Source organism: Dermochelys coriacea, chromosome 1 (assembly GCF_009764565.3).
Source record: "Dermochelys coriacea isolate rDerCor1 chromosome 1, rDerCor1.pri.v4, whole genome shotgun sequence".
Lineage (NCBI taxonomy): Eukaryota > Metazoa > Chordata > Testudines > Dermochelyidae > Dermochelys > Dermochelys coriacea.
In genome coordinates this window covers 211,177,692-211,249,780 of record NC_050068.2, presented here as the reverse complement: position 1 = coordinate 211,249,780, position 72,089 = coordinate 211,177,692, and the positions used below count along the sequence as shown (strand labels likewise).

At 45.7% G+C, this 72,089-nt stretch overlaps 1 protein-coding gene across 1 annotated transcript; it reads right to left on the bottom strand.

Moving 5' to 3' along the window:
* Positions 1-21,642: 21,642 nt before the first annotated feature.
* CD4 (CD4 molecule) lies at positions 21,643-58,452 on the bottom strand. Its single transcript, XM_038379036.2, has 10 exons — positions 58,176-58,452; positions 36,782-36,906; positions 31,077-31,232; positions 30,813-30,971; positions 30,314-30,568; positions 29,365-29,721; positions 28,956-29,192; positions 28,733-28,851; positions 27,579-27,646; positions 21,643-22,018 (listed from the first exon to the last, which is right to left on the bottom strand). The coding sequence occupies exons 1-10, from the start codon at positions 58,376-58,378 to the stop codon at positions 21,988-21,990; spliced, it is 1,710 nt and encodes a 569-aa protein (XP_038234964.2). The 5' UTR covers positions 58,379-58,452; the 3' UTR covers positions 21,643-21,987.
* Between the last annotated feature and the right edge of the window lie 13,637 nt (positions 58,453-72,089).

Below are 72,089 nucleotides of genomic sequence, written 5' to 3'. Positions count from 1 at the left end.
CCTTATCCTTTACTCCAAAGAGTCTGTCCTGGCTCCTGGCTTGATACCAGGTTTTCTCAGTTGGCATTGGCAAAAGGGATGTGCTGGGGCATTCCCAAAATGTGAGAGTGGCCACAAAGCCACTGTGTTCTGGTCATTTCTAGGAACATAGGAGTTGCCAGACCAGATTAGCCCAGACTGGTCCATCTAGTCCAATATCCTGTCTCTGACAATGTTCTGTAGCAGATGCTTCAGAGGAAGGGTCAAGAAACGCCCCGGGGACAATTTATGGAATAACCTGCCCCTGGGAGTAATTTTTTCGCAGTTGCTGTCACTTAGTGGTTGGTTTATGCTTTGAATTAGGAGGATTTGTATCCATAGCTGCCAACTGGTGTGCAGATCTGTTTGTGACATTTTATTAAAATTCTTTAATGATACAATTTGCATAACTTCAAATAATTTGCATATACCCATATACTTCATCTTAAAAATATGTGAAAAGAAAAGGAGTACTTGTGGCACCTTAGAGACTAACAAATTTATTAGAGCATAAGCTTTCGTGAGCTACAGCTCACTTCATCGGATGCATTTCCTTTTCTTTTTGCGAATACAGACTAACACGGCTGCTACTCTGAAACCTGTGATTAAAAATATGTGGGTGCTTAGTGCTGGTGAAAGGTGTTGGCTTGTCTGTTCTGCGGAACAAAAGCCTGTTTATCTACAGGATATCAGTAGGGGAAGCTTCCCACCCATACTGCCTTGCCAGCCTACCTCAACTTTCATCTGGGGTAACTTCCTCTAGGGGTAACGAGTATTTCATGGTCCAGCTTTTGGCAGCTTTTGGCCTTGCTGCTGTGCCTGCTAATCAATGCAAAGTGTAGTGGTGAAGAGAGCTGGGCAAGGAAAGGTCACGCTGTTTCATGGAGCATTCTGATATTTCCAAGTATGATTTTGTTCCCATTTAGAATGGAACCGCACAATTTCAAAATTCTCTGTGAAAGGGAAGGGAGTTCCAACTTCAAAGCAATGTGCCTGGCAGGTTTCCCTGGAACCCTGAGCTCTGTAGCTGCCTGCTGGCTGAGCTGGCAAGGAGCTGGGCAGGTAAGCTGGCAGGAAATAGGCAGGTTTCTAATGGGACCTGGCTGGCAGGCTGGAACCCTGCCTGGATTCCAGAGGAACATGACCGAAATTGAATCATCTCCACAAAATGTTTTGTTTTCAATGAATTGGCAAATTCTGACAAAAAATATTGCATCAGCTTTTTTCCGACCAGCTCCAGTTGAGTTTGTAACAGGAGAGCTGGAAGTCAGCTCCCACAAACTCATCTTCTAGAGGGGCCACCAAACATCTGTTAGTTAGGAACAACTTAATCTCTGCTGGGCTGGGCTGGGTTCAAGTTGATGATTTAGATGCAAAAGGCTCTGTAGCTCATTAGCAATGCCTGAAGACATCCAGTCCCCAGTAAGTGTTCGTGTTACACTTTCAGGGATAAAGCTTGCTTTCTGGAAAAAGAAGCATCTTAGTTCTGACTTTTCAGGAACTGACACACCCAGGTTCTTCCATTCTCTGGACGCGCAGGGTATGTGTGCACTTTGAGGGTCTCAGTGCCCAGGTCAGCTGATTCAGGCTTACAGGGCTGGTGCTTGGGGCTAAAATTTGCAATGTTGATTGCAGGCTGGAGCCCAAGGTCTGAAACCCTTCCCCTTGCAGGAACTCAGACCCTGGGCTGCAGACAGAGCCTGAACATCTAAACTGAAGTTTTATAGCCCCTTAAGCCATGTGCGCCTGAGTCAGCTGGCTTGGTTAGTCGTGGCTGTGCCACAGGTCTTGTATTGCAGTGTAGATGTACCCACAGGCAAAATCTTCCACACACTGCTCTCACTCTCCTTCAAACACTTGCTACTATGAAATGCCCTACCTTGTTCTTAAAGGGACAACTCCTATTAACAATTATACAAACATTAAAAATACAACAAATATTGATGCAACGTCCAAATTCACCTCTAAATATAATCTTTTGCTAAATAAAATAGTTTTAATAATTATCCAGGGCTCCCACACTAGCTGAAAAAGGGTCATAGGTATAGCTATTTTTCAGGACACCACAAGTCATCAGTAGGCCTTGAAGCAATGACCATTCACTCCACAGCACAGCTATCAGCTACTTGAACAACTGCTAATGGAAGCAGGCTATTAACTTCTTTGTGGAGCAGGTCACAAAGGTTCCCTACAACACACACTCTTCCAATGGATTACACAACTATTGTGAGTCAGCACTGGAATGCTGAATATCAGGGTTCCTGGGTTCTCTTTCTGCCTCTGTGAGCAGAGTGTGGTGTAATGGTTAGAGACAACACAGAGAAACACACAATTTGGCATGTTACTTCTAAAAGGCTGTATAGCTGTAATGTGGGCCTTTCATATTAAAGATTGAGAGTCTATTCCCTGCTTTGTCTGAAGTAATTGAGTGAAGCCACTCATTTCTCTTATCTGAAAAAATGGATGAATGATAGTTGCATAAAGTAAGAGGACACAAGGCCTTGATTAATATGGGTTATTATGATCCGCACAGAAATACTAACAGCAGGTAGTGGAAGAGTTAGGATTAAAACTTGCATATGCTTGGTTATAGCCTAACACATTTTCTTAGGCAACTGGGTATCTTATGAAAGAAAGATTTTCTCTCTCTCTCTCTTTCTCATATTATGTGTGTGATATTTTCCTTGAGATAGGGGAATGTATGACAGTCTTGCCAAATGCATGAGTGTACATGACATGTGCAAGATCTGTACTTCCCTCCTGCTTTTCTCCTGGTCTAATGTAATGATGGGGATGTTCTCATACTTTTCTGAATCCTAGTAGCTCTTGGCCCAATGATATCCTGGAGCAGTGAGTTCCACAAGTCGTGTAATGATTAAAGAATATTTCCTTTTAGCAATTTTCAATGCGTTCTGCCTTTCAGTTTCATTGAACAGCCTCTTGTTCTTGTATTAGGAAAAAGTAAATAGGAGCCCTTGATTTATCTTCTCTTGCTATCCATTATTTAGCATTCCTGTCCTCTCTGTACTGAATAAGTCTTTTCTCTGATTGGTTATAGTTAATGTAGCACCCAGTAAGGTGTGGGGGAGTTCAGATTATTCCTTGCAATATGCATCACTTTGTATTTGTCAGTCCAGAAGTCTACCTGCCATTATGTTGTCCTAGAAGTGACGTGCAGTGTGGGGTGGGGGAGATGGAGGTTTCAGGTGACTCAGCTTTTGGGAACACTGCTTGTGACATTCTAGCACATGCAAAGTTGGTGGTGTGAGCATGTGGAGTGTTCTGATGGGGTAGTGTTTTATCTCCACTTTGCACAGGTGTAAACGACCAGGCAAGATCCAAGGGTGAGATTGCTCAGTAATTCATGAAGCTCTTTTGTGTTTTCCTAGCAGAGCAGGAGCTGCAGGTGTCAGGGAACAACATCCTCACTCCCTTCTCCTTCCCTCTCCTTTGCTAGGACAACAGCTGAGCCCCTTGTCCAGCTAGAGTACCTTGCCGGAGGGGTGGATGCTCCATCAACTCCTCACTGTTCTCTAAACCCATCCCAGCCAGGGCTGGACTCTGGCCCTGGCCTTCCCCCATCACAATTCTACTTAGTGCAGATACCCCCTCAGTGGTGTAGCCTCACCATGCAAGCACCACTCTTATTCACTTCTGAGGCTGCAAAGAGTTCCCACCCTGAGTTGCTTTGTTGGATGGAATCCCAGGCGTGGCCAGAGGATGGTTCAGTTCCTTGCCGCCTTTCAAGGGTCACTGTGGACTGTGAAACTAGGGCACAGGAACAAAATGGATCCTCCCAATCTGAAAAAGGCCTCTGGCAAGTGGGGGTCAGAGAAGGGACCTCATAAGTCCAGCGCAAAGAAAACTGGAAACAAGTCGGTCAATGGGTGATGAATAAGGGAGCTGATATTCCTCCTCTTTCCCCTCTTGGTTTACTGCTGAGGCAAGCTCTACCTATGCCACCAGACCTTGCCCTCCCAGTTCTCTTGTCCTCTGTATCTTGAGGACCTCTGGAACCTGTAGGCTCAGCTAAACAAAGTTAACAGCCATGACTGAGAAATTTGTTCCAATCCAAGGCCCAGCCCTTGCCCTGGGATTTAAAGCAGAGCTCCTCCTCATGGTGAACAAGAGGAACATCAAGAAAAGAGTGAGCAGAGAACTCTAGAGAGAGGCCTCTCTAGGGCATACTTACAGGAGAGTTGGCAATCCTATAGAGAAGGGCTGAGAGATCTGGAGCAGAGATTTCTTGAAAAATATATGCAAAGAGGATTTAGAGGTACTCAGAATGGCAGGCTCCTACACCCCTATAGAGAGGGGCTTAGAGTTCCAGAGAAGAGACATCACGAATGATAATTGCAAAGTTTTGGGGAACTCTGTTCCCCTCCCTCTGTTTGGGGAATGCCAACAAACCAAGGGAGCAGAGGTGCTGGAGCAGACAATGGAAACCTGTGTGGAGGAGCCCAGCTGTTCCAGATTCCCATAATCATGGGGAGAGGGTTGGATGCAAGCACACACACAACCTGGGGTTATTCCTAGCAAATCCCCATTTGCAGATATTCCCCATGATAGGTGTAAACCATGAGAAAATAGCCAGTGCAGAGCTCCCTGCCTCATGCACTATCATGGTGCCCACTACAGTCCACTGTGGAGGCCAGAGCTGGGCAATGGCAGGCTGCTCCTCTGTCTTGGCTGATGAGCCAGTAAAGTGGAAAGCAACAGCTGGAAACATTAAATTTTCTCTGTGAGATAAAGAGAAATGAAAAGAGGTGTTGGGTGCCTTCCCTCAGACCTCAGGAATATAGGAAGAAATGTACAGGACCAGAGACACTGCTGAGGAACAAGAGTGCTGCCCTGCTCAGCCCTTAGGGAGGATGAGTCATGCTGGGCAACTGAGCAGATTGGGTCTGACAGACTCCACCAGAATCACAGCCTCATGCTGTTGAGTCGAGGGACAGAAATAGACTAGGGAGAGAAGGGACCTGGAGAGATGTGACCATGAGCTGGGGTTATCTTGGCACACATATTTCTAGCTCAGCAGGGCTGGGCAGTGCAGTCTAGTCACAGAACGCACAGCACTGCCAGTGCCCCTAAAGCCCCTCCATGGTATTCCAGCTCTCTCCATGTTTCCTTCTGGAGCTGAGGTAGGGCACAGTCTCTGGGGCCTCCCAGGGGATGTGTGATGGGTCCTGGGGCTTGACCCAGCCACTAGAGGAAGGGATATGAGTGTGTTTATGGAAATGCTGGTTCCTTACTATAGCCCAGGAGCGGCATCGATAATAGTAATTCAAACAATTATGGAAAGCCTACAACACGTCCAGCTTTTTTTCAAAACCATTGCCATTTCTGGTCATGTGCCACTGGACAGCGTTCTAGCTGTTGTAATTGTTTTTTCATTGCAGATACTGTTGTGCATTGTTTATTTGGGTCCTTTTGTGCAATTTCATATCAATGTGGTTTCATTTGCTGTTATTCCTATTTTTTAGTGGTGTGTTATCAGTATGGTTCCGTCATTCTGTGTATGGTTCATAAATTGCAGTGGTTTGTCATTGTGTGTTGCAGTTTTTCAGAGTTGGGTATCATGGTTATTATCACTGTGTTTGTGGTTGTGTACTATTGTGGTGGTCTATCAACTATTATACACAACTATTCTGCCATTGTATGTCAATTTGTTTGAGTTTTATTGTGGATTATTATGGTTGTTTTAAACATTGTATATTGTGTTTTTAATTCACTGTGGTTGTGTCATGTATTTTGGTGTAGTAATATGTGTATTTATGCTTGTGTTTAGTATTGTGGTTGTTTAACATCACTATTATGATTGTTAAGGTTGTAGCCAGATTTTCATTTTAATGGAGTTGAAAACATTCTATAAAATCTGTTTTTGGAGTTAGAGGAGCAATTTCAAATGCAACGTTGTAGTTTGAGAACTGCTGAATTTTCTAAGGAATCTTGAAAGGGGGAAAAAACCCAACATGAGATCAGTATGAGGTCAGTTTTAACCATTTCAAAAAGCACTATGTGATCAAAAATGTCCGGTGTCTACCTTTTTTTTAAACATCTTTTTACAACATACCAGAGCAGTCTGAGATATGAAGTTAAATACATTTGAGTCGTCTCTGAGTAGTTGGGAAGAATGGGTTAAAAGTCGCAACATATTTTGTGTGTTTATCGAGGAAGAATTGGGGAGGTAGCTGGAAGGTTAGTTGATATGGGTTTGATTCCCTGATCTGCCACATATTTCCTGTATGACCTTGGATGAATCACTGAGAGAAAAATTTCCAGAATGTACAGGTACATTGAGGAAAAAAAAAAAAAGACTAGTGTGAACTAATAAGGATGAATTATGTTCCAAATAATAGAATTTTATTCAGTAACAAGATCAGTGAAAAGAAAAATCTGTATAATTTTAAAGCAAATACATTAAAAACTTAATACAGTAAAAGCTTTGTTATCTGGCGTATTGGGGGAATGGGGGGTGCCGGTTAGTCAAAAGTTCTGGTTAACTAAGACGGGGTGAGGGCTTCATCTGGGGGTGTGGGCTCTGGGGTGCAGCCCGGGATGAGGGGTTTGGAGTGCAGGAGGGGGCTCCAGACTGGGGCCAAGGGGTTCAGAATGTGGAAGGTGGTGCGGGGTTTGGGCTCTCAGAGGGAGTTTGGGTGCGGGAGGGGGCTCAGGGCTGGGGGTAAGGGCACGGGATGGGGGGTGAGGCGTGGGCTCTGGGAGGGAGTTTGGGTGCGAGAGAGGGCTTGGAGCAGGGGGTTGGAGTGCGGGAGGGATTTTGGGGTACTGAATCCAGGCGGCACTCACCTTGGGTGGCTTCTCGCAAGCAGCAACATGTCCCTCAGCTCCTAGGCGGAAGCGCATCCTGGTGGCTCTGTGAGCTGCCTCCGCCCGCAGGCGCTGCCCCCACAGCTCCCATTAGCCACGGCTCCCAGCCAATGGGAGCTGTGGAGCCAGCACTCGGGGCGGGGTGGGGGGGCAGTGCATGGAGCCCCCATGGCCATTCCTCTACCTAGGAGCAGCAGGGACATGTCACAACGTCTGGGGAGCCACGTGGCGCCAGTGACAGAGCCTGCCGGCCCCGCGCCAACTGGACTTTTAATGGCCCGGTCAGCGGTGTTGACTGGAACCACCAGGGTCCCCTTTCAACCAAGTGTTCTGGTCAAAAACCAGACACCTGGCAACCCTATTGAAGATTTGTATTGGAGATATCAGAAATGCCTGTTTCTAGAGCTTTCTGGTGCCTAAAGTGCCGGATAACACAGCTTTTACTGTAAAAGACTCGAACATAATTATCAAGGGGAAAGAACATTCATGTCCAATTTAGCTACACACACCTAACTGTGGCTCTCAAAGGTCAGCATATGTGAAGCTGTGGTTGTCCTTAATGTCCCCCAGGGTGGAGTGTTTGGGGTAAGGCTGGCCCCTGATGCCATATGGTATATTGCTGGGGGTGTAGGGAGGTGCTGCAGTGGAGTTCTCCATGGACTGCAAAGGCAGGAGAACTCGGGATTGTTGAACTTGTAGGTCCACAAAGAGTCCCAGCACCTGTGTTTGCTGCCAGAGATGCCCCATTGCGTCCTGGTGCATCTCCCTCTCCTTTCCCTGATGGGACTCCTGGGCCTTTCTCTTGTCTGCTCTTTCCTTCTCTAGACTGTCTGCAGTGTTCACCCTCTAGGACCTGTGCTCATGGTCCGATGCAGCACTGCATCCCAGGTCCTCTTTTTTCTCTTCCTTGTCTGGCTCACGCATTCCACAGGTGTGGAGAGGGAAACCCTCATGGCTGCAACAGCAGATGTAACACACAGAGGTGTCATTGTCAGTACAGTCACAACAGAAAGCAAAACTTAAGATTCAGAACTCCCTTCTGCTGCTCTCCTAAAGTGTTAAACAAGACATGCCTATTGACACTTCTGCTTTGGAGTGATTGTGCCTGGCACCACTCACAGCTCCACCTCCACCTGCCCCTGGAGGAGGGAGGGCAGGGCCTGAAGTGCCTGCGCACTCAGGTCCACGTTTTCCACCTCCAGGCCCTGCAGAGGCTCCTTATGGTGCAGGTAGTCCGGCATGGAGCATACTGGTGCACACCTTCCTGTGCTGCTTCCAAGGGCTCCGATACAACCGGCAGCTCCTTTATCTGCATCCGAGAGGTCTTCTGCGAGACCTCTCCAGGTTGCCAGTCTTCTACCAGACTTTCTCCGGACCTAGAAACTGGTTTCAGTGACCAGCTCCGTGGCAGCCACTGAGGGGGAGGATCTCCTTGCAGAGCCCCTGCTATGCAACCCCCAGCTCTGTGTGCAGGTGGCGGAGTCCCCCTCGGTGTGACAGAGGTTGGTCCTGGCAGAAGTCACCAGACTCGGAGACCTCCTGGACTACGACTGGGGAGAGTGGCTGGATCCCCTGATGCTTGCTCAGCACATTGGGCTCTCCAGCCCTCGTACTTCCTGGTGAGTACTTCAGGAGGTGAGGGCTGCTTTGCCACGCACTGCTCAGGCCTACCTCGACTGGGTCCTACAGGAGGGCGACACCTGCCCACCCTACACCCCAGGCCCTCTGGATCTTCTCGTGGGGCCCCTGCCCCATGGACCCACCCGGCCATCCCACCCCTTCACCGTGAGCTGGCTGCACAATTTGCAGCCAGCTCATTTTTGGACCGCGCCAAGGAAACATCTGTACACGCTCATGCTCCACACCCTTCAAGTCCTCACTCTCGTGTCCCACCCTGATATGAACTGGAGGGAGGGATAGCTCAGTGGTTTGAGCATTGGCCTGCTAAACCCAGGGTTGTGAGTTCAATCCTTGAGGGGGCCATTTAGGGATCTGGGGCAAAAATTGGGGATTGGTCCCCCTTTGAGCAGGAGGTTGGACTAGATGATCTCCTGAGGTCCTTTCCAACCTTGATATTCTATGATTCTATGACCTTCTACCACCTCTGGAGGGTGAGGAACCCCAGTGGGTGAGCCTATACTCCACCCTTGTTCCAAGGGATGTCAGTTCATGGAGCCATGAGCACGGCCATGTTCTTGGCACAGTTCGCCCCTGTCTTGGACACCTGCCCCTTTTGCGGCATGAGGGAGACACTGGCCACATGTATCTGGAGTGCACCAGGTTGCAGCCCCTGTTCTGGCTCCTCTTAGACATCCTATTGTGTTTTTGGCTGCACTTTTCCCCTCACCTCCTTATCTACGCTCTCCCTATCTGTGGCCCCACAAACTTGCGGGACCTCCTTGTCAACCTCCTCCTAGCGCTGGCCAAAATGGCCAATTACAAGACCAGGGAGAGGAGGTTGGCTGATGGGGTTTCCTGTGACTGCGGGGCCTATTTCCGATCCTCCGTCCGCTCATGCATGCGGGCAGAGCTCCTCTGGGCAGCATCCGCTGTCTCCCTTGACACCTTCGAGGAGCAGTAGACACTGTCTGGGGTTCTCTGCTCGGTGTCCCCATCAGGTTCCTTTCATTTAGTCTGTGACCTCACTCCTGTCCCTGTTATATCTTTAGTTGTCCCGCATAATTAATTGAGATCCCAGACCTTGTGGATCCTCCCCTTAAGCTGGATCCGAACAGGACCACTCACAGCTCCAGCCATGGTGAGTGTAGGCCACCAGGGGTGAGGGAAATGGAGAGAATTGCTTGATTGCATGACACTATGAAGATAAAAAGAAAAGGAGTACTTGTGGCACCTTAGAGACTAATAAATTTATTAGAGCATAAGCTTTCGTGAGTGTAGCTCACGAAAGCTTATGCTCTAATAAATTTGTTAGTCTCTAAGGTGCCACAAGTCCTCCTTTTCTTTTTGCGAATACAGACTAACACGGCTGCTACTCTGAAACTATGAAGATAGGGCGCTGGCACTGTCATTTTCCACAGGCAGTGGTGATTTGTTAGCTCACTGCTGAGGGTAACAAAGGCACAGAGAGTGCAGCTGCTGCTAGTGTCCCAAAGCTGCCTGGGCCTGTATGTTGCTGGCCTGTGTACTGCAATGGTGCTTGCTGAAGTTATCGCTGGGTGGTGTGGGAAAGTGTCCTACCGCATAGGAAGAAATAAGGCTGCCATCCCTAAAAATCTTTGGGAGAAGATTGCAGAGTACCTCAGTGAAAGTTTCATCCAGATCTCTCAGAAGGATTCAAGAGACATCCCAGTGTACATAAACTGCCTCACATGATCCCCTTGCAGTACCAGATTTACCAGTTTGCCCCCGGCCCTTGCCTTGCTCCAGTCAGCGGGAACTAATCCTCTCCCCATGCCCCACTGTGCTCATCTTGCCCCTAGCCCCTGCCTTGCTCCAGCTGGGGACCAGTCCTTGCTCCTCACCATGCCCTGCTGTCAGGGTGGATAAAAATCAGTCTTTTTAAAAAAAATTTAAAAATGGATTTTTTAAATTTAAATTGAATTTTGAGGGAAAAAACCTATCTAAAGATAGTTTTAATTAAGATACATTATATCTCATCATGGAATAGGGATTATAAATTCTAATTCTATAGTATGAGACAATATATTAATGTAATCTTTAAGAAAAGTTTTGTAAATGAGTTCTAATAGTTCATGGATTAGGGACCCAATCTTATAGGGTTCCACAGGCTTCTGTATAGATTATTTAGGTTAATCTTTCTATCTAACCAATGGGACTCAGTGCTCAGTCTAGAAGATACCGTCAGAGATGCTTAGTTTTGCAATTCTCAGACTGGATTTGTGTCTCCAGAGGTAACATGCTTGTTAACAGCAAACATGTATTTAAATAAATAATTAATATGTAGAGGTGAGAAATAACAGACCTCAACTATATTGTCCCTCTGCAAATTTGTGTACACAAAGTCAATCCCTTACCTCTCTTTAAAAGTGAAAAGTTTCAAAAAATTCAATGAATAGAAGATTGTTGGGGGCGGAATAGATCTGGACAAGGAGATGAAGTGTGGAGATAAATGTGAGAAGCAAGGGACATATGCTTTTTTGTTAAAATATTATGTTTGCTGTTGAAGAAAAAAATCCAGAATACTTAACGTTGTTGTTTTAGTTAAATCAAACAATTTAAATGTCTGTCTGGTGATGTTCTCCTCCTAATACAGCTTGGCAAGAAAATCCTCCAAATATTAATGATTAACCTGTGAATTGGAGATAGTTCACCTCCCAATGACTTCATAAATATCTGCTTCAATTACCTTTGGTAAATGAAATAACCAAACACTCATTTATTTTCTGATATAGCTGTAAAACTCATCTGAAAAGTTTTCAAAATAAATCACTGTTTAAAAATGTACAGTTACAGCCCAGTGGTGAGGGCTCTCATCTGAGAGGGAGAGGAGATGTGTTTCAAGTCCCCGCTCCACATCAGGGTGAGTAGGCTGGGGAATCCTGCTAGGGCTTAGAGGGCTCAGTTAGGTGCTGAGCCGCTCAGTAGTGTCAGGACTAAGATGACTGTGCATGTCTGCTGGCAGAAATGTAGGCACCTAGGGGACTTTGGCAGTGGAAACGTAAGCATCTAGGGAGTGTAGGGGGGTTACACAGCAACAAAGTGGTGGTTTGAGGAGCTAACTTTAGGACTTGGGCACAAAGGGTGGCAGCTAATTCCTCCTTGTGACTCTCAGGCACTTTTGAAAATTTTGTCCTAAGTCTCTGTCTCAATTCCCCCATGTGTAAAATGGTGCTAATAGCAGTGCCCTACCTCACAGGGGTGTTGTGAAGACAAATGCATTGTGAGGGGCTCAGATGCTATCGCAATGGGGGTCAGATAAGTGCCGTAGAACCCCCCATCCACATGCCCTCCCTGCTAATCAACTCTCCTCCAGATGCTGATGCCCGTCCTTTTTGCCCCAACACCCCCTCCTCCAGCAGATGGCAGAGCTTTGCTCATATGGTGTGCTGGCAATCCAGGGAAAGGATGCCTGCAGTAAGGTATTGTGTTTGTGTGTGTGGCTAAGGCCTCTCACAAGAATAAATGTTATACTGCATCCACACAAAGAGCTGTGGAGGCTGAAAGAAAATTGGATTACTTTGGGCCTTTGTCACACATTCTGAGGGCTGGTATCACACACTGGCTGGTCAGAAGGTGGAAGAGTATGTGTCACTCGGACCCAGGAGGGGCAGCCCTGCTGCTGGAGTGCAGGCGCACACCCTGCTGCTGCTGCTGCAGCCACCAATGGGTTTATCTAGTTTCCAGAAGTGAGGTTGAGGCTGGCAGGTGTTTCAGGAAGTAAGGGTGACATAAAAAGAAAAGGAGTACTTGTGGCACCTTAGAGACTAACAAATTTATTACAGCATAAGCTTTCGTGAGCTACAGCTCACTTCATCAGATGCATTTGGTGGAAAAAACAGAGGAGAGATTTATATACACACACACAGAGAACATGAAACAATGGGTTTATCATACACACTGTAAGGAGAGTGATCACTAAGATAAGCCATCACCAGCAGCAGGGGGGGAAGGAGGAAAACCTTTCATGGTGACAAGCAAGGTAGGCTAATTCCAGCAGTTAACAAGAATATCAGAGGAACAGTGGGGAGTGGGGCGGGAGGGAGAAATACCATGGGGAAATAGTTTTACTTTGTGTAATGACTCATCCATTCCCAGTCTCTATTCAAGCCTAAGTTAATTGTATCCAGTTTGCAAATTAATTCCAATTCAGCAGTCTCTCCTTGGAGTCTGTTTTTGAAGCTTTTTTGTTGAAGTATAGCCACTCTGAGGTCTGTGATCAAGTGACCAGAGAGATTGAAGTGTTCTCCAACTGGTTTTTGAATGTTATAATTCTTGACGTCTGATTTGTGTCCATTCATTCTTTTACGTAGAGACTGTCCAGTTTGGCCAATGTACATGGCAGAGGGGCATTGCTGGCACATGATTGACAGAGCCAGAAGAGTACCCAGAAGTCACCTACTACAGGACAGGCCCAACAAAGAAAACAACAGAACGCCACTAGCCATCACCTTCAGCCCCCAACTAAAACCTCTCCAACGCATCATCAAGGATCTACAACCTATCCTGAAGGACGACCCATCACTCTCACAGATCTTGGGAGACAGACCAGTCCTTGCTTACAGACAGCCCCCCAATCTGAAGCAAATACTCACCAGCAACCACACACCACACAACAGAACCACTAACTCAGGAACCTATCCTTGCAACAAAGCCCGTTGCCAACTCTGTCCACATATCTATTCAGGGGATACCATCATAGGGCCTAATCACATCAGCCACACTATCAGAGGCTCGTTCACCTGCGCATCTACCAATGTGATATATGCCATCATGTGCCAGCAATGCTCCTCTGCCATGTACATTGGCCAAACTGGACAGTCTCTACGTAAAAGAATGAATGGACACAAATCAGACGTCAAGAATTATAACATTCAAAAACCAATTGGAGAACACTTCAATCTCTCTGGTCACTCGATCACAGACCTAAGAGTGGCTATACTTCAACAAAAAAGCTTCAAAAGCAGACTCCAAGGAGAGACTGCTGAATTGGAATTAATTTGCAAACTGGATACAATTAACTTAGGCTTGAATAGAGACTGGGAATGGATGAGTCATTACACAAAGTAAAACTATTTCCCCATGGTATTTCTCCCTCCCGCCCCACTCCCCACTGTTCCTCTGATATTCTTGTTAACTGCTGGAATTAGCCTACCTTGCTTGTCACCATGAAAGGTTTTCCTCCTTTCCCCCCCTGCTGCTGGTGATGGCTTATCTTAAGTGATCACTCTCCTTACAGTGTGTATGATAAACCCATTGTTTCATGTTCTCTGTGTGTGTGTATATAAATCTCTCCTCTGTTTTTTCCACCAAATGCATCCGATGAAGTGAGCTGTAGCTCACGAAAGCTTATGCTGTAATAAATTTGTTAGTCTCTATGGTGCCACAAGTACTCCTTTTCTTTTTGCAAATACAGACTAACACGGCTGCTACTCTGAAGGGTGACATAGACACCTTCCTGGAGGTTCTTTCCAGATCATAGATTATGGTCATTGCAAAATACAGCAGGCTTCCTTGGCATGATTACGGCCATGAATTTAACTGCTTTACAAACATTTCTTGTATACCCTGATTTACAGAATCAGCTATATACTGCAAAACAGGAAGGGCGCAGAGTCATGGTTACCGTGCATCATAATGCCAATGAAATTAAATGGGTATTTGTAAGACTTGGCCAAGACCTGTCACACCACTGGTGGCAAGTGTTATTGGGATGGACCCCCACTGGCACAGGCATCATGAATTTTGCCCTGCACCCCATCATAGTAACCTTGGGGTGCCAAAAAGTAGTGGTTTTTGTTATCAGCCTAATGACATGCTGGATATGGTGCAAACTCCGGCAATTGCAAGTCCCCTGACAGATGAGTCAGTGGTTACTGCCACCAGCACTCGTACCCCCAGGAGAGGAACATATTGAACTTGTCACCCCTCCCTTAAATGGGAAAGGAGGCTAAAACGGTCGCTTGTCAAATTGCTATGATGGTGTGCTGAGTATGGGATGCTAACAAGAAGATAATTTGCTTGGTCTCGGCTGAGAGCCTTGAACTTTCATTGGATGGCAACTCAGATGCATCCAGAAAAGGTGTGACAGTGATCATGGAAAGGACCCCTTGTGTGAAAGGTGACCTTTAAGGAGGGGAATTGTACGGGGAGATTTTGGCAAACCAGTAAAGTGCCTGAAATCACAATGGCTTATTGCTAAAAGCAGCCAAGTCAGCAGGGTGTAAATTGGCCATGTCACAGCCTCAGCTTTACCAAGGCAGGAGGGCAGGGGGTTTTGGGTGCCACAGAAAGGGTAGCTTGACCCCGCATTCTTCCTGATATGAATTGTGTTGAAGTTGTTGATATATGCATTTTAGAAGAGCAGGATGTTCCCCAGGAGTGTTTATTGGGACCTCAAGGCTGCAAACTCTGGTAAAACCCACACCTGGTTAATCAATAATCAGAAGAAAGCCTCTTGCTTGATCATTGGAACTGCTTGCTTAACAAGTTTTCTTTAAGGGACATGTCATTTTTATTACTAATGTATCAATAAAGGGGAAAAGTTTGAGGTAGGGGGGACTCTTCAGGACTGGACTCTCCCTCTGGATGCATCTTGTTTTCCCCATGGGCAAAAGGGCTACCGCTGTGCCAGTCGAGAGCCACACTCAGCTTCAGTAATTATCGCAGGTTGGGGGTGTTTTACTAACCTATTGGAGACGTGTGTAAGTGCTTGAGACTAAGTAAAGTTTAGCTTTAAGTGAAAGCACTCTTGTGTTGTCCTATTCGTGCCAGCTATCTATCGGTCAGACGGCCATGTCTCCCCTGATTTATTTCCTGACACCAACTTGCATAGAGTAAAAGTTACCAAGAGCTATGGGTTGAAAGACATTCAAAATCACATCCCCTGATTGCTATAATATGACAGAAACATTTATAACATAACTTAATTTGTTTGCCAATACCTTTATGTTAGTAGCGTTCAGTACTCCCACTTCTAATCCAGTTCCATCCAAAGCAGTTCAATACATTTATTGGGAGCCTTTTCTTTAGGCTACCCATCCCTCCTGGCTGCCAGGCAAATCCAATAACCTTCAGTAGTTCACACTGAGATAGTATTAGGGAAGGTGTTGCAATGGCTTTTCTTTCCTTACATCCAATGTCATTCAACACCCAGGGGCATTCAGTTGGGCTTGCATGCTGGAAGTTGACTAAGAAGTACAAATTGGCAAGTCTTATTCTTTTAGTAACCAATGTTTTTACGTACCCTTTTTTCCCTTGGTAATTTCACTTTGTGCTTTAAAGACTTTTTATGTCCATCCTTTTATTCCTACCAACCTTGTGTCTCATTCATGTTTTGCCTTTAAATGTGCCTTTACCACCTAAGGATGTTTCCCTGTTAACAGACTGGCATTTCTTGATCTCCACCCTTCTGCAACATTGATTTCTGTAAATACAGTTAAAATGCTTGTTAATCCTTTTCTGCCTAATGCGGTATTTCCTTTTTTTTGTAACACAATACACAACAATGCTAGCAACAAGACAACCACTACAAAACAAAACATAAAACATAAAACACAATCTTTGTCATGACAGTAGATCCATGGTATTCTGGGTTGCTCTTCAACTGGTACCAGCTTTTTCTGATTTTCTGAAAGACAAAAAACATGTTTCTACCCCTTTTGGGGTGGCAGATTATTGCTTAAAATATCCCTTCCTTTTACAAATATACTTGCTGAGTGCAAGCAAAACAGAGGAATTACCCCCATACCTTCCTGTGTTTTTCTCCTATAGACAGGCCAGGTTTCAATGGCTCCTACCTTTTAAGGGTTTAGGGGAAATTATCCCACTGTTCAGTTATTAAATTCATGAGGTGGTGTACCTCAGTTTTCCTTCTTATACAGCAGACCAAGTTTGTAATGTTTTTCTGCTGTGCTAAGCTTTAAGTTTATTCATAGGTAATAGCCGAGAAGCATCGTTACCATATGACCTTAAAGGTTTTTCCAAAAATCATACTCACTATACATTGTTACAGGGGTACTTATTGACATTACATTTATCCCAGTGTTTAATATTAACAACAACTCTATTAAAAACTTCAGATTTCAGCACTGCATACACACACAAAAAGAATATTTTTTCCTACTTACGGTTAACCTGTCCCTCTCCTATTTTTAGGTTTGACTTCTTTTCCACCTTCCTCTGGAGAGTCATAATTTGAGCCTTTTGGTTTCAGGTAGTTTGCATTTACACAGATGCTTTCTGGCTTGCTTTTGGATCCAAAGCCATGAGCAACTTAGAGACCCTCTCTTAAAAAGGGACACAATCAACTTCCACCTGAGTTTTCGTTTCTTTTCACTTCCTGCTTCCAAAACACACAGAGATCTGAAAAAGAAAACACAACCTACTGTGGCTCCCTTTAGAGCCCTAATAGGATTTTAATTAAGTAGCATGCTTTGTTTCCATTCATTTTACCTCTTCTACAATATTCACTGCACATGTCCTGGGAAACATGCACCTTCCTTTCATAGTTTAACTTCTATAGCATTAGATTAGCCATATCAATTTTTACATAAGGTGTAATCGTTTCTTTTGTGCTCACAGAATTTTCATGTACCTTTATCAGAGTGACAGTCTGATTACTCAGAGCCACCTTAAGACTCAGTGTTTCTAATGTTGCTTCTTTTTTTTGTGCACCTTACTCCTGCTGTTGCTCCAGAGGGGCACTGGCTTTTTAAATTTCTTATTCTTTTACTACAGTTCTTATCTGCTATTTTGTTACCAAAAAAAAAGGATCCAGAATTTCTTCCCATTCTCCTGGGTTTGACTGTCCTGCTGCAGCCACGACTTTGGTGTTTAAAAAGATATTGAGCTTTATGAAGCATTTGGGTACCTTAAGGGTTAAATGCTAAATACCACAGTCAAACAACACTAGTTACCTGTGTCTGGCAAAAAGTGTCTGTCAGTTTTGCAACTTTGAATGAAATAATCAAATGCATTCTTAGTGGTATTATTTAAAAACTAAACCAAAAACCAATTTATCTTAAACCTACAAAACAGAGTTTTACAAGCCAGGAGCGCCGGCCTAGGTCCCAAACACTCCACACATTTACACAATATGTTTATATATACACACACACAGATACATATATTCTCTTTTGCTTAAGATCCCTTACATGGCTTTAATTTTTACACAGCTAAACATAGATTACGTTGGTATACATTTGGGGTCAATTAAGTTTCAATAGAAATCCTTATGTTCTTTTAGCGAATTTGACTAAATTGTTCAGTCAAATGATTCAAAGCAGATTGTCTTTTTGCCTGGCTTATTTACAAACATCCCTTTGAAAAAGGGCCCATTTTTCCTTCAGAATGGCTGCAAAGAAACCAAGAATTCTTTTTCTATAACATTTTTCTGTTAATGTTTGTACATGGTTCAACTGCTTAATTCCCTCCAGCCTCTGCAGAGTTAACTTCTCACTCTCTTTCCTTAAATCACTTGCTTATCTCCCAAAATGACACCTTCATCAGCTCAGATTTTACCAGTACAAGTATTGTCCCGGGGATCTGAATTCCCCATGCCGGTACTTACTCCTGCCAGTATGCCCCTCAGGGCTCCCAACCCAGTATGCCCCTCAGGGCTCCCAACCTGTTTTTCAATCTCTTTATCTGTTGCCTGCCTGCTTGTCTGGGCCTGATCCTGCTTTCCTTGCTGAACCACCCCTTCCCATAGGCACAGGCTTTCTCCCACTAACCATTTAGCAAGGTGGGTGGGCTCCTCAACTAGCCCCCACCCCTCCTCATCCCTTTTCTTTGTTATCTTTCTCTCTTGTTGCTTTGGGGTGGTCATTCTGCCAGATAGGTAGTGACCCTTTCTGACAGAAGGCACAGGTACTTCGCTATTATTTACTGTCTCTCAGTTCAGTCCAAAAAACCTTAGGCTGCCCACATTCTCTCCACCAGATTCGTTACCCACACAAAATTCTCTATCACTCTCACATTCAAGGGCATCCACCTTTTCCCCAGTTCCTAGAGCTCCAGGCAAAAAGCACCTAACTTTACCCTGCCGTGGGCTCTACTCCTCCATGGATTCCGGGCAAACACCCATTCCTTGTGGACTCAGAGCAAACTCCCTTTCCCATTGGACTCAGGGCTTAATCTTTTTCAGATTTACAGGGTCTTTTACCAGTCAAAGAGCCTTACACAGTAATATCCTACATAACCTCTATTTCTTAGCAATCACCAAAAACAGACTGCACACACATGCAGTGCTCACCACTCCCAATAAGACAGAAGGACTTTTCCTGATGGCTAGTCAGAATCAGGCCCATCTGGGGGACACCAGTTTCTGCATGATTTCATTGGCAGAGTGTTAAGGTCTGGCAGCTCTGATCTTTGGGGCTGTGTCCTGGAGTTGGTTCCCTGTCTCTGGACATAATTTCTCCACTCGAGCAGGCAATCAGCCTGAGTTCTGAGTCCCAGTAACAGAATGTATCCGTAAATTAACTTGCGAACTGCAACACGGGAATTTGTGGAGAGCAACCCCATCCCACCATCTTTTACCTCCTATTGCAATGCACAAACTACAAACTGTTTGTACCATCCGTCTCCTTCCTTTCTACCAATCCTCGTTGAGGCCTCCAAATTCTGTTACCTGGGGTTCTTTCAACCCAAAGCTGTCGGTAACTTTTACTCTATGCAAGGTGGTGTCAGGAAATAAATCAGGGGTGACACGGCCATCTGACCGATAGATGGCTGGCACAAATAGGACAACACAAGAGTGCTTTCACTTAAAGCTAAACTTTACTTAGTCTCAAGCACTTACACACGTCTGCAATTGGTTAGTAAAACACCCCAACCCTCGATAATTACTGAAGCTGAGTGTGGCTCTCGAGTGGCACAGCGGTAGCCTATTTGCCCGTGGGGAACACAAGATGCATCCAGAGGAAGAGTCCAGTCCTGAAGAGTCCCCCCACCTCAAACTTTTCCCCCTTATTGATACATTAATAATAGAATGACATGTCCCTTGAAGAAAACTTGTTAAGCAAGCAGTTCCAATGGTCAAGCAAGAGGCTTTCTTCTGATTATTGATTAACCAGGTGTGGGTTTTACCAGAGTTTGCAGCCTTGAGGTCCCAATAGACACTCCTGGGGAACATCCTGCTCTTCTAAAATGCATGTGTAAGCAGAGTCAGGATGAGCTCTACCCTGACATCTGGTAGCGAGTCATGGTGGGTTGTGGAAAAGAACTTCAGGGGCTGATCTCATTTGCATAGGCACACCCACCCTGCCTAGATGGTTACTTTGGCTGCTGTAGGAGCCCCAGTTTCTCTGTTATTGGGGCAGGAATAAACTGTTATTATCCTGATCATGTGAATCAAGGACAGTGGAACTGTACTTGGCCTTTTGTTATGATGGAGGGACTCACCATCAACTAAGCAGCACTTGCTAGGCAAGGGTCACAGGTTCCAAAGACCAGTGAATGGAGAGAAAAAAGAAAAGAAGTACTTGTGGCACCTTAGAGACTAACAAATTTATTAGAGCCACAAGTACTTCTTTTCTTTTTGTGAATACAGACTAACACAGCTGCTACTCTGAAACCTGTGAATGGAGAGAGGGAGGTACTTTTTATTTCTTTGCTGGGGCATATCAGAGCTAATTTTGATTCATTAGGCATCTAGTTACAGACTGTTGAGCTGATTTTACTTTGGGCTAATGGTGTACCAGCACTGAGGTTCTCCTACTACAAGCTGAAATCACTGAGTGTTGTGTTAAGTAGCGGGCAAGCCTGAAAATATATTGCAGAGCAGTTTGTGGGATAGCTGGCAGAGCAGAGCCCCATGGAGTGGTGGGGCAATCAGCTTTGGACCATGTAAGGTGCTCCTTAACCCCCTCCATCTCCACCTGGGTTGGGAGGTAAAACTCTGCAGATAAACTTTCAAACTCTGGGGCTGCCCTCATCAGGGACAGAGACTTTTGGGACTTTGGGTGACTTTTGGGTTGCTGGACTCAAGAACCAAAGGGAAAGGACATACCCCAATTTGCTTGGGGTGGGTTTTTTGCTCATGGGTTGTGTTATGAATCCTGTTGGTGGTGTTTCCCCAGCATTAATGCCACATTGTTTCTCTCTCTTATTAAAAGGCTTTTTACTACACTCAGACTCTGTGCTTGCGAGAGAAGTACTGCCTCTTGGAGGCGCCCAGTGGGGGTGGTATATATTTGTCCCAGGTCACTGGGTGGGGCCCTGAGCCAGTTTTGCATTGTATTATTGGAATGGAACCCCTAGATACTGAATCCGGCCCTTGTTGCTGCCAACTCTGACGGGCAGAAGGGTTACACATGTAACAGTTTTCAGAGTAGCAGCTGTGTTAGTCTGTATTCGCAAAAAGAAAGAGTACTTGTGGCACCTTAGAGACTAACAAATTTATTTGAGCATAAGCTTTCGTGAACTACAGCTCACTTCATCGGATGTATCCGATGCTCACTTCATCGGATGTATCCGATGAAGTGAGCTGTAGTTCACGAAAGCTTATGATGAAGTGAGCTGTAGCTCACGAAAGCTTATGCTCAAATAAATTTGTTAGTTTCTAAGGTGCCACAAGTACTCCTTTTCTTTTTACATGTATCAGTAACTTCAACACAATTCTTATCAGGAAGAATGTGGGATTAAGCTGCCCATAACCCCCTGCCCTCCTGCCTTGGTAAAGCTGAGGCTGTGATATGGCCAATTTAGAACCTGCTGACTTGGCTGCTTTTAGCAATAAGCCATTGTGATTTCAGGCACTTTACTGGTTTGCCAAAATCTCCCCATACCCAGGGAGCTACTCAACCCGGTAACCAACCTTCTGTAAAAACAAGTAAATTAACAAACCAAATCTATGTTTAGTGACAGTAAGGCTACCTCAGGACCCCCCCAAATCCTTGGAAGCATGGAAATACCAATTTAAGGGAAAGTCTCCAGCATTTCTTGTCACTATCTGGAGGGCTGGATTGGGGAAGGTGGTGGTGGTGGGGAAGGAAGGGGAACACAGGATGCAGGAATCAGGGAGGGCTTCTGGCAGCAGGGGAGGTGGGTTGTGAGGAGAGGGCAGGCTGGGAGTATTTGGGGAGGCCAGTAGCAGGGGTTGTATTAGGGGGAGATGATTGGTGCATCAGGCAAATAAAGTCAGATTTTGCAATGAAAACTCTAAAGTGATTTATTGCATTTGGAGCAGACGCAGGAAACATCTGAGATAAAATCCAGGAGGTCAAATCAAGCATATACGCAAAATACATCCGTGTATACTTTACATTCAGTACTTTCCCTGATGGAGCTGGGGCTGAGCCATTACCCTGGGGTGGGTGCTTGTCCTGCTCATTTTATCCCATCCACACCCTGATAAGATCCCTTCCTGGCAATGGGCTGGGAGAAAGATGAAAGAACAAAGCATTGCACTGGAGGAAGGAAAGGTGGGTTGGATCCAAGCAAGCAAAGTGGGCTGCAAGATGGCTTATCACTGGCAGAGACTTCATTCACCCTTCTGTCTCAAGCATCAGAATAGTCATTCTTCAGCTGACTGCAAGAGAAAGAAATTAAACAGCATGAGCTCTGGTATTGTAGAGGTGAAATACCACCTACTCTATGCAGTGACCCCACTGAGTCTGCCAGTCTCCTGATCTCTTGCCAGACTGGAAGGCATAGAACACAGAAGGACTTTACGTAGCTGGGGGGAAGTGCAATATTTATACAAAGTTGATTAGGCATTTGTGAGACTTAATGCACTTTATTTCCAATGTGGCTGCACTGAGCTCTTTAGGGGAGTTAAAGAGTGACTGTAGTGCTTCATGTTTTGCACAGCTTGTTCTGTTTTCAGATGTAGATGTATTGTTTTGTCTATTTCTAATAAGGGCTATTTTTGAATCATAACTAACTGTGATTGGGGTCTATGTGATCGGGGACTCTTAATTGAGAAGAATAGACAGGCCTGTAACTAGAGCTGATCCAGAGAATAGAAGGGTGTGCTGTCTTCCGGGTGCTAAGATACGGGATGTAGACCTGAGGTTGAAAAGGATCCTAAAGGGAGCGGGAAAGAATCCCCTAATTATCCTTCATGTGGGAACAAATGATACGGCTAGATTCTCGCTGGAAAGTATTAAGGGAGACTATGCTAGGCTGGGGAAGACGCTTAAGGAAATTGAGGCTCAGGTGATCTTTAGCGGGATCCTTCCTGTTCCTAGAGAAGGGCAACAAAGGTGTGACAAGATTATGACTGTCAACAGATGGCTTAGGCAGTGGTGCTATAAGGAGGGCTTTGGGATGTATGGCCACTGGGAGGCATTCACAGACAGAGGACAGTTCTCTCGGGATGGACTTCATCTGAGTAGGGAAGGAAATAGACTTCTAGGATCGAGGCTGGCACAACTGATAAAGAGAGCTTTAAACTAGGAATTAGGGGGAGATGGATGGGAGATGTCCAGGAAATCTCCACGCCAGATTTTAGCATTGAGAGGGAAGAAGACGAAGTAAGAAAGGATACAGCTGTGGGTAGGAGAATGTATATAAGGAGTGAGGGCGGTGTGGATACTAGTCTAATAGGTTATACTGGCTGTAGAATGACTTGCCTAATAGGGTACAAAATGTGAGCGAGGCCAAACAGCAAAAATTAAGATGTTTATACACCAATGTGAGGAGCCTAGGTAACAAAATGGAGGAACTAGAGCTACTGGTACAGGAAGTGAAACCAGATATTATAGGGATAACAGAAACATGGTGGAATAGTAGTCATGACTGGACTACAGCTATTGAAGGGTATGTGCTGTTTAGGAAAGACAGAAACAAAGGTAAAAGGGGTGGAGTAGCATTGTATATCAATGATGAGGTAGAATGTAAAGAAATAAGAAGCGATGCAATGGATAAGACAGAGTCCGTGTGGGCAAAAATTACATTGGGGAAGAAAACTAGTAAAGCATCTCCTACGATAGTGCTTGGGGTGTGCTATAGACCTCTGGGATCTAATTTGGATATGGATAGAGCCCTTTTTAATGTCTTTAATAAAGTAAATACTAATGGAAACTGTGTGATCATGGGAGACTTTAACTTCCCAGATATAGACTGGAGGACCAGTGCTAGTAATAATAATAGGGCTCAGATTTTCCTAGATGCGATAGCTGATGGATTCCTTCATCAAGTAGTTGCTGAACCGACTAGAGGGGATGCCATTTTAGATTTAATTTTGGTGAGTAGCGAGGACCTCATAGAAGAAATGGTTGTAGGGGACAATCTTGGTTCAAGTGATCATGAGCTAATTCAGTTCAAACTAAATGGAAGGATTAACAAAAATAAATCTGCAACTAAGATTTTTGATTTCAAAAGGGCTGACTTTCAAAAATTAAGGAAATTAGTTAGGGAAGTGGATTGGACTGAAGAATTTATGGATCTAAAGGTAGAGGAGGCCTGGGATTACTTTAAATCAAAGCTGCAGAAGCTATCGGAAGCCTGTATCCCAAGAAAGGGGAAAAAATTCATAGGAAGGAGTTGTAGACCAAGCTGGATGAGCAAGCATCTTAGAGAGGTGATTAAGAAGAAGCAGAAAGCATACAGGGAGTGGAAGATGGGAGGGATCAGCAAGGAAAGCTACCTAATTGAGGTCAGAACATGTAGGGATAAAGTGAGACGGGCTAAAAGTCGAGTCGAGTTGGACCTTGCAAAGGGAATTAAAACCAATAGTAAAAGGTTCTATAGCCATATAAATAAGAAGAAAACTAAGAAAGAAGAAGTGGGGCCGCTTAACACTGAGGATGGAGTGGAGGTTAAAGATAATCTAGGCATGGCCCAATATCTAAACAAATACTTTGCCTCAGTCTTTAATAAGGCTAAAGAGGATTTTAGGGATAATAGTAGCATGACAAATGGGAATGAGGATATGGAGGTAGATATTACCATATCTGAGGTAGAAGCAAAACTGAAACAGCTTAATGGGACTAAATCAGGGGGCCCAGATAATCTTCATCCAAGAATATTAAAGGAATTGGCACCTGAAATTGCAAGCCCATTAGCAAGAATTTTTAATGAATCTGTAAACTCAGGAGTAGTACCGAATGATTGGAGAATTGCCAATATAGTTCCTATTTTTAAGAAAGGAAAAAAAAGTGATCCGGGTAACTACAGGCCAGTTAGTTTGACATCTGTAGTATGCAAGGTCCTGGAAAAAATTTTGAAGGAGAAATTAGTTAAGGACATTGAAGTCAATGGTAAATGGGACAAAATACAACATGGTTTTACAAAAGGTAGATCGTGCCAAACCAACCTAATCTCCTTTTTTGAAAAGGTAAAGATTTTTTAGATAAAAGAAATGCAGTGGATCTAATTTACCTAGATTTCAGTAAGGCATTTGATACCGTGCCACATGGGGAATTATTAGTTAAATTGGAGAAGATGGGGATCAATATAAACATAAAAAGGTGGATAAGGAATTGGTTAAAGGGGAGACTGCAACGGGTCCTACTGAAAGGCGAACTGTCAGGTTGGAGGGAGGTTACCAGTGGAGTTCCTCAGGGATCGGTTTTGGGACCAATCTTATTTAATCTTTTTATTACTGACCTTGGCACAAAAAGTGGGAGTGTGCTAATAAAGTTTGCCGATGATACAAAGCTGGGAGGTATTGCCAATTCGGAGAAGGATCGGGATATTATACAGGAGGATCTGGATGACCTTGTAAACTGGAGTAATAGTAATAGGATGAAATTTAATAGTGAGAAGTGTAAGGTTATGCATTTAGGGATTAATAACAAGAATTTTAGTTATAAATTGGGGACGCATCAATTAGAAGTAATGGAAGAGGAGAAGGACCTTGGAGTATTGGTTGATCATAGGATGACTATGAGCTGCCAATGTGATATGGCTGTGAAAAAAGCTAATGCGGTTTTGGGATGCATCAGGAGAGGCATTTCCAGTAGGGATAAGGAGGTTTTAGTACCGTTATACAAGGCACTGGTGAGACCTCACCTAGAATACTGTGTGCAGTTCTGGTCTCCCATGTTTAAAAAGGATGAATTAAAGCTGGAGCAGGTACAGAGGAGGGCTACTAGGATGATCCGAGGAATGGAAAACTTGTCTTATGAAAGGAGACTTAAGGAGCTTGGCTTGTTTAGCCTAACTAAAAGAAGGTTGAGGGGAGATATGATTGCTCTCTATAAATATATCAGAGGGACAAATACAGGAGAGGGAGAGGAATTATTTCAGCTCAGAACCAATGTGGACACAAGAACAAATGGGTATAAACTGGCCACCAGGAAGTTTAGACTTGAAACCAGACGAAGGTTTTTAACCATCAGAGGAGTGAAGTTTTGGAATAGCCTTCCAAGGGAAGCAGTGGGGGCAAAAGATCTATCTGGTTTTAAGATTCTACTTGATAAGTTTATGGAGGAGATGGTATGATGGGATAATGGGATTTGGGTAAGTAATTGATCTTTAAATATTCAGGGTAAATAGGCCAAATCCCCTGAGATGGGATATTAGATGGATGGGATCTGAGTTACCCAGGAAAGACTTTTCTGTAGTATCTGGCTGGTGAATCTTGCCCATATGCTCAGGGTTTAGCTGATTGCCATATTTGGGGTCAGGAAGGAATTTTCCTCCAGGGCAGATTGGAGAGGCCCTGGAGGTTTTTCGCCTTCCTCTGTAGCATGGGGCATGGTTGACTTGTGAGGGAGGCTTCTCTGCTCCTTGAAGTCTTTAAACCACGATTTAAGGACTTCAATAGCTCAGACATGGGTGAGGTTTTTCCATAGGAGTGGGTGGGTGAGATTCTGTGGCCTGCGCTGTGCAAGAGGTCGGACTAGATGATCAGAATGGTCCCTTCTGACCTGAGTATCTATGAAAAAAACTGTGCTACCTGCACTCACATAAAAACAAATGAAAGCAGAGCTATGTTCCTGTCACCCAGCACATAATCACCACTATGTCTCTTCCACTCAGCGCTCACTCCCCACCCAAAATAACATTTGCTAGGAATTTAGTAACGTTTAACGACAAGTGATAAGAAGGCAAATAAAATCCTTAGAGTTCACTAGTATACTCCGCATATAAATCCAGCATATGACAGCACAGGGCATTTCTTATGCTGTTGGCAACAGTTTTCCTATTATGGGGTTCATGAGGCCTAGTTTCTGGCCACCTAAAGACTGAAGCAAGCAGTTCAGTCTTGGCAATCCAGGCAGGCCTAGAAAGCTCACTGCTGCTTTTGCAAATGTGGAAGGTGCAACCATAATAGCAATCATCTTCCTCACAGAGCAGTCGTGCATAAGGAGGCATTTCCCTGGGCTTTCAGAAACATGGCCTTCCTTGAACTGAAGTTCTACGGCCACTGCTAGTCATCCCAGGACTGGAGAACAATGATGCAGCCCCCACCACTCTGTGCTTTTGGTTTTTGTCCAAAATAGCTTGTGGGTACTGAGTGCTTTGTCCAGAGACCCTACACCACTCACTGGTGCATGCGGGGCTTCTCTTCCAGCTAAGATTGCCATTACATGGCTCTCTGCTAGTAATGACTGAACAGCTGCCACTGTCTCTGCACCGCTGCTTCTGCTGCCTCAGAGCATATAATCATGAAATCCTAGGGAATGCCAGCTCTCCACTCAGTGAGAAACCCTTGTTCTCATGAAAGCAGTCAGCAAGCGAAGCAGCATGTGTTGGTTTACTTGGACGCTGTTATAGGGATTCTGGGAATTTGTCTTCTCCTCCCACAATCCCTCTGGCACCTGTGAGGCCTCCCAGAAGGCTATTAGCAATCACTCATAACACACTACAGTTTGGAGCAATACTAGGAATTCTGGGATGAATGCCCAGAAGAAATTGCTACTAACACAAGCCAGTGCAGTGCTAGTATAGATTTGGGGTGTAACCGTAAAGACACTAAACATGAGTGTGAATATTGTGAGGATGCACTGATTTGTGTTTACCTCAACTGAGATAACTAACATGAGTTAATTGCAACTGAGGGAAGTATAGTCTAGGTGCAGCCTGAAGAGAAAGGCCCCATGTCCTATTCCCCCCATCCCTGAGTTAGCAGCTAGCCCCACTCTCCTGAGGCCACCATCTCTCCCTAGTCAGAGGGGCCTGGATTTGTACTTACTGACCATTGACACTGACAAGTTCTCCTTTCAATCAAGTCTTGCCTGGCTCGTGCCATCTTTTCAGCCCGTTGCTGTCAGGAGAGAAAGCAGTGTGGCATGAACCCTCATTTCTGTATTTAAAGTTCTTCCCTCCAAAGTGGCCGGTGGTTTCAAACCCTCTGTCTGCCCTGACTGTACAGATTTTATTTGCCTTTGTCAAAGTTCCTTCCCACTCTGAACTCTATGGTACAGATGTGGGGACCTGCATGAAAACCTCCTAAGCTTACTTTTACCAGCTTAGGTTAAAACTTCCGCAAGGTACAAACTATTTTACCTTTTGCCTTGGACTTTCGCTGCCACCACCAAACGTCTAACAGGGATATAATTTGGAAAGAGCCCATTTGGAAACATCTTTCCCCCCAAAATCCTCCCAAATCTTACATCCCCCTTCTTGGGGAAGGTTTGATAAAAATCCTCACCAATTTGCATAGGTGAACACAGACCCAAACCCTTGGATCTTAAGAACAATGAAAAAAAACATTCAGATTCTTAAAAGAAGAATTTTAATAGAAGAAAAAGTAAAAGGAATCACCTCTATAAAATCAGGATGGTAAATATCTTACAGGGTAATCAGATTCAAAACATAGAGAATCCCTCTAGGCAAAACCTTAAGTTACAAAAAGACACAAAACCAGGAATCTACATTCCATTCAGCACAGCTTATTTTCTCAGCCATTTAAAGAAATCAGAATCTAACACATATCTAGTTAGATTACTTACTAAGTTCTAAGACTCCATTCCTGGTCTGTCCCCGGCAAAAGCATCAGACAGAGAGAGAGGCTTTGTTTCTCCCTCCCCCCAGCTTTTGAAATATCTTGTCTCCTCATTGGTCATTGTGGTCAGGTCCCAGTGAGGTTATCCTAGCTTCTTAACCCTTTACAGGTAAAAGGGTTTTTCCTCTGGCCAGAAGGGATTTTAAAAGTGTTTACTCTTCCCTTTATATTTATGACAGCCTTGCTCCTCAGAGATTTAACTGGGATATGGCTATTTTAAGAGCCCCTACCCCAGGGGTGGTGGTGCCTAGTTCCCTCCCACTTGCTCCTCCAATGAGGGGGAATCCTCAGAGTGCCATGAAGAGCCTTTCCTCCTTTGCTGTGTGCTGGGACTTGGGGACTCACCCTTCTCTGCTGCTGGGCAGTATAGATGAAAGTACATAGGCTTGCAAGGAGAAGCAGCACTATGCCAGCTCCAACCCCTGCCCAGATCCACACACAGCTATTCCGTTCAGCAGCCTTCACTGTGGAGAGAGAAGTGAGTGAATGGGAGAGATAGATGTAGAGAGAGACACAGAAAGAGACAGCACGGGACTTTGAATGGAGGAAGTAGTGGTGGTCTTCCTACCCACAGTGTAGTCAATGCTGGTCATCACGTTGTTCTCCACCTGAAGGCTGCATCTCCACAGCCCCACAGTCTGGGTCTTCACTGTCACCTCATTGCATCCCAACATGTTTAATTCCTTCTCAGTCCCATTCACATGCTCCCAGTACAGCTGGGCAGTAGGTGGGACAGGAATTGAGAGATTGCAGAACAGGGTCACGTTAGCCCATTTGGAGAGCGGCTCAACAGGGTCAGCAGAGACTGCAAAGAGAACAAGAGGGGGACATGCAAAGGAGAGGATGGGAACAACCTTTCCATAGGGTCTGAGAGAGTCTTGGGGTCTCCAGATGGTAGGCACCTTTTTGGGGGGCACCTCCCATACTCCTGCCCCACTTCCTCTGTAGTGTCCATAGGGGCCACAACTTCCTCTCACCTGTCATCACCACTAGGTGGATGGCCTTCTCCACACGGCCACGGCTGACTGTGAGCTGGCACTGATACCATCCAGCATCCTTGAACTGGACTTTGGGCAGTTTCACTTCCAGGTGATTGCTGGTTTTCCATGTAACCTGCATGTTGGCCATTTGCTTAAACAAGGGCAGCTCTTTAGAGGTGACTGTGAAGTTAAACTTCTCCAGGTACTTGTTGTCTGCCCTTGATTTCCACTCCAAGCCTCCTGTGATGTACTTCAGCTCTCTTATCTGCTGCAGGTGAGTGCTCAGAGAGTAGGAGAAGGACACGGTGGAATTAACAGCTTTGTAGAGTGTCTCCTGGTTCAAATGATGAAAACCTGAATTCAGAGGAGAACATATGGAAGTGTGGGGAGCAATAGCATCATAATCAATTTTGCAACCTCACCATGGAGCAGGGAGGAGATTGTCCATCCCTCTGTCTAGCCCTAGGGAGACCCCCATCTGGGTTATTGTGCTCAGTTCTGGAGAAGCTCAGAGAAGAGCCACAACAGTTCAGGACACCAGAAGGATTGGGTTCTTGAGAGAGATTCAAAGAGCTAAATCCATCCAGCCAAGCAAAGCTACAACTAGAACAAGGAAATGAGAATCATCTGCATGAGTCTGAGATGCACAAATCCCTGGGGGAGGGGGACTGTTTAGGAGAACAAGGGGGAACAGGGTGAGACTGAGCCAAGGAACAGAAGCTAAGGAGCCAGCCTTCAGTGCTTCGGGAGCCTGGGGATCCTGAGAGGAAGGCCCTGGTGCTGCATTGCTCAGGACACTGGGAACTAGGAACCCCGGAAATGGACTGTGACCTTTCCCTGGGGCTGTGTGTGAGGAGGAGATGGGATCTGTTTAGATTTATCCACCGTCTTCTGCATTTTCTAGGCATCTGCAAAGTTCTGAGACTCAGATCCATGCTTCTCTTACCTATCACCAGCACCTTATAGGGTATGTCCAGCTTAGCAGACAGGGATGTGATGTGGCACGTCCAGGTTCCACTGTCCTCAGCACTGAGTTGGTGTATCAGCAGACTGCGTCCACCATTCTTCAGTTCTCTTGACTGAGCAGCTGTCACTTTGTACTTGTGGTTGTCATACCAGATGGTGCTGGCACTTGAGGGACCTTGTATGGTCAGCATGAGTTTTTCACCCTGCAGGAGGTAGCCACTTGGAGAACCTGTAACTGTGAAGAGAGAGAGCCCATCCAGTGAGTCCTGTTGTCCCCCAGCTTCCTCAAGGGGAGAGGCTGAGACTGAAGGTGAGCATGGCGATCTCAGCAGAAGGGCAATCTGAGGAGGTAGGGCTGAGCTGGAGGAAAGGGATCTGCGATAGCTCAGGCCAGAGGAGATGGACAAAGGACAGGGACCTCAGCAAAGTGTTGTCTCAAAGCTCCTTGCACTCTTATCTCATTGTCCCAGATCACTCACCTTCAAACACTTGCAGCTGGACCATGAACGTTCTGGAACCGACTCCACAGACGTACTTGCCAGCATCAGAGTGCCTCAGCTGTGACAATATCAGGGAGAAGTTCCCCTTGGACATCTCCTGCTTATTTAATTCAGATCGATTGAAAAATGGAGTTTTGCCTTTGGGGAGAGTAAAAAGGCAGTGGGTGAAAGCTGCTCGCTAGGAGAGAGGGAATTCCATAGCCCTGTCTGAGGGACAAGGGAGTGGTGAATTTGGAGTTCTACCTCTCAAGAGCTGCGTCTGATACTGGATCACAACTAGGTCATTGTATTTCCAGGTCACCCCATCATTTTGGGATTTGTCAATACAGGGCAGGATCACCTGTTCCCCAACAGCACCAAACACTGTTGTCTCTCCCTCAGCCATAGTGGGGATCAGACCTGAAAGAGACCCCCCAAAATAATGCAGGGAAGGAACAGTCATTACAGTGGCAAAAGTAATACCCCCTCTCCATCAAAATGGACCCCAAACCTCCTAATCCCCCACACTCTTCCCTGGGAGTCTCCCCCATTTTTACTTGCTCTTTTTCCTCTTGCAGTCTTTCTGAAATCTCTAGTCTCCTCATTCCAACCACCTCAACTCTCTTCCATAAAATCTAATCTAACCTAATCTATCTATCTAACAAATAGTGGCAGATGTGGCATTTTCCTGCAATATCCATGAAAAACCTTACTGGATTAAGTGTACGTATATCTGGATTAAGTTAATACACTGAATTAAATGCAAAGGTTATATATTATTGTGGGATGGGATTGTATGTAACCTCTCTAGGTGGGGAGCTGTGATGTGAACCCTGGGAACGGTTATGAACTTCAAAGGACTGTATTGAACAATGTGCCAGACAAGAATGGACTTTTGGGGACAAACAGTGTCAAGTGGTTTGTCTGGGGACTCTCCAGGGGGAGGAGAATGTGAAAACCCAGCCTTATGAAGCTGTGCCCTGAGGAGGGGACCATTGTCTGCTGATCATCTGCCCTGGGAATCTCAAGATGAAAGGCCCAAGGTGTATAAAGAAAAGACTGACCTATTCATGGTTGTTCTGGGTCTGAGTCTGGAACAGTTATGAACTTGTAACCACAGAGAAAACCCTGTGTGAGGTTTGAAGGATGGACTCCTACCAGAGCCCTTGTTAAAGGTGGGATGATCACTGCTAAATACTTTTTTTGTTTTTAGCATGCTTTCTCTGTATTGCTTTTGCCTTAGGAATAAATGTATTGGCTTAGAAAGACCTATGTGGTAACTTCGAACTGCTGGCAATTACCCTGTTCATAACCTCTGGAGAGACAGCACAGTGCAGACATTAGCCTTGTCGGCAGTCCTTACTAGGGAATTCACAGTGTAGGTAGGGAACTGTGCAGCCTGGAAATATCCTAGTCAGGAGGGAGAGAGATGTGGGTCTTCATCCAAGGGAGGTGATGGCTGGGGAGCTGGATGCCTAAGTGGGTGTTGCCTAAATCCTAGTATGCTTGTGTTTGTCTCTATTTCTGTCGCTGACACTTTCTGTCCCACCCTGGAGTTACAGCCATCGCTGTCTTTGTCTTTCTCTCTTACCTTTCCTCCCACTCCTGCTGACCTTACTTTCCATTCTCCCCTCCCTTGGATTTCCTGCCTTCATTTCTTTCTTCTGTGGCTCTCTTCTTTCAGCCCCATTCTTTCCCATTCCTGCACACCCTCCCTACATTGCCTTCTCTCTCTTGCCCTAGCTGACAGAGATTCTGTTTTGTTTTACACATACACAAACTTCTCCCTGGGCCCGTGTCTCCAGAAGGCTGCAGCATAGCCTTCAAAAATCACGAGTCAGGCCACCAAAAAATCATGAGAATAAAAATCATGAGATTTAAAAAAAATCAGTGTTTTCTGTTTGGCGTTTTCGGGCCACACTCGGGTCAGGTTTTCAAGCTTTTCTCTGTAAACTGGAGAGGCAAAATCTTCTTTTTTCTAATTGAAAGCTGAGAGTCTTGTGCAATCGTTCTCCATTCCTGCAGCTGGGGCTTTAAGAAAAACATCACGTATGGCAAGAGCGCCAATCAAATCACAACAACTGGCAAAACTGAGTCTGTCACAGCAAATCCCTTCATAGGAAACATCAGACTGGCTGCAAGTATCCACTACCACCACAGGGACTGGGGTGGGGTGGTGCAGGGGACAATATTTTTCCTCCTGCACTTTGTGGTGAGTGGTTGGGATCAGTGCTGTATTTGATGTGGTAGTACCCAAAGGTCAGGTCCCTTACAAACAATTCCACAGATTTGCAGGTTATTGGGACCTCTGACCCACAGGACCAGGACTGGTCTTGGCACTCCTGCCCCAGTATCATGACATCTTATCACTTCAGTCAGTGCAAAGTCTCCCTGTTGCAGCACTGCCAACACCATGCATTCAAAACTCCCAACTCAGATTCCCCTCCCCGCAAATCATGAGATTGGCTCAAAAATTATGAATTTTTTTAAATAATAAACCACACTGGTTTCCACGTGCATTCTGATTTGTATAGGGAAGATGCCTAGCCCCAATTTGTATGTTATCATTTCAGGTTCAATATTCAAACTGAAACATACACACAAAAGTGCAGGAGGTCTCCTGTTTGGCTCCTTGGGGGCAGAGCCCCCTTGCGTCTCCTACTCTTGATGGCAGAGAGCTGATCACTGACTATCTAGGTTTCCACTCATCTAAAATTCTGCAGGACACTCCTGTATTTAGGAATATGTCCTACCTCCTTGAGTCAGCCCACAGCCTGTACCCCGAGCAGACAGACCCTTTGTACAAAAATACTCTGCAGTCTAGGGGACACCAAGGCCTCATACCTCTACACTATGGGAGAGGCAACTATTATTCCACTCACTTTATAGATAAGGTAATTTCTAGCAGAACTGAGAATAGAACCCAGGCCTCTAACATAGGAGACCCAAATCTCAACCATCCTGCAAAACTGCCTTTCTTTAAATAATAATAATAAAAAAATCTGTCATACCTATGTGTCTGGCCAGCCAGTCAGTAAACACTAGACCACACTCCCCTCCCAGAGCTAGCCACAGATTATCTGGGTAGTTCACTGGCAAAGTGGGTGTCACACCACCCTCTAGTAGTTGGGCCACATAAAGAATCATAGAAGGCTAGGATTGGAGGGGACCTCAGGAGGTCATCTAGTCCAACCCCCTACTCAAAGCAGGACCAACCCCAACTAAATCATCCCAGCCAGGGCTTTGTCAAGCTTGGCCTTAAAAACCTCTAAGGATGGAGATTCTATCATCTCCCTAGGTAACTCATTCCAGTGCTTCACCACCCTCCTAGTAAAATAGTTTTTCCTAATATCCAACTTAGACCTCCCCCACTGCAACTTGAGACCATTGCTCCTTGTTCTGTCATCTGCCACTACTGAGAACAGCCTAGCTCCATCCCTTTTGGAACCCCCCTTCAGGTAATTGAAGGTTACTATTAAATCTCCCCTCACTCTTCTCTTCTGCAGACTAAATAAGCCCAGTTCCCTCAGCCTCTCCTCATAAGTCATGTGCTCCAGCCCCCTAATCATTTTCAAGCATCAGGGGGTAGCCATGGTAGTCTGTATTCACAAAAACAACAAGGAGTTAGTCTTTAAGGTGCCACCAGACTCCTTCTAATCATTTTCGTTGTCCTCTGCTGGACTATCTCAAATTTGTCCACATCCTTTCTGTAGTGGGGGGCCCAAAGCTGGATGCAATAATCCAGATGTGGCCTCACCAGTGCTGAATAGAGGGGAATAATCACTTCCCTCGATCTGCTGGCAATGCTCCTACTGATGCCCAATATGCTGTTAGCCTTCTTGGCAACAAGGGCACACTGTTGACTCATATCCAGCTTCTTGTCCACTGTAATCCCCAGGTACTTTTCTGCAGAACTGCTGCTTAGCAAGTTGGTCCCTAGCCTGTAGCAGGGCATGGGATTCTTCTGTCCTAAGTGCAGGACTCTGCACTTGTCCTTGTTGAAACTCATCAGATTTCTTTTGGCCCAATCCTCCAATTTGTCTAGATCACTCTGGACCCTATCACTACCCTCCAGCATATCTACCTCTCCCCGCAGTTTAGCGTCATCCACAAACTTGCTGAGGGTGCAATTCATCCCATCATCCAGATCATCAATGAAGATGTTGAACAAAACTGACTCCAGGACCAATCCCTGGGGCCTCCACTTGATACTGGCTGCCAACTAGACATGGAGCCATTGATCACTAACTGTTGAGCCCAACTATCTAGCCAGCTTTCTATCCACCTTACAGTCCATTCACCCAATCCATACTTCTTTAACTTGCTGGCAAGAATAATATGGGAGACCGTATCAAAAGTTTTGCTAAAGTCAAGATATATCACGTCACATCCACCACTTTCCTCATATTTACTGAGCCAGTTATCTCATCATAGAAGGCAATCAGGTTGGTCTGGCATGACTTGCCCTTGGTGAATCCATGTTCACTGTTCCTGATCACCTTCCTCTCCTCCAAGTGCTTCAAAATGGATTCCTTGAGGACCTGCTCCATGATTTTTCCAGGGACTGAGGTGAAGCTGACTGGTCTGTAGTTCCCTGGATTCTCCTTCTTCCCTTTTTTAAAGATGGGCACTATATATGCCTTTTTCCAGTCATCTGGGACCTCCCCTGTTAGTCACGAGTTTTCAAAGATAATGGCCAATGGCTCTGCAATCACATCAGCCAACTCCCTCATCACCCTTGGATGCATTAGATCCAGACCCATGGACTTGTGTGTGTCCAGTTTACTTCTATTACCAGGTATTCCTTTAGCTGGAATAGATCACAAGGAGATCTGTGTTGTGACTCTGAAAAGCCAAGGGTTCAAGTCCTGCTAAAAAATCCATGTGGAAAAAATACTTTGTGATCATGTTATGAAAGACTGTCTCATAACACATAATGCAGCCAAGGGCTAGGTTCCATAGCTAGCATTAGTTCCAGCATCTCCTACTGTTTGACATTAAAACCTCTGTGTTCTTGTATGTAATATTTATCCTCCTATGGGACCCCACCTAAGCTAGCATTAATTGAAGGATAGATGCCTCAGGGCATTGCCAATGGGTTACAGAGATGGTCACCAGCCTGACTCCAGCGCAGCTCAGTGGAGACTGAAGGTTATTTGCATCTTCAGGCTCTCACCCAGGTGCTGCCTCTGACCCCACTCCTGTCCACTCACAAAACCCTCTCACCTGAGTTTAGTGGTGCTTTCAGTATGGGCTAATTGGCCTGGCTAGGAGTACTGGCTAGTGCCCAAGTAAGCCACCCGCTTTGCAGGGAGAACACAGGATAAATCACTCAAGTATTTATCGGCCTCCAATGCCTTTCCACAATCCTCCTATGCCCTCCTCCCCTCCCCTCCCACAATTCACTGGGAAAGAATTATGAAACAGCTCAGTTTACTGCAGCATAAAGAACCCTGGGATGTGCCCCCAGGAGTCCTAGAGACACCCATGGGTGAATGCAGTGGCAGTGAGGTCACAGTCATATAGGTTATGGTTTTGAAGTATGGCTGCTCACACCCAGGCTATGCTAACCCAGGTGCTCAGACATGGATGCTGATCATCTAAGTTACCTGTGCAGGGAAGACACACCCTAAGAGGGGCCATCTTTTTTGGTGTGGTGATCTAGCCAGTGTGTTCTCCTTGGAGTTTGATATCAAATTCAGTGTATTTTACACTGTCCCTAGATTTCCAGTTCTCCTGGGGCTCCAGATTTCTGTATTATCACATGTAGCTGCATAGTGGTTGCTTCACTTTTACTTAATAAGGCCATTTTAGGCTTGTGGATTCAGTCCCACTGTCAGTGATCGGATATGGCAGCCGTTTAAAAAAAGGGCAAAACTTGTTTAGTTTGAAGCAAAAAACCAGGAGATTGTAAAGAGCCTAAAAATACCCAAGCTGCTGCACCACGCCCTGCCCAGCCAGGGACTCACCGAGCTGCATTACAGAGAAGACAGCAAGGATGTTGTATGCCATGACACTGAATGGGTCCATCCTCTTGGATTGTTCCTTCCCTCTGTGAACTATGAGCTGGAAATATCGTCCAGGTAAAGGGATCCTAATGTGGAAAAACCCAAATGAACTATTAATAGTGGTTTATTTTCCAAGTCTTGTGGCTCCATGGCTGGGCCTACGTACTTGGTCAATGCCCTTGGTGTCTGCTGTGCTCCAGCACAGCTAGGTGGAAATTCTATCACTGAGTCAGGTGAATTCAATATGACAATGAAGAATCCAGCCAGTGTGTTCTCCCTGGAGTTTGATACTGAATTCAGTGTATTTTACACAGTCCCTAGATTTCTAGTTCTACTGGGGCTGCAGGTTTCTGTATTATCACATGTAGCTGCTCCCTGTCAAAATTGTGGAAGTGGGGGCGTGCTGGAGGATTTTCAGTAGCACAGCAGTGGCTTGGCCTTTCTGCACTTGGAAAGGCACTATGGGGTTCCTGCACCCATGTGGCAGTTGAGGCCTTTGCCCCAGGTAGGGGCTGCATCTCCTCTTTCCCTTCCTTTCTGAGAAGACAGGGGAAACTTTGAGCTTGAATGGGCAGAAGGGAGGCTAGAGGGCCTGCAAAGGCAGAGCAAAAATCTGGCCTTAATTGCTTCTTTGTGATGGATACAGACAGCTTGGAAAGCTCTTTTTAAAGGGTTTTCTGGTTAGTTAGTTTGTTTTTGTTTTTTACCTTAGAAATCTCATGACTATCAAGTCTGGTGTTCCCTGGAGGACTTGTTGGGATTCTCAGAAATGTGGAGCAGGGAAGAAGGGGAGGTGTAGAAATAGTAGTAAAAAACGTTTTTCTCCCAAGTGTTTATAGCATTTGAATTAAACAGCTGTTAACTGAAATCTGAAAATCATGGAAACAAAACCCAAAGGACTAAGATCTGAATAAAAAGTTGATAAATTTCACACCCTGGGCGATGTAATTAAGATGACCTCAGACCCAGTGTGGACACTGCTATGTTGATGGAAGAATTCTAGTTACTGTCTCTCAGGGCAGGTCTACACTTAAAACACTGTTGTAGCACTTAAGTGAAGACGCTTCTATGCCGACAGAAGAGAGCTCTCCTGTCGGCATAGTTAAAACTCCTCCCTGAGAAGAGGTAGCTATGTCGGCAGGAGAAGCTCTCCTGTCAACATAGTGCTGTCTGCACCGGGGGTTAAGGTTGGTATAATTACATCACTCAGGGGTGTGTATTTTCCACACCTGTGAGTGACACAGTTACACGTACATAGGTCTGTAGTTTAGGCCTGGCCTTAGAGAGGTGGATTAACTACACCTTTGGAAGAACTACATCACTGTAGTAAATGTCTGCATTACAGCGAGGCAGCTGTTGCTCTGTAGATGTGCTGCAGTAGCATATCTGGTGCAGACCTACCCTGAGTGTAAGAGCTAGAAAAATTTGTAGGGTCCTATTCTCCCCTGTGCTTGAACATAGTGCAGGGAAGTGGCCATTGGAACCGGTTGTGGCTCCCTGATCCTTGGCTGCCTTGCAGCAGTTACTCTAACTTCTACTGCTGGCTCTACCATTTCCTCTCCCACTCTCAACATGCATCAATCTGTCACCAAAATGGCCCCTCCCCTATCTTCACTGCCTCCATCAGCTTTCCATTGGCAGAGATTCTCTGGGTGTATGGAAAATTGCCCTGTGGGACGCTGTAAGTTCACCATGCACTGCTTTACACAGTGCAAAATGAACTTTGTGGGCCAGAGAATCTGGCCCTTATTTATATAAATGAACATTCAAGCTCTGGAGCCAGAGGTTGACTCTATGTAAGGCACACTCCATGGCTGCAGAATCACAAAATTCAGAAAGGGCCACAGGTGATATAGATAGATCCCAAGAAAGAGGAGGAATGGTACAGGGGCAGCAGAGCTAGGAAGAGGGACAGGTTCAGGTATACACTGCAGGGGGGCTCCCCTCTTCCTGGCCCTGCTTCCTCCGCTACCATCCTTCCTCATTCTCTGGATCTATCTTTCTCACCTGCAGCCCTTGTGTTTTGTGATTCTACAGCCATGGAATGTGGGGGTTGCAAGTCATGGGAGAAAGGAGGGACAGACATGGCTAGGAGAGCCAAGTCCCTCTTGGGTATTCCTGGGATGGTGCAGGTTTGCAGGAAACAGGAGGGATGGAGCTGGAGAACAAAGTCACCCATGTAACCACAGGACAGTGGCGGGAAGCAGGACTTGTGAAGAACAGACAGGGCCAGAGAGCAAAGCCCCCTGTGTTTCCCTAACACAAACCCCATACCTCAGGTGGCTTCAGAGATAGTGTTGGAGCCACCATGCTCTTCCTACCCTCCCTCTGGCTCCTTTCATGCCCCCTCACCATTTCCTTGTCTTCTAGCTTCCTCAGTTCCAAGGAGCAGGATATCTGTAACCTCTTTAGTGTACTGCAGTGGTCATGGTTAGGGCCGGATACAGAGCAGGAAGAGGAGCTCTGGGGACAGAATGTAAAGGGGTGGCAGGTGATTTGAGTTGTTCCTGTTTCTAAATTTAAGCTCTGCTGAATTTCCTCCTCAGGGCAGGAAGCTTGGCTGCTTGGGTTTGGGGTGGGGAAGGGGCATTACAGTCCCACTATTGCCAATCCCAAGCATTGCAAAAATCATGAGATTCATAGAACATCATAGAATATTAGGGTTGGAAGGGACCTCAGGAGGTCATCTAGTCCAACCCACTACTCAAAGCAGGACCAATCCCCACTAAATCATCCCAGTCAGGCCTTTGTCAAGCCTGACCTTAAAAACTTCTAAGGAAGGAGATTCCACCACCTCCCTAGGTAACGCATTCCAGTGTTTCCATCCTCCTAGTGAAAAAGTTTTTCCTAATATCCAACCTAAACCTCCCCCACTGCAACTTGAGACCATTACTCCTCGTTCTGTCACCTGCTACCACTGAGAACAGTCTAGATCCATCCTCTTTGGAACCCCCTTTCAGGTAGTTGAAAGCAGCTATCAAATCCCCCCTCATTCTTCTCTTCTGCAGACTAAACAATCCCAGTTCCCTCAGCCTCTCCTCATAAGTCATGTGCTCCAGTCCCCTAATCATTTTTGTTGCCCCCTGCTGGACATTTTCCAATTTTTTCACATCCTTCTTGTAGTGTAGGGCACAAAACTGGACACAGTACTCCAGATGAGGCCTCACCAATGTCGAATAGAGGGGAACGATCATGTCCCTCGATTTGCAGGCAATGCCCCTACTTATACATCCCAAAATGCCATTGGCCTTCTTGGCAACAAGGGCACACTGTTGTCTCATATCCAGCTTCTCGTCCATTGTAACCCCTTGGTTAAAGATTGGATTAAAGATCATGAGATTTTTAAAAATACGAAATGTTGGTTTCTTTTTATTTGTTTTCTGGTTCATGGGCCTTTATGGCTCCCATTGTCAAGCGTTTCTCTCCAGCCATGAGGGCTAGAAACTTACTCCAGGAGCTGGAGCTTTAAGACAAACACCAACTATCATGAGACTCATGATAAAGTCATGAAAATTGGCGACACTGTTAAGTCCCAGGAGCTCTCCTGTCTCAGATAGAGATCAGGCCTCCTTATGCAGCTAGTATGTTTTCTGCTTCTTTATATCTGTAGCAGGAGGGGTGGGGAAGGTCCAAGCCAGAAGCCCTGCAATGCAGGTAGGAGAGAGACAGACACCGGAGGACAGATTAGCTTTAGGGTGTCTCTGCTCTTAAAAAGCTACAGTGGCCAGGGCCGGATTAACCTTTTTATGGGCCAGGCGCCAAACATATTTGTGGGCCCCCATGGAGGCAATGGAGCACGGCATGGGGCGGGGGGGTCAGTCTTCAGAGCAAGGGGCTGTCCAGGGGCATGACATGGCGGGGCGGCCCCGCTTCACCCAGCCCAGTGCAAGGGCACTATTTACAAACCAGCAGTTGCCAGACACACTGGCCCACCCGGCCCTATGCAGCCAGTATGCCCCTTCCCCTCAGGGGTGGTCCCAGACCGCACCACACATCCCCCCCCATCCTGCCCAACACCCCCCCAACTTCCTTCCAACACCCCCCTGGATCTGCTATGCCCAGCATCCCCCCCAGATCCTGCCACAAATGCACACCACCACCCTTGCCCTGCGCCCCCTGCCCACAGCCCTACCACAACTGCCCAGCACCCCACACAGAACCCCCACTCCCTAGTGCCCCAACACACAAAGATCTTCCCCACCCCCTCACAGCCTAGCACTCCCCCCCCAGGCACCCCAGAGACCCACTTCCCCACACCCTGCTTCCCGTCCGCACCCACCGGCCCTCTGGGAGGCAACTGTGTCTGGTAGGCTGAGCCGGCAGTACAGCCAGGGCTGGTCCCGGGGTGGGGAATTGCTCTGGCTCCTCGGGAGTGGTGCAATCAGCCAGGCCAGGGCCTGCCCCAGCCGGGCTCCCTCAGGACTGACTTGCCTGGAGGGTCCCAGCCAAGCCCCCCACACCTCCACCACCTGGCTAAGACTGGCCTCCGGGGAGACAGGCAGGGCCCCATAGGTGGTGAGAAACAGAGACTGCCCGGAGCCAGAGGTGCACTGGGGTCCGGCCAGGAGGCAGAGAGAAGCTGGCAGGTGGGGCCAGGGGGTGAAGAGGAGCCCTCGGCCGGCCAGCGGGCAGGCCGAGAGGAGCAAGTGGTGAGCGGGGCGAGGGGGGAGGGTTGGCTGGCAGGGTCTCAGGGTACAGTGCAAGCAGAGCAGGCCTGGGCCCCTTCTGAGCATGGCACCATTGTAAACCCAGCACTTACAGAGGCACAGCTGTACCACTTTAGTACTTCAGTGTAGACATTGCATACCCCAATGGGAGGTATTCTGCTGTCAGCGTAGGTAATTCTTCTGTTGAGCTAGCACTGTCTACTCAAGGACTTAGGTCAGCTTAACTACGCCACCCAGGGGTGTGGATTTTTTATATCCCTGAGTGATGTAGTTATGCCAACTTAATTTTCTAGTACAGACTGGGCCTTAGAGGTAATACTACTTCCTTTACTCAGATAAAGTTCCTTGTTCAGTGTTAGATGAAAGCAACTTTTTCTGTGATTCTTTACCACTGGCACATGTAGTGGCATCAAAAGCAGTCTGGTTTTGAATCAACATATATAAGAGGAAAAATAAATGCTAAAGTTCAGCCTGCCTCAAAGACTTTTAATTTGCTAAGTACATGAAGTAGCCTGAGTAGAAGGAGCACTTCACAGAGAGTGGGGCACCACAGGTCAGCTCATTAATCGATGCACTGCGGAGTGAAGCTGAAAATACTTGGTTTCAGAGTAGCAGCCATGTTAGTCTGTATTCGCAAAAAAGAAAAGGCGTACTTGTGGCACCTTAGAGACTAACAAATTTATTTGAGCATAAGCTCTCGTGAGCTACAGATGTGCATCCGATGAAGTGAGCTGTAAATCACGAAAGCTTATGCTCAAATAAATTTGTTAGTCTCTAAAGTGCCACAAGTACTCCTTTTCTTTTTTGAAAATACTTGCAAAACATTTGCTTTCACAGAGGAAGAGTGTGAGAATAGTAATGTACATTATTCAAAGAGAATGAGCTGAGCATTAATTCCAAAAGGGGTGTCATACAAAAATAGGGGCAATCTTATACCGGAAGGTGTGGAGGCGTGGAGAAAGTGTGGACTTTTTTTTTTTATAAGGGCCCCATCTGACCTAGCAGAGCATTGCGACTTTGGTATCAATAAGGCAGACCATACGAGAGATCATCTAATAGCTGGAACTCAAAAGAAGGGACTTTCCAGAAAATAACAATTGATGTCCGGAACAGGAGGTGCAACAGTCACACCAGCAGTCTGTGCTAGTGAAAATGAAAGACGCTTCACGGGAAAGCAGTCAGAGCTAAATACAAGAAATAAACAAGGGGGAATTCCCATGGTGAAAAGGGAAGCATAAGAACATAAGAATGGCCATACTGCGTCAGACCAAAGGTCCATCCAGCCCAGTATCCTGTCTACTGACAGTGGCCAATGCCAGGTGCCCCAGAGGGAGTGAACCTAACAGGTGATAATAAAGTGATCTCTCTCAGGTCATCCATCTCCACCCTCTGACAAACAGAGGCTAGGGACACCATTCCTTACCCATCCTGGCTAATAGCCATTAATGGACTTAACCTCCATGAATTTATCCAGTTCTCTTTTAAACCCTGTTATAGTCCTAGCCTTCACAACCTCCTCAGGCAAGGAGTCCCACAGGTTGACTGTGCATTGAGTGAAGAAGAACTTCCTTTTATCTATTTTAAAACTGCTACCCATTAATTTCATTTGGTGGCTCCTAGTTCTTATATTATGGGAACAAGTAAATAACTTTTCCTTATTCACTTTCTCCACACCACTCATGATTTTATATACCTCTATCATATCCCCCCTTAGCCCTGGTCTACACTAGGTGTTGAGGTCGAATTTAGCAGCGTTAAATCGATGTAACCCTGCACCCGTCCACATGACGAAGCCCTTTTTTCGACTTAAAGGGCTCTTAAAATCGATTTCCTTACTCCACCCCCGACAAGAGGATTAGTACTGAAATTGGTTTGCTGGGTTGAATTTGGGGTACTGTGGACGCAATTAGATGGTATTGGCCGCCGGGAGCTATCCCAGAGTGCTCTATTGTGACCGCTCTGGACAGCACTCTCAACTCAGATGCACTGACCAGGTAGACAGGAAAAGGCCTACGAACTTTTGAATTTCAATTTCCTCTTTGGCCAGTGTGGCAAGCTGCAGGTGACCATGCAGAGCTCATCAGCAGAGGTGACCATGATGGAGTCCCAGAATCGCAAAAGAACTCCAGCATGGATCGAACGGGAGGTACGGGATCTGATCGCTGTATGGGGAGAGGCATCTGTGCTATCAGAACTAAGTTCCAGTTTTCGAAATGCAAAAACATCTGTAAAAATCTTCCAGGGCATGAAGAAGAGAAGCCATAACAGGGACCCAAAGCAGTGCCGTGTGAAACTGAAGGAGCTGAGGCAAGCCTACCAGAAAACCAGATAGGCGAACGGCCGCTCCGGGTCAGAGCCCCAAACATGTCGCTTCTATGATGAGCTGCATGCTATTTTAGGGGGTTCAGCCATCACTACCCCAGCTGTGTTGTTTGACTCCTTCAATGGAGATGGAGGCAACATGGAAGCAGGTTTTGGGGACAAGGAAGACGATGATGATGAGGTTGTAGATGGCTCACAGCAAACAAGTGGAGAAACCGGTTTTCCCGACAGCCAGGAACTGTTTCTCACCCTGGACATGGAGCCAGTACCCCCCTGACCCACCCAAGGCTGCCTCCCAGACCCACCAGGCAGAGAAGGGACCTCTGGTGAGTGTACCTTTTAAAATACTATACAAGGTTTAAAAGCCGGCATGTTTAATGATTAATTTGCCCTGGCATTCGTGGCTCTCCTGGATATACTCCCAAAACCTTTGCAAAAGGTCTCTGGGGAGGGCAGCCTTATTCCATCCACCATGGTAGGACACTTTATCACTCCAGGCCAGTAGCATGTACTCGGGAATCTTTGTAGAACAAAGCATTGCCGTGTATGTTTGCTGGCGTTCAAACAACATCCGTTCTTTATCTCTCTGTATTATCCTCAGGAGAGTGATATCATTCATGGTCACCTGGTTGAAATAGGGTGCTTTTCTTAAAGGGACATTCAGAGGTGCCCATTCCTGCTGGGCTGTTTGCCTATGGCTGAATAGAAATGTTCCCTGCTGTTAGCCACGCGGTGGGGGGAGGCAAAATGCGACCTTGGAACAATAGCACATGTGCTATGTTTGTAATGTTAACAGCAAGGTTTACCGTGAAAGAGTGTACCCATTGTTCTATAAAATGTGTCTTTTCAAATACCACTGTCCCTTTTTTTTCCTCCACCAGCTGCATGTGTTTCAAAGATCACAGGATCTTCTCCTTCTCAGAGGCTAGCGAAGATTAGAAGGCGAAAAAAATGCACTCGTGATGAAATGTTCTCTGAGCTCATGCTGTCCTCCCACACTGACAGAGCACAGACGAATGCGTGGAGGCAAACAATGTCAAAGTGCAGGAAAGCACAAAATTACCGGGAGGAGAGGTAGCAGGCTGAAGAGAGGGCTGAAGCTGAAAGGTGGCAGCAGTGTGATGAGAGGAGGCAGGATTCAATGCTGAGGCTGCTGGAGGATCAAACTAATATGCTCCTGCGTATGGTTGAGCTGCAGGAAAGGCAGCAGGAGCACAGACCGCCGCTGCAGCCCCTGTGTAACCAACCGACCTCCTCCCCAAGTTCCATAGCCGCCTCACCCAGATGCCCAAGAATGCGTTGGGGGGGCCTCCGGCCACCTAGCCACTCCACCCCAGAGGATTGCCCAAGGAACAGAAGGCAGGCATTCAATAAGTTTTAAACTTTTAAAGTGCTGTGTGGCCTTGTCCTTCCCTCCTCCACCACCCCTCCTGGGCTACCTTGGTAATTATCCCCCTATTTGTGTGATGAATTAATAAAGAATGCATGAATGTGAAGCAACAATGACTTTATTGCCTCTGCAAGAGGTGATCGAAGGGAGGTGGGGAGGGTGGTTAGCTTACAGGGAAGTAGAGTGAACCAAAGAGCGGGGGGGTTCATCAAGGAGAAACAAACAGAACTTTCACACCGTAGCCTGGCCAGTCATGAAACTGGTTTTCAAAGCTTCTCTGATGCGCACTGCACCCTCCTGTGCTCTTCTAACCAACCTGGTGTCTGGCTGTGTGTAACCATCAGCCAGGTGATTTGCCTTAACCTCCAACCCCACCATAAACGTCTTCCCCCTTACTCTCACAGATATTGTGGAGCGCACAGCAAGCAGTAATAACAGGGGGAATATTGGTTTCGCTGAGGTCTAACTGAGTCAGTAAACTGTGCCAGCGTGCTTTTAAACGTCCAAATGCACATTCTACCACCATTCTGCACTTACTCAGCCTGTAGTTGAACAGCTCCTGACTACTCTCCAGGCTGCCTATGTATGGCTTCATGAGCCATGGCATTAAGGAGTAGGTTGGGTCCCCAAGGATAACTATAGGCATTTCAACATCCCCAACAGTTATTTTCTGGTCTGGGAAGAAAGTCCCTTCCTGCAGCTTTGAAACAGACCAGAGTTCCTGAAGATGCGAGCATCATGTACCTTTCCCGGCCATCCCACGTTGATGTTGGTGAAATGTCCCTTGTGATCCACCAGTGCTTGCAGCACTATTGAAAAGTAACCCTTGCGGTTTATGTACTCGCTGGCTTCGTGCTTCAGTGCCAAGATAGGGATATGGGTTCCGTCTATGGCCCCACAACAGTTAGGGAATCCCTTTGCAGCAAAGCCATCCACTGTGACCTGCACATTTCCCAGGGTCACTACCCTTGATATCAGCAGATCTTTGATTGCGTTGGCTACTTATATCACAGCAGCCCCCACAGGAGACTTGCCCACTCCAAAATGATTCCCAACTGACCGGTAGCTGTCTGGCATTGCAAGCTTCCACAGGGCTATTGCCACTCGCTTCTCAACTGTGAGGTTTGCTCTCATCTTGGTATTCTTGCACCTCAGGGCAGGGGAAAGCAAGTCACAAAGTTCCATGGAAGTGCCCTTACGCATGCGAAAGTTTCGCAGCCACTGGGAATCATCCCAGACCTGCAACATCATGCGGTCCCACCAGTCTGTGCTTGTTTCCTGGGCCCAGAATTGGCGTTCCACTGCATGAGCCTGCCCCATTAGCACCATGATGCCCACATTGCCAGGGCACCTGCTTTGAGAGAAGTCTGTGTCCATGTCCTCATCACTCTCGTAACTGCATTGACGTCGCCTACTCGCCTGGTTTCGCTTTGCCGGGTTCTGGTGCTGCATATACTGCTGGATAATGTGTGTGGTGTTTAATGTGCTCCTAATTGCCAAAGTGATCTGAGCGGGCTCCATGCTTGCCGTTGTATGGCGTCTGCACAGAAAAATGGCGCAGAACGATTGTCTGCTGTTGCCCTGATGGAGGGAGCGGTGACTGACGATAGGGTTGGCTTACAGGGAATTAAAATCAACAAAGGGGGTGGCTTTGCGAGAAACTGCATGGCCGCCTCAAGGATAGAACTCAAAACTGGGTTTAGCAGGCCGTTGATTTCACAGAGGGAGGGAGGAGAAAATGAATACAAAACAAATCTGGTCTATTTCTTGTTTTGAGCCACTTCATCTACCTTTATACATCTTGCTGGCAGCAGACTGTGCAGTACGACCGCTAGCCATCGTCACCTCCTGGGTGCTCGGCAGAAGATGGTGCAGTATGACTATTGGCCATCGTCTTCTGCTTGCTGCAGATTAAAAGACAGTGCACTGCCGGTAGGACTCAATTGCCATGAGATTAAACAAGGGAAATGACCTTGCTGAGTCACTCCCATATTTGCCCAGGCGCCTGGTTAAAAGAGCACCCAGGACTACGTTGACGATGGCTACCAGTCATACTGCACTGTCTGCTGCCAAAGGCAATAAACTGCTGCTGTGTAGCAATGCAGTACCACGTCCGCCAGCACCCAGGAGACATACGGTGACGGTTAGCTGAGCGGGCTCCATGCTTGCCATGGTATGGCATCTGCATAGGTAACAAGAAAAAAGGTGCAAAGCGATTGTCTGCCCTTGCTTTTACGGAGGGAGGGAGGGAACGGGGGCCTGACGATATGTACCCAGAACCACCCGCAACAATGTTTTAGCCCCATCAGGCACTGGGATTTCTACCCAGAATTCAAATGGGCGGTGGAGACTGCGGGAACTGTGGGATAGCTACCCACAATGCAAAGCTCCGGAAGTCGACGGTTGCCTCGGTACTGTGGACACAGTCCGCCAACTATATGCACTTAGAGCATTTGTGTGGGGACACACATACTCGACTGTATAAAAATGCTTTCAGCAAAACCGACTTCTATAAATTTGTTGTGTAGACATACCCCTAGTCTCCTCTTTTCCAAGTTGAAAAGTCTAGCCTCATTAATCTCTCTTCATATGGGACCCGTTCCAAACCCCTCATCATTTTAGTTGCCCTTTTCTGAACCTTTTCTAATGCCACTTTATCTTTTTTGAAATGAGGGGACCACATCTGTATGCAGTATTCAAGATGTGGGTGTACCATGGATTTATATAAGGGCAATGAGATATTCTCCGTCTTATTCTCTGTCCCTTTTTTAATGATTCCTAACATCCCGTTTGCTTTTTTGATTGCCATTGCACTCTGCGTGGATGTCTTCAGAGAACTATCCATGATGACTCCAAGATCTTTCCCCTGATTAGTTGTAGCTAAATTAGCCCCCATCATATTGTATGTATAGTTGGGGTTATTTTTTCCAATGTGCATTACTTTACATTTATCCACATTAAATTTCATTTGCCATTTTGTACCCAATAACTTAGTTTTGTGAGATCTTTTTGAAGTTTTTCACAGTCTGCTTTGGTCTTAACTATCTTGAGCAGTTTAGTATCATCTGCAAACTTTGCCACCTCACGGTTTACCAATTTCTCCAGATCATTTATGAATAAATTGAATAGGATTGGTCCTAGGACTGACCCTTGGGGAACACCACTAGTTACCCCTCTCATTCTGAAAATTTACCATTTATTCCTACCCTTTGTATCCTGTCTTTTAACCAATTCTCAATCCATGAAAGGATCTTCCCTCTTATCCCATGACAACTTAATTTACGTAAAAGCCTTTGGCGAGGGACCTTGTCAAAGGCTTTCTGGAAACCTAAGTACACTATGTCCACTGGATCCCCCTTGTCCACACGTTTGTTGACCCCATCAAAGAACTCTAATAGATTGGTAAGACATGATCTCCCTTTACAGAAACCATGTTGACTTTTGCGCAACAATTTACGTTCTTCTATGTGTCTGACAATTTTATTCTTTACTATTGTTTCAACTAATTGGTCCGGTATTGACATTAGACTTATCGGTCTGTAGTTCCCAGAATCACCTCTAGAGCCCTTCTTAAATATTGGAATTACATTAGCTATCTTTCAGTCATTGGGTACAGTAGTTGATTTAAAGGACAGGTTACAAACCATAGTTAATAGTTCCGCAATTTCACATTTGAGTTCTTTCAGAACTCGTGGGTGAATGGCATCTGGTCCCAGTGACTTGTTACTGTTAAGTTTCTCAATTAATTCCAAAACCTCCTCTAGTTACACTTCAATCTGTGACAATTGCTCAGATTTGTCACCTACAGAAGACGGCTCAGGTTTGGGAATCTCTGTAACATCCTCAGCAGTGAAGACTGAAGCAAAGAATTCATTTAGTTTCTCTGTGATAACTTTATCGTCTTTAAGTGCTCCTTTTCTATCTCGATCGTGCAGGGGCCCCACTGGTTGTTTAGCAGGCTTCCTGCTTCTGATATACTTAAAAAACATTTTGTTATTACCTTTTGAGTTTTTGGCTAGCTGTTCTTGAAACTCCTTTTTGGCTTTTCTTATTACATTTTTACATTTAATTTGGCAGTGTTTATGCTGCTTTCTATTTACCTCACTAGGATTTGATAAGTTGAGTCTCTATTATGGTGTCTTTGAAAAGTGTCCATGGAGCTTGCAGGGATTTCACTCTAGTCACTGTACCTTTTAATTTGTTTAACTAACCTCCTCATTTTTGCATAGTTCCCCTTTCTGAAATTAAGTGCCACAGTGTTGGGCTGTTGAGATGTTCACTTATCATCTGGCAGGTGACAATGCCTGCTCCACAGAGCAAAGGAGCCCCTGCTTGGAGCAAAGCTGAACTACTGGAACTGATCAGTGTTTGGTGAGAGGAGGCTGTGCAGGGACCCAGGATGTCCCATGATCAAACCCTCAACCCCCCTTCCCACAAGACCCATTGTCAAAATGGAGAAAGCTTCGCGGAGGGATAGAGACACTCAGTGCGCTGCTCTCATCCACGATGGAAGTGCTGCAAATATAAACACTCTCTGATGCCTGTGGATGTACGCGAGTACACAAACCAGCGCTTTTCTTTCAATGGTTCACTATAACATTGAAACTGACTGCGCAAAAACTCTGCAAGTATAGACATAGCCTAAATCCCTGTGTAGACAGCACTAGGTTGACAGAAAAATTCTTTCATCAATCCAAGTATCGCCTCTTGGGGAGGTGGATTTACTGCAGTGACTGGAGAACTCCTCCCATAGCTGTAGTGTCTACACTAAGCACTACAGCAGCACATCTGCAGCTATGCCACTGTAGTGTAGACACCTACTACAGGGACAGAAGGAGGTTTTCTGTCACTGTAGTACATCTACTTCTCCAAGAGGTGGCAGCTAGGTTGACAGAATACTTCTTCTGTCGTCCTACCTGTGTTGGAGGTTTGGGCAACCTAACTACACTGTATAGGGTGTAAAACTTTTCACAGTCTTCAGCAATGTAGCTAGATCAACCTAAGTTTTAGGTGTAGACCAGGCCTGTTTGCCCCTAATCTGTTACTGAAATTACCCCCCCAGACAGATTGGCATCAGCACTGCCTAGCCTGTTTGATGGCCTATCAACGGCCATCAACTGTACAATTAACCCATTGAAAGGAGCCAAGGAAGACACTCTATGAGTCATCAAGGCATGTGGTATGCTTGTGGACAGAGAACTCTAGGGCTTCCATGTCATATGCTGTGAAGCTTGTATTTGGGACACAGGAAGTACAAGCCACATGGCAAAAGACTATAAATGACCGCTGCATCATCTCCATTTTGTCTTCATTCCTGCTTCTTACCTCTGGAGTGACTTTCTACAAACTGAAGCTCTGAACAAAGGACTGAATGACCCATCCAAGCTGCGGATGTGTTCCAGAGGAACTTTTAAGCCAGCAAACTCACCAATATTGCTAAAATCCTGATATATGGACTTTGATAGTCTCTGTATGTATTTGATTGCTTTACCATTTAAAAACTCTCTTCTTGTTCTTTCTTTTTTCTTTATAATAAATGTTTAGATGCTAAAGGGTTGGCTGGCAGCGTGGTATTTTGGGTAAGATCCAACCTAATATTGACCTGGCAATGTATCTGGCTCTTTGGGGTTCAGACGAACATTTTGTATAGTGAGCCGAGTTTTTTAAATAACTCCTCATCTTACTGGACGTAGGTGCTGATTGGGAGCCAAAGAAATGGAATGCAATAAAGGGATCTGTGTGATTTCTTTTTTTCACTTCTTGATAATCAGTGTGGGGTATCAGAAGCACAGTTTGTGACTGCAATAGTGCATGAGTTCGGGGGCTGGAGTAGATGATCTCTTGAGACCCCTTCCGATCCTATGATTCTATGAGCACTGTTGGCTCTAACTGGCCACTTGATGGCAGCCTCAGCACAGAAACCATGGATTGAATGGGCCAGGAGACTGGAATCCCCTCAGGCACTCATCAGGGCAGGGTGAAGCACAGTAGGCAGGTGCTGTGTTTGTGTCAGAGGGAGTTTGGTCTGCTCCTGCCTGGGCTATACACCCTCTGGAGATACAGGAGTTAGTCTCTAGGGCTGCCAAGCTGCTTCCTCCCCTAGCACTGAGTTCCCTTTTCCTCCCCTCCCCCACAATATCTGGCTGTAGCTTCCATAGACTCACAGAGCATGTCAAATGCTTGCCGAGAAACAATCAGTGGAGAAAGAGGGCCATGGAAGTGGCAACAGATGCCAAACCATGTCTCGCCACCAGCTCTGGTCTGGAGCTTTTCTCACTCTCTGCCAGCCTTGGCTGGGGTAGTAACCTTAGGTGCCCCCAGTGTAGACAGTCTCTGCTCCAGCAAGCTGTTGATTAGATCAGCACCAAGTCCCTTAAAGATTTGATTGACATGGCACTGCAAATGGTAATGGCAGATGGTGGCCCATCATGCTAGAGTTCCCAGCACAGCTAGCATTGGAGTTAGTAACAGTGGGAAATCATTAGAAAAGGTCCCTAGTGCAAACAAGACATCTGTATGTGTGTGTGTGTGTGTGTGTGTGTGTGTGCGTGCGCACGTGCGCATGTGCATGCATGTGTGTGTGTGTGTGTTCCTCTTTCTTTCTTTCAGGCTGTGCGGTTTCCTTGTTTTGTTCTCGCTCTTGCTTGTGGCTGTGTTTTTGATCTGGAGGCAGCTTGCTTCTTAAGAGATGGCGCAGGTCACCAGGCCTCTGCAGAAAGATTTTCACCCTCCAGCCCCTCCCCAAGCACTGGGTTTCCCCCATGCCTGGCTATTTTGTCCCAGGACAGGATCTGAAGCATCCTACAACTTCTCATTTCTAAACTTCACTTCAGTTTGATTTGAATTTGGGGCTCAGAATGTTTAGCTCCTTCATCAGACTAATCTCTTGTTATCTCTCTCAAATGATCTAGAAAGCTAAAGTAAGGGCTTGTCTATACTTAAAACTTTGCAGCAGCACAGCTGCAGCTGCACCACTGTAGTGCTACAGTGAAAAACATGACCCATGCTAATAGGAGAGCTTCTCCTCCCTGCGTAGAAAATCCACCTTCATGAGAGGCGATAGCTAGGTCAACAGGAGAATTCTCCCATTGACCTAGCGCTGTCTACAATGGGGGTTAGGTCAGATTAACTGCGTTACTCAGGGGTGTGGATTTTTCTGATATTGACCTAATTTCCTCATGCAGACCAGGCCTTAAGCTGAGCTGGCCAGGAAGAAGCTGTTTTATTAAATGATAATTGCTTTCAAACTTTCTTTCCATCATAAAAGCAACAAATGTGTACGAATGTAACAATGGGTAAGGGCAGTGTAAGAGGAAGAGACTGAACAAGACAAAGGAGTCTGACAGAGCCAGAAAGCAAAGAGAGACAGGATTCAGGCACATTCAGCATGCCCCCCATTACCTGTGGGCCTCAGAGGGCCCAGTTCTCACACAGACACAAGCTGCAGGAGGAGGGATAGCTCAGTGGTTTGAGCATTGGCCTGCTAAACCCAGGGTTGTGAGTTCAATCCTTGAGGGGGCTATTTAGGGATCTGGGACAAAAATTGGGGATTGGTCCTGCTTTGAGCAGCGGGTTGGACTAGATGACCTACTGAGGTCCCTTCCAACCCTAGGATTCTATGATAAAGGCACTGACTCTGCTTTGATCTCCCACCACTATACCTCTTGATTGCCACTCCACCACTGAGATGAGTTGCTACCCCACAGAGCTGCTCTGACTTGAATGTCCTCATGGCCAGCATTGAGTGGGCCATGGAGACTGAAGCTCCCATTCAGCCAGAGATGGGATCCCACAGGAGAGGGTCAGGTATACTGCTGAGGGGTGCTGTGCATTATGTGTGGTTGGGGTGACACAGAAGGGATGCCAAATAAGTCCCTCAGGTCAGTGCCGAATTCCCTCTAAACAATTTAAAAATATACATCAAATTGCAGCTATAAAAAGTCCATGAAATCTGAGCTAAAGAAGCCCCTCCAAATCCCATCTCTTTACCCAACTTGGGGCCAGGAGCCTGTCCCACCTCTGCTCCCCCCGTCAGTTCTTTAGAGCTTCTAACCCCCAGTGTCTTGGCCCTTCCCTTGGGAACATGGCTCCCCAGGTTCACAGACACTTAGGCCTGGGGACAGCTCCTGTGTGACTTACTCTTGGCTCAGACTCAGTCCTTTCTCCCAAATTTTATCCCTCCTTGGCTCTCTAAACAATTGCCCCTCCCCCCAGTTTACATTCCTGCCCACTTGCAAACTATGAATACTGAGCTGAAGATATTTGAAGCCAGAGCAAGTAATCAGATATTGACATTGTGAAGTACCCTCGAACAACAGACCTGGCCATCCATTCCCACACTGATGAGTGCATGGTACAGACAGATGGATTATTAGACACACACCTATGATAGGTTTCAGAGTAGCAGCCATGTTAGTCAGTATTCGCAAAAAGAAAAGGAGTACTCTCTTGTGTGGACTGGTCCAGGCTGAGGTTGATGGTGGGATGGAAATTGTTGAATCATGGTGGAATTCCTGAAGGGCTTCTTTTCCATGGGTCCAGATGATGAAGATGTCATCAATGTAGTGCAAGTAGAATAGGAGCACTAGGGGACGAGAGCTGAGGAAGCGTTGTTCTAAGTCAGCCATAAAAATGTTGGCATACTGTGGGGCCATGCGGGTACCCATAGCAGTGCCGCTGATTTGAAGGTATACATTGTCCCCAAATGTGAAATACTTATGGGTGAGGACAAAGTCACAAAGTTCAGCCACCAGGTTTGCCGTAACATTATCGGGGATACTGTTCCTGATGGCTTGTAGTCCATCTTTGTGTCAAATGTTGGTGTAGAGGGCTTCTACATCCATAGTGGCCAGGATGGTATTTTCAGGAAGATCACCGATGGATTGTAGTTTCCTCAGGAAATCAGAGGTGTCTCGAAGATAGCTGGGAGTGCTGGTAACGTAGGGCCTGAGGAGGAGTCTACATAGCCAGACAATCCTGCTGTCAGAGTGCCAATGCCTGAGATGATGGGGCGTCCAGGATTTCCAGGTTTATGGATCTTGGGTAGCAGATAGAATACCCCTGGTCGGAGTTCCAGGGGTGGTCTGTGCAGATTTGTTCCTGTGCTTTTTCAGGGAGTTTCTTGAGCAAATGGTGTAGTTTCTTTTGGTAACCCTCAGTGGGATCAGAGGGTAATGGCTTGTAGAAAGTGGTGTTAGAGAGCTGCCTAGCAGCCTCTTGTTCATATTCTGACCTATTCATGATGACGACAGCACCTCCTTTGTCAGCCTTTTTGATTATGATGTCACAGTTGTTTCTGAGGCTGTGGATGGCATTGTGTTCTGCACGACTGAGGTTATGGAAAAGAAGCCCTTGAGGAATTCCACCATGATTTCAACAATTTCCATCCCACCATCAACCTCAGCCTGGACCAGTCCACACAAGAGATCCACTTCCTGGACACTATGGTGCTAATCAGCGATGGTCACATAAACACCACCCTATACCGGAAACCTACTGACCGCTATTCCTACCTACATGCCTCCAGCTTTCATCCAGACCACAGCACAAGATCCATTGTCTACAGCCAAGCTCTATGATACAACCGCATTTGTTCCAACCCCACAGACAGAGACAAACACCTGCAGGATCTCTATCAAGCATTCTTACATCTACAATACCCACTTGCTGAAGTGAAGAAACAGATTGACAGAGCCAGAAGAGTTCCCAGAAGTCACCTACTTCAGGACAGGCCCAACAAAGAAAATAACAGAACACCACTAGCCATCACCTTCAGCCCCCAACTAAAACCTCTCCAACACATCATCAAGGATCTACAACCTATCCTGAAGCATGACCCATCACTCTCACAGATCTTGGGAGACAGGCCAGTCCTTGCTTACAGACAGCCCCCCAACCTGAAGCAAATACTCACCAGCAACCACACACCACACAACAGAACCGCTAACCCAGGAACCTATCCTTGCAACAAAGCCCGTTGCCAACTCTGTCCACATATCTATTCAGGGGACACCATCATAGGGCCTAATCACATCAGCCACGCTATCAGAGGCTCATTCACCTGCACATCTACCAATGTGATATATGTCATCATGTGCCAGCAATGCCCCTCTGCCATGTACATTGGTCAAACTGGACAGTCTCTACGTAAAAGAATAAATGGACACAAATCAGACATCAAGAATTATTACATTCAAAAACCAGTCAGAGAACACTTCAATCTCTTTGGTCACTCGATTACAGACCTGAGAGTGGCTATCCTTCAACAAAAAAACTTCAAAAACAGACTCCAATGAGAGACTGCTGAATTGGAATTAATTTGCAAATTGGATACAATTAACTTAGGCTTGAATAGAGGCTGGGAGTGGATGGGTCATTACACAAAGTAAAACTATTTCTCCATGTTATTTCCCCCCCCCCCATCCCCCACTGTTCCTCAGACATTCTTGTCAACTGCTGGAAATGGCCCACCTTGATTATCACTACAAAAGGTTTTCTTCCTCTCCCCCGCCTCCCACCCCGCTGGTAATAGTTCATCTTAAGTGATCACTCTCCTTACAGTGTGTATGGTAACACCCATTGTTTCATGTTCTCTATGTATATAAATCTCCCCACTGTATTTTCCACTGAATGCATCCGATGAAGTGAGCTGTAGCTCATGAAAGCTTATACTCAAATAAATTTGTTAGTTTCTAAGGTGCCACAAGTACTCCTTTTCTTTTTTCAAAGAGACTGATGTTCACAAAAAGATCTAAGAAACATACTACATGTGGCCAGTGCACGAGGTGGTTCATATTTGACATTTTCTGGGGTTTCAGCATTTATGAACATGAGCTCCCAGTGTGATTCTGTTGCAAAATGGGCTAATGGGATTTTTGGATGCATAAAGAAGGGAGTAATGTGTAGAAGCAGGGAGGTGATTCTACCTCTGTGTACGGCAATGGTGAGACTGATACTGGCATACGGCATCCAGTGCTCATGTCCATATTTCTAAAAGGATGTTGAAAAATTGGAGAGGGTGCAGAGCAGAGCAACATAAAATTATTCAGGTTTCAGAGTAGCAGCTGTGTTAGTCTGTATTCGCAAAAAGAAAAGGAGTACTTGTGGCATCTTAGAGACTAACAAATTTATTTGAGCATAAGCTTTCGTGAGCTACAGCTCACTTCATCGGATGCATTTGGTGGAAAATGCAATCTCCCCTCTGTATTTTCCAACAAATGCATCCGATGAAGTGAGCTGTAGCTCACGAAAGCTTATGCTCAAATAAATTTGTTAGTCCATAAAATTATTCAAGGTCTGAAAAACCTGCTTTACAGTGAGAGATGTAAGGAGCTCAATCTATTTAGCTTCCCAAAGAGGAAACTTGAATTCAAACTATAACTACCTTCTTTGAAGCAGACAAAGGTTTAATAAGACCAGTGGCTTGAAGCTCAAGTGAGAAAAATTCAAACTGGACATAAAATGCAATTTTTAAACAGTGGAACAATTTATCAAAGGATGTGGTAAATTTCCTGTCACTTAGGCATTTTAAATGAAGACTGGGTGTCTTTCCAAAAGACTCATACTAGCTCAACCACAAGTTATTGGACTTGTAGAATCACTGAGAGCCTCTATGGCCTGGGTGTAATACAGGAGGTCAGACTAGATGATCACAATGGTGCCTTCTGGCCTTAAAATATATGAAATAGACATGCAACAAATACACACACACACAGAGCGACATCTGGCCAGGAGCTGCCATCTCATTGTCCTGCACTTTGGTCTGATGATAAAATTCCCCTCCTTGGAGGGTGTTTGGGGACAATGACAACAGGTGGCTAGTAACAGGGAGAACCACTGCTCCCCCACCCCTCACAACTACACACATGCTGCCCTTACTGCCCACTGCAGTATGGAAAAGAGTTCAGGTGTACATCATGAGTGAGAGGGAAGTCAATATCAGGGTCTTGTAGAGGGCTCATCTTGGGACCTCCCAGTGTATCTGGGTTTTACTAGACATCTTGGTCAACATGGGTTGAGTATGTCTCTCTTCCTCCCTCTCTGACTATGCCTTCATCTTTCTTTCTTTCTTTCTTTCTTTCTTTCTTTCTTTCTTTCTTTCTTTCTTTCTTTCTTTCTTTCTTTCTTTCTTTCTTTCTTTCTTTCTTTCTACCTACCTACCTACCTACCTACCTACCTACTTACAGTTTTGCATAACCAAGTCTCTCAGACCATCTCTTAGTGATCCACAATTCCATCCAACCTAATTCTGAATCTATGTGGACACTGTAAGATCAAAAGTTAGACTCAAATATTCATGCTACATTGAGGAGAGAGAGAAAAGGGAGCAGAGGAACAGCAGAAACCTCGGGTGAAGAAAGGAGTGGAAAGAGGGAGGGGTATTGTACTACTGTGGGAGCTGTCTTAGCAAAACCAGAAAAATAAAATGAACTCGATAGCTATATACGAAGAAAGTTCTAGAAACATACATGGAAAAAAGAGAGATGGATCCAGTGAAAAAAACAGGGTGAAAACCAAAGCAAAGACATGTACAAATACAGAGGGTAAAGAACGGAAAGGGAAAGAGAAAACTTCTAATGAACGAATGCCTCCATTGTCGACACTGGCAGCAGTAACACCCTGCTTTGTGCCAACTGAGCTCTGGGGCAGCTCCTGTGCCACTACCCCAGAGCCTGAGCAGTTTTTTTGGGAGAAAATATTTTTTGCTAAAAATAAATGTCTCACCTTTGGTGAGCAGGGCAAAGATGGGTGTCAGCAACAGTTCAGTTCTAAACGCTTTTGCCAGCTTAGAAAATAGCCCATAAGAGTGGCAAAAGCAGTACTTGTCCCTGGCCAGTACCGCATGCTCTTTGGGACAGTAGAATTTTATCAATAAAATGGGCCAAAATAAGAAAAGTACAAAAAAATAGATGTCTTTGTTCTGGTCACATTGAAAGAAAGAAAGAAAGATCAATATTTAGTAAAATATTTTCCTTACCACTTTTTGTCTCTCTGTCTGCTTCTCTCGTGCGCTGTGTTCATCACCAGGTGTACATGATCTAAGAGAAACAACAACTGACACAGCAGAGAAAAATGATGATTTTCTGAAAGCTGCTCAGATGTTGGCCTTTCTGTCTCCTCCTCTGATACAACAGTCCCAACAAGGGCTTGATGACAGTTCATGTTCTGCTCAGGGTCCATGCTCCGCCTTCTTATTTGACTGGTGATTTCCCATAAGCATTTGAACACAATTCTTGGTATCGAGGGAAATGCTGACTATAGAAGAAGGTTATTTAATGTGGCGCTTGTCTTAGGGGAAGTGCCTATGCAAAGCTGCGAGGGCTTACTGGCTGTATGCACATGTATAGGATGCCATGACTGGGCAGCGGCTTGGAAAGGTCAGTGAGTAGAAACCTGCATGGTTTCAGGGTGCGTGTGCATTTATCGGGTTGTGTGGCAGCAGGCCCAGGGGATTCTCTGTGGGTTTGTATATTTGGAATATGTCAAGGTTAAGTTGGGGTTAATAATCACAACCTCTGTTCCTAACCTCTACAAACCCTATGTCCTCCCCCCCTCCCCGCCCGAAGAGTGAGTACAGCCTGGGCAGTGGCAGGGCAAGCTTTCTGCAGCAATTCCCCCATGAACTGTCCCCCGCCAATGTGCCCCCACACAGACACAGGAAACCCGAAGGGCTGAGGACACTCCATGGCCCATTCATAAGGCGACAAGTTGGTCACAGAGGTCACAGATTCTGTGATTTACGAGACCTCTGTGACATCAGCTCCATGCAGCAGGGATCGAGCTGTCAGTCTCATGCGGCAGGGATTGAGCTGTCAGCCCTGGCCAGCGGGGCTCAGGCTTCAGCCCTGAGCAGTGGGGATTGGGCTTCCATGATTTATTGTTTATTGCCCATGTACTGCCCATGACTTTTACTAAAAATACTTAGACAAAATCTTAGCCTCCTTGGCTTCACTTGTGATGCTGCTAAAGAGGAAACCAATTACTGCCCATTCTGCTGGTAGGCACAGTTGCTGTCCTACCAGCTAGGAACTGGGCTGAGAAACCACAAACTCATTTCACATAGGTACTGAACACCTGTCAGATGGAAATGATTTTTGGTCATTAGGCCTAAAGGTTTGGGATTAGGGGTAAGCAGGCAGAAGAGGATCCTGAGCAGGAGGGGAGGTAAATCTCTAGGGGAACATGGCTGGGATTAGGGGTGAGCAGGGAGAAGGGGGGTACACTGCATGTATCAATGCCCTCAGGATGCTAAGGTAGATAAGAGTCTCTGCTGCTGCTGTATTTCAGCAATTTCCCTTCCAGGGCGAGGGGGGGCTTTTGTGGTTTCCCACCCGCACTCTTGTTGGTCTCTTTCTCTGAATCTCAGCCTCAGGTAACAGAGCGGAAACCCACTGAGCCCCCAGACATAGCTGAGATTTCATCTTTCTGCCACCCACTCCATCTCCTCCACACAACCACTTGTCCCCCATCTCAGGGGGCGACAGAGTCAGGTTTTGGGTGTTTCAGGAGGAGCGGGGATAGCAAGTTACAGTGGTGACGTTCGTCATGTTCACCCACGGTGTATCACAGAGATGTCTGAAATACAGTGTGTGGCATGCCACTGCCAGGCTGAGGCACTGGGGACAGTACTGAGAGAGTCCAGTATGCAGCAGCTCATCTGCTCGCTAATACAAGTTTCTGGACAAATAAAGCAGTTCACAAACAGGGAAAGAGCTGTATGCACAGGAGACAGAATAGTCACAGCAGTTGGATCAAGCCTGTGGAACTCTCTGTCAGATGAAACAAGATACCTTCCCCCCACGCAGTGTATGTGGTGGGTTGTGAGGTGGTGGACAGACCTAGATAGATCAAAAGGGAAGAGCCCCGTACTGAGTCACCCACACCACTCCGAGCAGCACAGCATCCTCGAGCTCTGTGCACGGGCATTGAGGTCAGTGACCTAGGGATACTGTGGTGAGGTGATCAGAAGGGAGCTCTTCCTCATCTATTCATTTGACAGGGTTTTCCCTATGTAGCCCAGTGGGCCAGCTTACCTGTATTATAGTCATTGCTTTGTTATTCTGCTTTATTATATTTAGTAGTAATGCAAGGAACCTACAGGCTTTTATCCTGTAAGATTTGGCTGTAGTAGATAGTGTGAGGCTTGAGGCCTATAACCTTGGGTATAGATAAACTTAAGTAATTCAGAAGTTATAGGGAACTGAAAATGGCATGCCAGAAGGGGAATTTTGTCTAGAATACTGACATCAGTCACTCACAGAACATAGCTGACACTAGCACAGAACATAGTTGACACCAGCATCCAGAAGGTTATGGACAGAACGTCTGCCTGCAAAGGTACCATGACAGCAAATTGACATATATGCTAATAGGGTAACATCATACATATAGACAGGTTTCAGAGTAGCAGCTGTGTTAGTCTGTATTTGCAAAAAGAAAAGGATTACTTGTGGCACCTTAGAGACTAACAAATTTATTAGAGCATAAGCTTTCGTGAGCTACAGCTCACGGAATGCATCCGATGAAGTGAGCTGTAGCTCACAAAAGCTTATGCTATAATAAATTTGTTAGTCTCTAAGGTGCCACAAGTCCTCCTTTTCATCATACATATACTAACCTATAGAAAACAGACACCTTAAGGGGAGGAAATATAAATAAGGACCTCTATGGAATATGCATTGGATGTGGCTGCATCAGTGTAACCTACTATAAAAGTAACATCCTAGGGGCAGCAGATAGGTTGGAGAGATGTAGACCTTGGGAGGGGTCAGAATGATGGCTACCAGGGAAGATGAGGACGATGATGGTGATGAGAAAGATAATGGTTAAATATGAAAGATAAGGGTGTAAGTATGGATGTCCAAATGTACTTTCTGTATTATCTCTATATGCCTTGTTGAGTTTAAGTACATGTATAACTTTGCTAAATTATTAATAAATCATATATTTATATATAGAGAGAGTTCCTATAGTATGAGTGTTGCACCTGTGCACATCGGGGTTTCCAAATTATATCATAATTTTACAATAATCTTACTCGGCCTGATCTTGGGACAAGAACTTGTTAATCCTCAAGTTACAATTATATGTACCCAACTTTGGGTCAGGCTACACCTAGGAAGTCTCCTATCCAGATACTGACCAGACCCTATTCAGCACATGAGAACCCATGGGACTGGGCTCACAGCCCAGGGTGGACTGTCTATAACACTTTCATCTGAGCATCTCAAAGCTATTTATAAACATCGATTAAACATCAGAAACAGAGCTAGGTGAATAATATTAGTCAAAAGGTTTCTCTGATGAATTTCACATTTTTCTCATAAATTATTAAACTTTTTTTAATGTCATGCAAAATTGCTCCCAACTCTCTCGGGAGTATTTGCCATATATGGGGAAACTGAGGCATAGACAGGGCAAGTGATTCATCTGAGGTCATATGATGAGTCAATAGCAGAGTGAGGAACAAAACCCAAGAGTCCTGATTCCAAGTCCCCCTGGCTCTAATCAACTACAGCCTAAGCCCCACTCCCCTCCCAGAGGTAGGTATGGAACCCGGGAGTCCTGGCTCCTAGTCAGCGCTGCATTAAACCCTTGACCCCAGCCCTCCTTCTTCTAAACCAGTCAAAAATTGTGTTTTTGAAAGGTACATTTCTGAGTAGCAAATTCCTAAACTCTTTAGTGGAGAGAGAGGATTGTTCATAGACTTTAATGGGGAGACTGAATGCTCCTAGAGTTCATTGGAGATTGGAGGAATGACCTAGTTCTTTAATGGCAAGAGAAGAACCCATTTGCCCATAGATTTAATTGGGAACTGAATGAATGCCCGGAGATATAATGGAGACTAGGGGGATGCTCACAAGCTATAATAAGGAAGAAGAAAACCCAGTCAACAGTGGTAGCTCAAAAATTACACTTTTGAGCAGCAAAATGTCAACCAACTTCAAAGACCAGAAGATTTATCTTTGCGGTAGAATAGCTGACACCTGTTGTAGTTCTTGGAGGGGCGTTTCAGCTGCCAGACACAGACAAACAAGTTTTTAAAGTGCTTGCACACAAATGCTAGAAGTCTAAATAATAAAATGGGTGAACTAGAGTGCCTTGTGTTAAAGAAGGATGTTGACATAATAGGCATCACAGAAACCTGGGACACAATCATTCCAGGGTACAAAATTTATTGGAAGGACAGAATAGGGCATGGGAGGGGGGGGAAGAGGCACTATATGTGAAAAAAATGTAGAATCAAATGAAATAAAAATCTTAAATGAATCCATATGTTCCATAAATCTCTATGGATAGTAATTCCATGCTCTAATAAGAATATAACAGTAGGGATCTATTATCAACCACCTGACCAGGACAGTGATAGTGACAATGAAATGCTAAGGGAGATTAGAGAGGCTATCAAAATAAAAAACTCAATAATAGTGGGGGATTTCAATTATCCCCATATTGATTGGGTACATGTCACTTCAGAACAAAATGCAGAGACAAAATTTTTTGATACTTTAAATGACTGCTTCTTGGAGCACCTGGTACAGGAACCTACAAGGGGAGAGGCAACTCTCAATCGAGTCCTGAGTGGAGCACAGGATCTGGTCCAAGAGGTAACTATAACAAGACCGCTTGGAAATAGTGACCATAAGATAATAACATTTAACATTCCTGTGGTGGAAGAACAACTCCACAGCCCAACACTGTGGCATTTAATTTCAGAAAGGGGAACTATGCAAAAATGAGGAGGTTAGTTAAACAAATTAAAAGGTACAGTGACTAGAGTGAAATCCCTGCAAGCTCCATGGACACTTTTCAAAGACACCATAATAGAGGCTCAACTTACCTATATACCCCAAATTAAAAAACACAGTAAAAGAACTAAAAAAGAGCCACCGTGGCTTAGCTATCATGTAAAAGAAGCAGTGAGAGATAAAAAGGCATCTTTTAAAAAGTGGAAGTCAAATCCTAGTGAGGTAAATAGAAAGCAGCATAAACACTGCCAAATTAAATGTAAAAATGTAATAAGAAAAGCCAAAAAGGAGTTTCAAGAACAGCTAGCCAAAAACTCAAAAGGTAATAACAAAATGTTTTTTAAGTATATCAGAAGCAGGAAGCCTGCTAAACAACCAGTGGGGCCCCTGCACGATCGAGATAGAAAAGGAGCACTTAAAGACGATAAAGTTATCACAGAGAAACTAAATGAATTCTTTGCTTCAGTCTTCACTGCTGAGGATGTTACAGAGATTCCCAAACCTGAGCCGTCTTCTGTAGGTGACAAATCTGAGCAATTGTCACAGATTGAAGTGTAACTAGAGGAGGTTTTGGAATTAATTGAGAAACTTAACAGTAACAAGTCACTGGGACCAGATGCCATTCACCCACGAGTTCTGAAAGAACTCAAATGTGAAATTGCGGAACTATTAACTATGGTTTGTAACCTGTCCTTTAAATCAACTACTGTACCCAATGACTGAAAGATAGCTAATGTAATTCCAATATTTAAGAAGGGCTCTAGAGGTGATTCTGGGAACTACAGACCGATAAGTCTAATGTCAATACCGGACCAATTAGTTGAAACAATAGTAAAGAATAAAATTGTCAGACACATAGAAGAACGTAAATTGTTGCGCAAAAGTCAACATGGTTTCTGTAAAGGGAGATCATGTCTTACCAATCTATTAGAGTTCTTTGATGGGGTCAACAAACGTGTGGACAAGGGGGATCCAGTGGACATAGTGTACTTAGGTTTCCAGAAAGCCTTTGACAAGGTCCCTCGCCAAAGGCTTTTACGTAAATTAAGTTGTCATGGGATAAGAGGGAAGATCCTTTCATGGATTGAGAATTGGTTAAAAGACAGGATACAAAGGGTAGGAATAAATGGTAAATTTTCAGAATGAGAGGGGTAACTAGTGGTGTTCCCCAAGGGTCAGCCCTAGGACCAATCGTATTCAACTTATTTATAAATGATCTGGAGAAATCAGTAAACCGTGAGGTGGCAAAGTTTGCAGATGAAACTAAACTGCTCAAGATAGTTAAGACCAAAGCAGACTGTGAAGAACTTCAAAAAGATCTCACAAAACTAAGTTATTGTGTAACAAAATGGCAAATGAAATTTAATGTGGATAAATGTAAAGTAATGCACATTGGAAAAAATAACCCCAATTATACATACAATATGATGGGGGCTAATTTAGCTACAACTGATCAGGGGAAAGATCTTGGAGTCATCATGGATAGTTCTCTGAAGACGTCCACGCAGAGTGCAGTGGCAGTCAAAAAAGCAAACAGGATGTTAGGAATCATTAAAAAAGGGACAGAGAATAAGACGGAGAATATCTCATTGCCCTTATATAAATCCATGGAACGCCCACATCTTGAATACTGCGTACAGATGTGGTCCCCTCATTTCAAAAAAGATATACTGGCATTAGAAAAGGTTCAGAAAAGGGCAACTAAAATGATGAGGGGTTTGGAACGGGTCCCATATGAGGAGAAATTAAAGAGGCTAGGACTTTTCAGCTTGGAAAGGAGGAGACTAAGGGGGGATATGATAGAGGTATATAAAATCATGAGTGGTGTGGAGAAAGTGAATAAGGAAAAGTTATTTACTTGTTCCCATAATATAAGAACTAGGAGCCACCAAATGAAATTAATGGGTAGCAGTTTTAAAACAAATAAAAGGAAGTTCTTCTTCACTCAGCGCACAGTCAATCTGTGGAACTCCTTTCCTGTGGAGGTTGTGAAGGCTAGGACTATAACAGGGTTTAAAAGAGAACTGGATAAATTCATGGAGGTTAAGTCCATTAATGGCTATTAGCCAGGATGGGTGAGGAATAGTGTCCCTAGCCTCTATTTGTCAGAAGGTGGAGATGGATGGCAAGAGAGAGATCTCTTGATCATTTACCTTTTAGGTTCACTCCCTCTGGGTATCTGGCATTGGCCACTGTCGGTAGACAAAAAGAAAAGGAGTACTTGTGGCACCTTAGAGACTAACAAATTTATTTGAGCATAAGCTTTCGTGAGCTACAGATGTGCGTCCGATGAAGTGAGTGAAGCTCAAATAAATTTGTTAGTCTCTAAGGTGCCACAAGTACTCCTTTTCTTTTTGCGAATACAGACTAACACGGCTGGTACTCTGAAAACTGTAAGGAGAGTGATAACTTAAGGTGAGATATTACTAGCAGGAGAGCGGGGGGTGGTGGGGGAAACCTTTTGTAGTGATAATCAAGGTGGGCCATTTCCAGCAGTTGACAAGAATGTCTGAGGAACAGTGGGAATTAAAGGGGGGAAATAAACATGGGGAATAGTTTTGTGTAATGACCCATCCACTCCCAGTCTCTATTCAAGCCTAAGTTAATTGTATCCAGTTTGCAAATTAATTCCAATTCAGCAGTCTCTCATTGGAGTCTGTTTTTGACTTTTTCTGTTGAAGAATTGCAACTTTTAAGTCTGTAATCGAGTGACCAAAGAGATTGAAGTGTTCTCTGACTGGTTTTTGAATGTTATAATTCTTGACGTCTGATTTGTGTCCATTTATTCTTTTAAGTAGAGACTGTCCAGTTTGACCAATGTACATGGCAGAGGGGCATTGCTGGCACATGATGGCATATATCACATTGGTAGATGTGCAGGTGAACGAGCCTTTGATAGTGTGGCTGATGTGATTAGGCCCTATGATGGTGTCCCCTGAATAGATATGTGGACACAGTTGGCAATGGGCTTGTTGCAAGGATAGGTTCCTGGGTTAGTGGTTCTGTTGTGTGGTGTGTGGTTGCTGATGAGTATTTGCTTCAGGTTGGGGGGCTGTCTGTAAGCAAGAACTGGCCTGTCTCCCAAGATCTGTGAGAGTAATGGGTCGTCCTTCAGGATAGGTTGTAAATCCTTGATGATGCGTTGGAGAGGTTTTAGTTGGGGGCTGAAGGTGATGGCTAGTGGCGTTCTGTTATTTTCTTTATTGGGCCTGTCCTGTAGTAGGTGACTTCTGGGTACTCTTCTGGCTCTGTCAATCTGTTTCTTCACTTCAGCAGGTGGGTATTGTAGTTGTAAGAATGCTTGATAGAGATCTTGTAGATGTTTGTCTTTGTCTGAGCGGTTGGAGCAAATGCGGCTGTATCATAGAGCTTGGCTGTAGACAATGGATCGTGTGGTGTGGTCTGGATGAAAGCTTGAGGCATGTAGGTAGGAATAGCGGTCAGTAGGTTTCCGGTATAGGGTGGTGTTTATGTGACCATCGCTGATTAGCACCATAGTGTCCAGGAAGTGGATCTCTTGTGTGGACTGGTCCAGGCTGAGGTTGATGGTGGGATGGAAATTGTTGAAATCATGGTGGAATTCCTCGAGGGCTTCTTTTCCATGGGTCCAGATGATGAAGATGTCATCAATGTAGTGCAAATAGAGTAGGGGCATTAGGGGATGAGAGCTGAGGAAGCATTGTTCTAAATCAGCTATAAAAATGTTGGCATACTATGGGGCCATGCGGGTACCCATAGCAGTGCCGCTGATTTGAAGGTATACATTGTCCCCAAATGTGAAATACTTATGGGTGAGGACAAAGTCACAAAGTTCAGCCACCAGGATTGCCGTGACATTATCGGGGATACTGTTGCTGATGGCTTGTAGTCCATCTTTGTGTGGAATGTTGGTATAGAGGGCTTCTACATCCATAGTGGGCAGGATGGTGTTTTCAGGAAGATCACCGATGGATTGTAGTTTCCTCAGGAAGTCTCAAAGTCTCAGTGGTGTCTCAAAGATAGCTGGGAGTGCTGGTGGTGTAGGGCCTGAGGAAGGAGTCTACATAGCCAGACAATCCTGCTGTCAGGGTGCCAATGCCTGAGATGATGGTGCGTCCAGGATTTCCAGGTTTATGGATCTTGGGTAGCAGATAGAATACCCCTGGTCAGAGTTCCAGGGATATGTCTGTGTGGATTTGTTCTTGTGCTTTTTCAGGGAGTTTCTTGAGCAAATGGTGTAGTTAATTTCTGAGGTGCCACAAGTACTCCTTTTCTTTTTGCGAATACAGACTAACACGGCTGCTACTCTGAAACCTGTCGGTAGACAGGATACTGGTCTGGATGGACCTTTGGTCTGACCCAGTATGGTGATTCTTAGAGGCTTATGTTAAGAACATAAGAACATAAGGAGCCCTTTACTAATGAGACTTTCATTACTTACTCCAACCGATGTTAAACTCCCAGAGTAACCAGCCCCAGTTCAAACCCATGTGGGATCACACAGAGATCAGTGTAGGGCAAGCCCTGTCTTATGAATCATATTTTATATCAGGATGACTTCATGGTCATTTGGAATCACAAAGAAAATCTGCAAAAAGAGAAGGAGTACTTGTGGAACCTTAGAGACTAACAAATTTATTTGAGCATAAGCTTTCGTGAGCTACAGCTTACTTCATCGGATGCAAAGAAAATCTGGTCACTCTTATTGGGGCTTGGTTTTATTTCTTAACCTCTGAGAGGACCCCAGCAACAGCCCCTGTGGAAGAGAGAGCTTTTAACATGTAAACAAGAAACTCTTCCACCTTAACCCTTGATTGTGGACACAGCGAGATCAAGGTAGGGCTTTGAAAGCCAGAAACCTAACCTCATTAGCAGCTACAGCCAAGGCAAATACATCCCACCTGAGCTCGCCATTCATTCCAAAGCAGGCTTCAAATTCCTGGTCCCAGTTTCACTGGTCTGAGACTTAGCTGTGGGTTAAGGCAGGGGAAAAGGTGGCCATGTTAAGGCACTGGACTGAAACTCTAGAAATCTAAGAGCTCTGCCACCGATATTCCTGTATGATCTTGGACAAGTCACTTCCTCCCCCCATGCCTCAGTTTCCACAACTACACAATGTGATAATAATACTTTCCTACCTCACAGAAGTGTTGAGAGGCTAAATTCAGTAATGTTTGTGAGGTGCTCTTACCAAACATGGATGTAGAAAAGCCTATAACAATAAGCTACCTCAGAGACCTCCTCACCCACGGCATTCCCCAGCCAGCTCCTCAGGATGAACTCCCCAGGTTCATCGATGGGGATGGAAACTAGGGGTGTCTTGTGTTCCTAAGTACAGGCCTCTGTCACTTGAGCTAAAAGAATAACTCTGAGAGCAGTAGCGGGCTTTTCTCTCTGTTCATCAGCAACTGGAGGGAACAAGACCCAGAGCCACTGTGTCATGTATGGTTCACGGGAACCATGTAGTAGGCCCAGTTAGGTTGGCCTAAGTTGACTTGCATTTACCCAGTTGTGCATGTGTATACACCAGAATTTTGCTGCACGCTGATGTAAGTATTCTATTACAGTGATGCAATAAAACCATCTCCCTGAACAACACAGAGCCAGGGCTGACCTACTTAGGTTGTTGCAGTGCAAGCATAGACACTGTATGACCGGTGTTGACCCTGACAGTCTCTAGCAGCTGTCTCACAATCCCCCAGTCCCTGCGACATTGGTAGCTCCAGTCACAATTTTGAACTCTACTCTCTAAGAGTCACAGAGACCAAAAGCCTTTCTTCGCCTCCCCCAACTTTAAACCCTGGTGTGTTTCTGAAATGCCTTTTTCTGATTGCCCATCTTGGCCAGCACACCTAGGAGCTCTGCTCTCCACTGTTGTGTGCATCTGACCATTCAGCCATGCTGACTCCACACACAGAGCAGGCAAGAAACTTTGTATCTCCATGGCCTGTGGGGAGAAGAGGCTGTGTAAGTACAGCTACAGACCTGCCATAGAAACAACACCACCTACATACAGATTGCACAGGGGATGCTAAAAGAGTGGCAAAAAAATGATTAAAGGTCTAGAAAACTGAAGGGAAGACTGAAAAAATTGGGTTTGTTTCGTCTGGAAAAGAGAAGACAGAGAGGGGACATGATAACAGTTTTCAAGTACATAAAAGGTTGTTACAAGGAGGAGGGAGAAGAATTGTTCTTCTTAACCTCTGAGGATAGGACAAGAAGCAATGGGCTTAAATTGCAGCAAGGGAGTGGGACATTAGGAAAAACTTCCTAGCTGTCAGGGTGGTTAAGCACTGGAATAAATTGCCTAGGGAGGTTGTGGAATCTCCATCCTTGGAGATTTTTAAGAGCAGGTTAGACAAACACTTTCAGGGATGGCCTAGATAATACTTAGTCCTGCCATGAGTGCAGGGGACTGGACTAGATGACCTCTCAAGGCCTCTTCCAGACCTATGATTCCATGACAGGGCTCAGCAGCGGTGCTGTGTGACAGTGAAGGATGTGTGCTGGCCAGGGATACTGGAAGCTGAGGTAAGATAACGAGAAATCTGGTGCTGCCCTGCAGACCTGCCACTTTTATGGCAAAATGCATGCCAGACTTAGTGGGGACCCTCTCAGCACCCCATATAAGACAGTGGATGCTTCACAGGAGCCCGAGGCTGAGACCCCTGCCATGAGGAGTGAGGAAGTACACAAAGAAGGCAACATGGTGGGGGACCCATGCTGCAAGCCAGGAGCCGTTTGAAACTCCACTAGAATCAAGCCAGTTCAACCAGATAAATGCAGATGAACCCACTGGTGAAGGGGAAGGGATCTCTGGTAAGTTTGTACATGCATTATTCCTTATAATCACTTTTTCCCCTTTTCATTGCCCTCCCTCCACCCCTTCTTCCCCAATTAAAAATGGCATCTGTTCCATCTGCAAGTTTACAGAACAAGGCATTGCATTCTGGTGGCTTATGTTACTGATCTAATGTTAAAAATAAAATGTTGGAGAATAAATTGAAAAAAATAAAATAGCAGTCTGATTACACACTGTACAGCAGATGAGTGGCCTGCGCTCAAGTAGATGTATTACAAACAGGTAGCATCTGATTTTCCATTCTTTGGTTTGTTGGGCTATGCTGAGGGGGGAAGGGACCCATCCAGAGTACTTTGTTTATCTTACTAGGGATGCCCCTCTTATCCTCTTAAGAGATCTCAAAACTTTCCTGAAGGTATTCTGCAATCCTTCCCCAAACATTTCAAGGGATGGTGGCCGTGTTTCTTCCCCCACAATAGGAAACTTTCCTACACCCCTCCACCATGAGTTTAGCTAGCATTAGTGCAGTACACTGGCTAGCAGCACATGGGCCTGGGTGGCTTAGGGACACCAGGAACAGCTGGGTTCTTTGTGCCTTTGTCACTCTCCGGAGTGAGATATCAGCCAACATCACCACCACCACCTGTGACTATATCACACTGCACTTCCCCTATGCCTGTACCTAGGGAGGCCCAGCTTTTAAAGCTTCCATGCATAGATTGCTTGTGCCTCCCACTAGTGGGTGGGGGGGAGATGGGGGAAAGGGGAAGGGGGGGCAGAAGGGACAGTCTAAAGGGGAGGACATGTGACCGCCCCATGTGTCTCTTCTTCCCAACTACACCCCCCACCCACCCTATGCCTAGCCTGGGGCGGCCATGCTCTCCCCGCTACACCAGTTACCTGGAGCAGGGAGGGACTCTGTCCTCCCACTGTGCCTTTGCCCCAGCATGTTCAGCAGCTCTCCCTGGCAGCTGGGCCCAGGAAGGGAGTGGGAGGGAGCCATTTCTCATGTGGCTGAAGCCAGCCGCTCCCTGTTGCTGCCTCTGTGTAGCGCAGCAGCTGCCTGAGAGAGCCTGGCTGGGGAGAGAACAGGCTGTTCCCTGTCCAGGTCCTGCTGCTGGGGACGGGGGTTGAGTGAGCTGGAGCCCCCACTCCCCAGGGCATGTTTCTGGATCACTTAGCCCCCATCCCCAGAAGCCGGGCCTGGGCTGGGAGCATAGGAGGCCCAGAGCAGTGACCCAGAGCAGCCGGTGTGAGAAGCTGCTGGTCCTGCCCCTTCCACTCCCCACCTGGGCCCAGCTGCCAGGGACAGGGGCCGAGCATACTGGGGGGCAGGCACAGCAGGAGAAGGACAGAGTCCCTCTCCCTCCCACCCGGCAGGTCAAGCAGCAATCTGGGAAGTATTTGACCCTGCATACCCACCCTATGTGTCACCTATGCTTCCATGCAATGGTGTATCCCCTTCTCCCCACTAGGCTGTGCTCACCATGGTTTGAGCTACAGAGCAGTGCTGTGCTGAAGTATTCCAAAGGTAAAGTGACAATAGCATTTCTGATTAATGGTAGTTATGGGAATAATAGTTTAAGGGACTTTTGAGCCTTATCTTTCCCTTTCCCTTCTGACTGTAAAGCTAATGGAGTATCTGTCTCTTTCAATCAGCAGCCTCTGGCATGGTGGCCTTGAGAAGTCCCCACTCCATGCCCGCTTGAACTGTGAACTGAGGGCTTGGAGGGGCCATATGACCGTGACCATGGAGAAGGCCCGAGAATGGAGGGGGCAGTTGCTGCAGGAGAGGGAAAAGGACAGGGGTGCACTGGGAAATGCACCAGGACATCATGGGTATGCTCAGGTCACAAACTGAAATGTTGCAGAGCACTGCTGACCTACATGCCCAAACACCCGTGTGCCAGCAGTCTTTCCCATTCTTGGAGAATTCCCTGGGTGGTGCGCCCTATACACCCAAAAAGTACAGGTGACAGCATGGTGTGCATCTTTACCCCTACCACTGCATGCCAGGGAAAACCCAAGGAGAACTAGAGCTACACTTATTTCAACTTGTGAAACCACAGGCTCAGACAACTGCTGTTCACTCTTGTTTTGAACTTGGGGTTTCTGAGTATGGTTCATGTTGATGCACTGTTTTTAATACGTGTATTTGTTTCCACTTTACTTTTGTTGTCCTGTTCCATTGCACAGCATAAAATTCTATTTGTGGAAACTCAGAATGTCTTCATTAGGTCAGTAGTTTTCAAACTGCGGGTCGCAACCCAGTACTGGGCACTGGGTTGCTGTGGCTCTGATCAGCACTGCGGACTGAGTGGTTAAAAGTCCTGTCGGCGGTGCTGCCTGGCTAAGGCAGGCT

What these genes read in the sequence shown, in the direction of transcription:
- CD4 (XM_038379036.2), bottom strand. Translation starts at nt 58,378, where the DNA reads ATGGACCCTGAGCAGAACATGAACTGTCATCAAGCCCTTGTTGGGACT. An exon ending in CTATAAGGTGCTGGTGATAG is followed by an intron (nt 29,722 to 30,313) that starts GTAAGAGAAGCA and finishes CTCTGAATTCAG; the next exon opens with GTTTTCATCATTTGAACCAG. An exon ending in CCACCTAGTGGTGATGACAG is followed by an intron (nt 29,193 to 29,364) that starts GTGAGAGGAAGT and finishes TTCTCTTTGCAG; the next exon opens with TCTCTGCTGACCCTGTTGAG.